Source organism: Pongo pygmaeus, chromosome 12, assembly GCF_028885625.2.
Source record: "Pongo pygmaeus isolate AG05252 chromosome 12, NHGRI_mPonPyg2-v2.0_pri, whole genome shotgun sequence".
NCBI lineage: Eukaryota > Metazoa > Chordata > Mammalia > Primates > Hominidae > Pongo > Pongo pygmaeus.
In genome coordinates this window covers 17,712,691-17,784,779 of record NC_072385.2, presented here as the reverse complement: position 1 = coordinate 17,784,779, position 72,089 = coordinate 17,712,691, and positions in this window count along the sequence as shown.

The following is a 72,089-nucleotide window of genomic DNA, read 5'->3' as shown; positions in this document are numbered from 1 at the left end:
GGAATTTTGAATGGAGTTTGGAGTGGAAAGGAATGGAAGGTGGAATGTAATGTGGAACTGAAAGTTGTATGGAATGGAATTTAATGTGGATTAGAATGTATCATAGAACTTAATGTGGTATGGAATGGAATTTAATGTGGAATGGAATGTGGAATGGAATGGAATGGTATGTGGACAGTTATGTGGAACAGAATGTGGAATGGAATGTGCAATGGAACAGAATGGAATGTGGAATGAAATTTGGATTCAAATGTGGAATGGGTCGTTGAATGGAATGGAATGGAATGTGCAATGAAACGTGGAATGGAATGGAATGAAACGTGGAATGGAACGTGCTATGCAACGTGCAATGAAATGTGGAATGGAACGTGGAATGGAATATGCAATGGAATGTGGAATGGGATGTGGACTGGAACGGGGAATGGAATGGAATGGAATGTGGAATGGAAGTGAAATGGAACGGAATGGAATGGAATGTGGAATGGAATGTGGAAAGGAATGTGTTAAGGAACGTGGAATATAACAGAAGGGAATGTGGTATGGAATGTGAAATGGAAATTTGAATGGAATGGAATGGAATGTGGCATGGAATGTGGAATGGAATGGAATGGAATGTGGAGTAGAATGTGGAATGGAATGGAATGGAAAGTGGAATGGAATGAATGCAATGGTAAGGAATATGGCAGGCAATGGAATGGAAAATGGAATGCAATGTAGAATGGAATGGTATGGAATGTGGAATGGAACGTGGAATGGAACGTGGAATACATCGTGGAATGGAACGTGGAAAGGAATGGAATGAAATGTGGAATGGAATGGAATGGAATATGGAATTGAATGTGGAGAGGAATGTAACGGAATCTGGAATAGAATGTGGAATGGATTGGAATGGAATGCGAATGGAATGCAATGGAATGCTAAGGAAAGTGGAATGGAATGGAATGCAATGTGGAATGGAATGGAATAGAACATGGAATGGAATGTGGAATGGAATGTAGAATGTGGAATTTAATGTGGAATTTAAGGCGGAATGGACAGGAATAGAACGGAAGGCAATGTGGAAGGTAAAGTGGAATGGAATGTCGAATGGAATGTGGAATGGAATGTAGAATGAAATGTGGAATGGAATATAATGGAATGTGGAATGAAATGTGCAATGGAATGAATTGGAATGTGGAATAGAATGGAATGGAATGGAATGGAATGCGGAATGGAAGGTGGAATGGAATGTGGAATGGAATGTGGAATGAAATGTGGAATGAAATGTTGAATGGAATTGAATGGAATGTGGAATGAAATGTGGAATGGAATGGGTTGGAATGTGGAATGGAATGTGGAATGGAGGGGAATGCAAGGATGAATGGAATGTGGAATGGAGTGTGGAATCGAAGCTGGAATGGAATGCAACGGAATTTTGAATGGAACGTGGAATGGAAAGTGGAATGGAATGGAATGGAATGGATCGTGGAATAGAATGTGGAATGGAGCGTGAAATGGAATGGAATGTAACGTAGAATGGAACCTGGAATGGAACATGGAAAATAATGTGGAATTCAACGTGGCATGGAATGTGGAATGGAATGTGCATTGGAAAGGAATGGAATGTAGAATGGAATGTGGAATTGAGTGTGGAATGGAACGTGAAATTGAATGGAATGGAATGTTGAATGCAACGTGGAATGGAATGCGGAATGCAACATGGAATGGAATGTGGAATGGAATGTGGAATATAATGGAATGGAAAGTGGAATGGACTCTGGAAAGGAAAGTGGAATGAAATGGAATGGAATGCGGAATGGAACGTGGAATGGAATGTGCAACAGAATATGGATTGGAATGGAATGGAAAGTGGAATGGAATGGGAATGGCACGGAATGTAGTGTGGAATGGAATGTGGAAAGGAAAGTGGAACGTAATGCAATGGAATGTGGACTGAAACGAGAAATGGAATGGAATGCGGAATGGAATCTGGAATGGAATGTGAAATGGACTGTGTAATGGAATGTGGAAAGGAAAGTGGAATGGAATGGAATGGAAGGTGAACTGAAATGAGAAATGGAATGGAATGGAAGGTGGAATGGAACGTGGAATGGAACGTGGAATGGAATGTGGAATGGAATGGAATGGAATAGAATCTGGAATGGAATGTGGAATGGAATGTGGAAAGGAATGTGGAATGGAATGGAATGGGATATAGAATGAAATGTGGAATTCAATGTGGAATGGAAAGTGGAATGGAATGTCGAGTGGAGTGTTTAATGGCATGTGGAATGGAACGGAATGGAAAGTAGAATGGAAGGTGGAATGGAATGTGGAAGGGAACTTGAAATGTAAGGGAATGGAATTTGGAATGGAACATGGAATGGAATGGAGTGGAACATGGAATAGAACGTGGAATGGAACATGGAATGGAATGGAATGGAACGGGGAATGTAATGTGGAATGGAATGTGGAAATGAATGGAATGTGGAAAGGAATGGAATGGAATGTTTAATGGAATGTGGAATGGAATTGAATGGAATGTGGTGTGAAATGGAAAGGAATGTGGAATGAAGTTGAATGGAATTGAATGGAATGTGGAGTGGAATGTGGAGTGGAATGGAAAGGAATGTGGAATGGATTATGGAATGTAATGGAATGGAATGTGGCATGGAATGTGGAATGGAATAGAATGGATTGTTAAATGGAACGTGGAATGGTATGGAATGGAATGTGGAATGCAATGAGGAATGGAATGTGGAATGGAACGGAATGATATAAGGAATGTACTGTGGAAAGGAATGAGGAAATGTAAGTGGAATGGAATGGAATGGAACATAGAATGGAACGAGGAGTGCAATGGAATGGGATGTAGAATGGAATGCAATGGAATGGGATGTTGAATGAAATGGAATGGAATGTGGAATGAAATTGAACGGAATATGGAATGGAATATGTAATGGAATGGAATGGATTGTGGAAAGTAACCTGAAATGGAATGGAATGGAAGGTGGAATGGAATGTGGAATATAATGTGCAATGTAACATGGAATGGAATGGAATGGAATGTGGAATGCAACGGAGTAGAATGTTGAAAGGAATGTGGAATGGAATGCAATGGAATGAGGAATGGAACGTAATGTAATGTGGAATGGAATGTGGAATGGAATGTGGAATGGAATGGAATGGAATGTGGAATGGAGGGTGGAATGGAATGGAATGTGGAATGGAGTGTGGAAAGGAATGGAATGGAATGCTGAATGGAATGGAACGGAAAATGGAATGGAATGTGGAACGGAATGAAGCATGGAAAGCAATGTAATGTGGAATGGAATGTGGAATGGAATGTGGAATTGAAAGGAATGTAATGTGGAATGGAATTTGGAAACAAAAGCGGAATTTAATGGAATGGAATGTGGAATGTAACGTGGAATGGAATGGAATGGAATGTGGGATGGAATGTGGGAAGGAATGCAATGGAATGTGGAATGGAATGGAATGGAATGTGTAATGAAATGGAATAGAACGTGGAATAGAATATGGAATGGAATGCTGAATGGAATGTTGAAAGGAATGGAATGGAATGTGGAAAGGAAAGTGGAATGTAATGGAATGGAAGGTGGACTGAAACGAGGAATGGAATGGAATGGAAGGTGGAACGTAACGTGGAATGGAACGCGGAATGGAATGTGGAATGGAATGTGGAATGGAATGTGGAAAGAAATGTGGAATGGAATGTGGAATGGAATGGAATGGGATGTAGAATGAAATGTGGACTTCAATGTGGAATGGAAGGGAATGGGATGTAGAATGAAATGTGGAATTGAATGTGGAATGGAATGTGGAGTGGAGTGTGTAATGGCATGTGGAATAGAACGCAATGGAAAGTCAAATGGAATGTGGAATGGAATGTGGAAGGGAACTTGAAATGTAAGGGAATGGAATTTGGAATGGAGCGTGGAATGGAATGGAGTGGAACATGGAATAGAACGTGGAATGGAACGTGGAATGGAATGCAATGGAACGTGGAATGGAATGTGGAATGGAATGTGGAAATGAATGGAATGTGGAACGGACTGGAATGGAATGTTTAAAGGAATGTGGAATGGAATTGAATGGAATGTGGAATGAAATGGAAAGGAATGTGGAATGAAGTTGAAGGGAATGGAATGAAATGTGGAGAGGAATGTGGAGTGGAATGGAATGGAATGTGGAATGGATTATGGAATGGAATGGAAAGGAATGAAATGTGGAGAGGAATCTGGAGTGGAATGGAATGGAATGTGGAATGGATTATGGAATGCAATGGAATGTGGCATGGAATGTGGAATGGAAGCGAATGGATTGTGGAATGGAACGTGGAATGGTATGGAATGGAATGTGGAATGCAATGACTGATGGAATGTGAAATGGAACGGAAAGAAATAAGGAATGGACTGTGGAATGGAATGAGGAAATATAAGTGGAATGGAATGGAATGGAACGTAGAATGGAACAAGGAGTGCAATGGAATGGGATGTGGAATGGAATGCAATGGAATGGGAGGTTGAAAGAAGTGGAATGGAATGTGGAATGGAATGTGGAATGAAATTGTTCGGAATATGGAATGGAAGATGTAATGGAATGGAATGGAATGTGGAAAGTAACCTGAAAAGGAATGGAATGTAAGGTGGAATGGAATGTGGAATATAACGTTGAATGTAACGTGGAATGGAATGGAATGGAATGTCGAATGCAACGGAGAAGAATGTTGAAAGGAATGTGGAGTGGAATGCAATGGATTCAGGAATGAAACGTAATGTAATGTGGAATGCAATGCGGAACGGAATGTGGAACGGAACGTGGAATGGAATGTGGAAAGGAATGGTGAATGGAATGTGAAATGGAACGTGGAATGGAAGGGAATGGAATGTGAAACGCTATGTGGAAAGGAATGTGGAATGGAATGGGGAAATAAATATGGAATGGAACGGAATGGAATGTGAAATTGAATGGAATGCAATGTGGAATGGAAGGTGGAATGGAATGGAATGCAATGTGGTATTTAATGTGTTATGGAACGGAAAGAAATGTCGAACGGAATGTGGAATGAAACGTAGAATGGAAGAGAATGCAATGTGGAATGGAATGGGATGGAATGGAATGGAACGTGGAATGGAATGGAATGGAAAGTTGAATGACATGGAATGGAATGTGGAATGGAATGTCTAATGGAATGGTACGGAATGTGGTATCGAATGGTATGGTATGTGGAATGGAATGGAATGGAATGTGGAATGGAATTAAATGGAACATGGAATGGAACGTGGAATGGAACACGTAATGGAACGTGCAATGTAAAGTGGAACGGAACGTGGAATGGAACATGGAATGGAATGACAATGGAATAGAATGCAATGGAATGTGGAATGAAGGGAATGGAATGTGGAATGGAATGGAATGGAATCGATTTGAATGTGGAATGCAATGGAAATCAATGAGGAATTGAAAGGAATGGAATGGAAAGTGGAATGGAATGTGGAGTGGAATATGGAACGGAATTCAATGGAATGTGGAATGGAAAGAAAGGGAATGTTGATTGGAATGCATTGGAACGTGGAATGAAATGGACCATGAAATGGAATGGAATGGAATGTGGAATGTGAAATGGAATGTGGAATAGAATGTTAAAAGGAATGTGGATTGGAATGTGGAATGGAATGCGAAATGGAATGGGGAATGGAATGTGAAATGGAATGTGGAATGAAATGTGGAATTGAATGAAATGGAGCATGGAATGGAATGGAACGGGACGTGGAATTTAATGAAATAAAACGTGGAATGAAAAGTGGAATGGAATGGAATGGATTGCAGAATGGAATGGAATTCAGAGAGGAATGGAATTTAATGTGGAATGGAATGGAATGGAACGTTGAATGGAATGGAATGGAATGTGGAATGGAAAGCGGAATGGAATGGAATGTGGAAAGGAATGTGGAATGGAACGTGTAATGGAAAATACAATGGAACGTGGAATGGGACGTGGAATGGATTTAGTAATGGAATGGACTGGAATGTGAAATGGAAGGGAAAGGAATGCGGGATGGAATGTGGAATGGAATGTGGAATGGAATGGAATGGAACGTGGAATGGAATGAAATGGAAAGGAATGTGGAATGGAATGGAATGGAATGTTAAATGGAATGGAATGGAATGTGGAATGGAATGGAATTGAATGAGGAATGGAATGGAATGGAAGGCGGAATGGAATGGAAAGGAATAGAATTTTGACTGGAATTTAATGGAATGTAACGGAACGTGGAATGGAATGCAATGGAGTGGAATGTGGAATGGAATGTGGAATTTAACGGAATGGATTGTGGAATGGAATGGAATGAAATGTGGAATGGAATATGGAATGGATTATTGAATGATATGTGGAATGGAATATAATAGAATGTGGAATGGAATCCAAAGGAAAGTGGAATGTAATGGATTTGAAAAGAATGTGGTCTGAAATGGAATGGAATGAAACAGAAAGTGGATTGGAATGGAATGCAATGTGAATGGAATGGAATGGAATGTGAAATGGAATGGAATGGAATGTGGAATGGAATGTGGAACGGAATGTAATGGAATTCAGAATGGAATGTGGAATGGAATGGAATGCGGAATGGAAGGTGGAATGAAATGGAATAGAATGTGGAATGGAATGTGGAATGAAATGGAATGGAATGTGGAATGAAATGTGGAATGGAATGTGGAATGGAATGTGGAATGGAAAGTGGAAAAGAATGTTGAATGGAATGTGAAAAGGAATGTGGAATTGAACGGAATGGAATGTGGAATGGAATGGCATGGAATGTGGAATGGAATGGAATGGAATGATGAATGGAATGTGGAAAGGAATGGAATGGAATGATGAATGGAATGTGGAATGGAATGGAATGTGTAAAGGAATGGAATGGAATGTGGTTTGGAATGTGTAATGGAAAGTGGAATGGAATGGAATATGGTGTGGAATATAGAATGGAAAGTGGAATGGAATGGAATGGAATGTGGAATGGAACGGAAGGGCACGGAATGGTAGGTGGAATGGAATGCAGTGCAGTGTATTGTGGAATGGAATGTGGAATGGAATGGAATGGAATGTGGAATGGAATGGAATGGAATGTGGAATGGAATGGAATGGAATGTGGAATGGAATGTCGAATGGAATGGAAGGGATTGTGGAATGGAATGTAACGGAATGTAAGTGAAATGGAATGGAATGATGAAAGGAATTGAATGGATTGTGGAATGGATTGGGGAATGGAATGGAAAGCAGAATGGAAGGTGGAATGGATTGGAATGGAATGTGGAGTGGAGTGGAGTGGAATGTGGAATGGAATGTGGAATGGAATTGAATGCGGAATGGAAGGTGGAATGGAATGGAATGTAATGTGGAATGGAAAGGAATGGAATGTGGAATGGAATGGAATGGAATGTGGAAAGGTATGTGGAATGCAATGGAGAGGAATGTGGAATGGAATGTTGAATGGAATGGAATAGAAAGTGAAATGGAATGGAAAGGAATGTGGAATGGAATTTTGAATGGCATGGAATGGAAGGTGAAATGGAATGGAATAGAATGTGGAATGGAATGTGGAATGGAATGTGGAATTGAATGGACAGGAATGTGTTAAGGAATAGAATGGAAAGTGAAATAGAATGTGGATCAGAATGTGAAATGGAATGTGGAGTGGAATGTGAAACAGAATGAAATGGAACGTGGAATGCAATGGAATGGAACGTGTAAAAAAATGGAATGGAATGGAACGTGGAATGGAACGTGGAATGGAAAACTGAATGGTACGTGGAATGGAATGTGGAATGGAACTGAATGGAACGTGGAATGGAACGTGGAATGGAAGGTGGAATGTAATGGTACGTGTAATGTAATGGAATGCGTAACGGAATGGAATGCAATGTGGCATATAATGGAATGGAATGTGGAATGGAATGGTATGGAATGTGGAATGGAACTGAATGAAACGTGGAATGGAACGTGGAATGGAACGTGGAATGGAACGTGGAATGGAATGTGGAATGTAATAGTATGTGGAATGGAATAGAATGTAATACGGAATGGATTGGAATGGAATGTAATAAATGAATGGAATGGAATGGGATACGGAATGGAATGGAATGGAATGAAATATGGAATGTAATGGAATGGAATGAAATGTGTAATGGAATGGAATAGAATACAGTGTAATGGAATGTGGAATGGAATGTGGAATGGAATGCAATGTGGAATGGAATAGAATGAGGAATGGAATGAAAAGGAATGGAATGAAATCGACTGGAATGTCGAATGGAATGGAATGGAATGTGGAATGGAATGGAATGGAATGGAATGGAATGTTAAATGGAATGGAAAGCAATGTGGAATGCAATAGAATGTCTAATGGAATGGAATGCGGAATGGAATCGAATGCAACATGGAATGGATTACAATATAATGAGGAATGCAATGGAAAGGAATGTGGAATGGATTGGAAAGGAATGTCCAATGGAATGTGTACTAGAATGGAATTGAATTTGGAAGGGAAAGTGGAATGGAATGGAAAGGAATGTGAAATGGAAAGCAATGGAATGTGGAATCGAATGTGGAATGGAATGTGCAATGCATTCTGGATTGGAATGTGGAATGGAATTTGCAGTGGAATGTGGAATGGAATGTGGAATAGAATGGAATAGAATGTGGAATGGAAAGTGGAATGCAACGTGGAATGGAACATGGAATGGAAGGTGGAATGGAATGTGCCCTGGAATGTGGAATGAAAAGAGGAATGGAAAGGAATGTAAAGTGAAATGAATCGTGGAATAGAACTTGGAAAGGAATCTGGAATGCAAGGTGGAATGGAATGGAATGGAATGTGGAATGGAATGGAATGGAATGCGGAATGGAACGGAATGGAATGTGGAATGGAATGGAATGGAATGTGGAATGGAATGGAATGGAATGTGGAATGGAATGGAATGGGATGTCGAATGGAAAGGCATGGAACGTGGAATGGGACGTGGAATGGAACGTGGAATACAACATGGAACGGAACGTGGAATGGAGCGTCGAATGGAATGGAATGGAAAGTGAAGTGGAATGGAAAGGAATGAAGAATGGAAAGTATTGGAATGTGGAATGGAACGTGGAATGGAAAGTGGAATTTAATGGAAGGGAACGTGGAATGAAATGTGGAATGGAATGGAATGGAAAGTGGAATTTAGTGGAATGCAATGTGAAATGGAATGGAATGGAACGTATAATTTAATGGAATGGAAAGTGGAATGGAACATGGAATGGAATTGAATGGAACTTGGAATGCAACGAGGAATGGAAAGTGGAATGGAACGTGGAATGGAGCATGGAATGGAATGGAATGGAACGTGGAATGGAATGAAACGGAATGTGGAATAGAAAGGAATACAACGTTGAATGGGACGTGGAATGGAACATGGAATGCGACGTGGAATGGAAAGTGGAATGGAATGTGGAAAGGAATGGAATGGAATGTGGAATGGAATGGAATGGAAAGTGAAATGGAATAGAATGGAGTGGAATATAAAATGGAATGGAATGGAATGGAATGGAATGGAATGGAATGGAAAGTGGAATGCAATGGAATGAAAGGTGGAATGGAATGGAACGGACTAAAACGAAATGTGGAATGGAATGGAATGGAATGGAAATTGAAATATAATTTGGAATGGAATGTGGAATGGAATGTGGAACGGAATGTGGAATGGAATGAATTGGAACGTGGAATGGAATGTGGAAAGGAATGCAATGGATTGAGAACGGAATGTGGAATGGAATGGAATGGAATGTGAATAGGAATGTTGAATGGAATGTGGAATGGAACATGGAATGGAAAGTGGAATGGAACGGAATGAAATGAGGGACGGAATGTGGAATGGAATGTGGAAAGGAACGTGGAAAGGAATGTGGAATGGAATGTGGATTGGAATGGAATGGAATGGAATGGCATATGGAATGAAATGGAATGGAATGTTAAATGGAATGGCATGGAATTTGGAATGGAATGTGGACTGGAATGTGAAACGGAATGCAATGGAAAGTGGAATGGAATGGAATGGAAAGTGGAATGGAACGTAGAATGGAATGGAATGGAAAGTGGAATGAAATGTGGTATCGAAAGTAGTGGAGTGGAATGTGGAAGGGAATGTGGAAAGGAATGGAATGGAATGTGGAATGAAATGCAATGGAATATGGAATTGTGTTGAGTGGAATGTGGAATGGAATGTGGAATGGAATGGAAAGGAACGTGGAATGGAATGGAAAGCAATGTGGAATGCAATGGAATGGAATGTGGTATGGAATGGATTGGAATGTGGAATGGAATTTAATGGAATGCGGAATTGAATGTGGAATAGAATGTGGAATGGAATGGAATGGAGTGGAATGTGGAATGGAATGTGGAATTCATGGAATGGAATTTGAAATTGAATGGAATGGAATGTGGAATGGAATGAGCAATGGAATGGAATAGAATGTGGAACGGAATGTGGAAAGGAAAGGAATGGAATGTGGAATGGAATGAAACAGAATGTGGAATGGAATCTACAATGGTATGTGGAATGGATTGTGGAATGGAATGGAATGGAATGTGATGGAATGTGGAAAGGAATGGTGAATGGAATGGAATAAAATGTGGAATAGAATGTGAAATAGAATGGAATGGAATGTGGAATGGAAGGGAATTCAATGCAGAATGGAATGTAATGGAAATTGGAATGGAATGTGGAATGGAATGGAAAGGAATGTGAAATGGAAAGCAATGGAATGTGGAATCGAATGTGGAATGGAATGTGCCATGCATTGTGGATTGGAACGTGGAATGGAATTTGCAGTAGAATGTGGAATGGAATGTGGAATAGAATGGAATAGAACGTGGAATGGAAAGTGGAATGGAACGTGGAATGGATCGTGGAATGGAACATGGAAAGGAAAATAGAAAGGAATGTGGAATGGAAAGTGAAATGGAATGGAATGGAATGTGGAATGGAAAGTGGAATGCAACGTGGAATGGATCAAGGAATGGAAAGTGGAATGGAATGTGCCCTGGAATGTGGAATGAAAATTGGAATGCAAAGGAATGTAAAGTGAAATGGATCGTGGAATAGAACATGGAAAGGAATGTGGAATGGAACGTGGAATGGAATGTGAAATGGAATGTGGAAGGCAATGTGGAATGGAATGGAATGTGGAATGGAACGTGCAATGATTCCTGTAATTGAACGTGGAATGGATCATCGAATGGAACTGGAGTGGAAATTGATATGGATTCTGGAAAGGAATGTGGAATGGAAGGTGAAATTAAATGGATTGGAATGTTGAATGGAACGTGGAATGGAATGGAATGGAATGAGAAATGGAATGTGGAATGGAATATGGAATTGAATGGAATGGAATGTGGAATGGAATGGAATGGAATGTGGAATGTAATGGAATGGAAAGTGGAATGAAATGGAATGTGGAATGGAAAGGCATGGAACGTGGAATGGGACGTGGAATGGCACGTGGAATACAACATGGAACAGAATATGGAATGGAGCGTCGAATGGAATGGAATGGTAAGTGAAGTGGAATGAAAAGGAATGATGAATGGAAAGTAATGGAACGTGGAATGGAACGTGGAATGGAAAGTGAAATTGAATGGAATGAAACGTGGAATGAAATGTGGAATGGAATGGAAGGGAACGTGGAATTGAATGGAATGCAACGTGAAATGGAATGTGAAATGGAATGGAACGGAACGTATAATTTAATGGAATGGAACGTGGAATGGAACATGGAATGGAATTGAATGGAACTTGGAATGCAACAGAATGTGGAATGCAAAGTAATGGAATGGAATTGGGAATGGTATGGAATGGAATTGAATGGGATGTAGAAAGGAATGGAATGGAATGTGGAATGGAATAGAACGTGTAATGGAATGAAGAGGAATGGAATGCGGAATGGAATGGAATGGAATGTGGAAAGGAATGGAATAGAATTGATTGGAATGTGGAACGGAATGCAGTCAAATGTGGAATTGAATAGAATGTGGAATGGAATGCAATGGATTGGATTGTGTAATGGAATAGAATGTGGAAAGGAATGAACTGGAATGGAAAGTTTAACGGAAAAGAATGGAATGGAATGCGGAATGGAATGGAACGGAACTGAACAGAATGTGGAATGGAATGGAGGGGAAAGTTGAATGGAATAGAATGGGGAATGGAAAGAAATGGAATGGAATGTGGAACGGAATTGAATGGAATGTGGAATGGAAAGAAATGGAATATGGAATGGAGTGGAAAGGAAAGGAATCTGGAATGCAATGTGCAATGGAATGGGATGGAATGGAAAGGAAAGTGGAAAGGAATGGAATCTAATCTGGACAGGACTGTGGAACGGAATGTGGACAGCAATGTGTAAAGGAATGGAATGGAAAGTGGAATGGAACTGAAAGGAATGTGGAATGGAAATTGGAATGGAATGGATTGGCATGTGAAATGTCATGTGAAATGGAAAGTGGAATGGAACGCGGAATGGAACACGGAAAGTAACGTGGAATGGATTAGAATGGAACGTGAAATGCAATGGAAACGAATGTGGAATGGAATGGAATGTCCAATGGAATGTGGAATGGAATGGAATTGAAGGCGGAATGGAATGAGGAATGGAATGGAAAGGAATGTGAAATGGAAAGAAACGGAATGTGGAATGGAATGGAATGGAATTGAAGGTGAAATGGAACGGAATGAAATGTGGAATGGAATGTGCAAAGGAATGGAATGGAGTGGAATGTGGATTGGAATGTGGAATGGAATGGAATGGAATGTGGATTGAAACGGAATGGAATGGGGAATGGAATGGTTTGCAATGTGGAATTGAATGTGGAATGAAATGGAATGGAATGAAACTGAAAATGGAATGGAATGGAATGGAATGTGGAATGGAATAGGAATGGAATGGAATGGTATGTGGAAAGGAATGGAATGGAATGTGGAATGGAATGGAATGTGGAATGGAAATGACTGGAACTTGGAATTGAATGGAATGGAATGAAATGGAATCTGCAATTGAATGGAATTGAACGGGGAATGGAATGTGGAATGGAATGGAATGGAATGTGGATTGGAATTGAATGGAATGGAATTTGGAATGGAATGGAATGGAATGGAATGTGGAATGGAATGGAATGGAATGGAATGGAATGTGGAATGCAATGGAATGGAATGGAACTTGGAATTCAATGGAAAGGAAAGGAACGTTGAATGCAGTGGAATGGAAAGGAACGTGGAATTGAATGGAATTGAATGGGGAAAGGAATGTGGAATGGAAAGTGGATTTGAACGTGGAGTGGAATGGAATGGAATGTGGAATGTAATGGAATGGAATGTGGAATAGAATGGAATGGAATGGAATGTGTAATGGAATGTGAAAAGAAATGTGGAATGTAATGGAAGGGAAGGTGGAGTGGATTGGAACGGAATGTGGAATAGAATGGAATGGAAAGGAATGTGTAATGGAATGTGATATGGAATGTGGAATGGAATGTGGAATGGAATGTAATGGAATGAGCAATGGAATTGAATTTGGAATGGAATGGAATGGATTGTGGATTGGAATGGAATGGAATGGAATGTGGAATGGAATAGATTGGAATGTGGAATGGAAAGTGGAATGAAATGTGGAATGGAACAGAATGGAATGTGGAATGGAACGTGGAACGGAACAAGAAATGGAACATGGAATGCGATGTTCATTGGAATATGGAATGGAAATTTGAATGGAATGGAATGGAACGTGGAATTGAAAGTGGAAAGAATGGAATGGAATGTGGAATGGAACATAGTATGGAACGTGTAAAGGAATGTGGAATGGAACGTGGAATGGAATGTGGAATGGAATGTAGAAGGGAATGTGGAGGGGAATGGAAAGGAATGGAATAGAATGTGAAGTGGAACGTGCAATGAATCAAGGAATTGAGTGTGTAATGTAAAGTGGAATGGAAAGTGAAATAGAATGTGGAATGGAATGTGGAATGGAATATGGAATGGAACATGAAATTGAATGGAATGGAATGTTGAATGGAACGTGGAATGGAATGGAATGGAATGTGGAATGGAAAGTGGAATGTAATGGAATGGAACGTGGAATGGAACCTGGAAAGGAAGTTGGAATGGAATGGAATGGAATGTGGAATGAAATGCGGAATGTAATGGAATGGAATGTGCAATGGAACGTGGAATTGAAGCTGAAATGGAACGAGGAATGTAATGGAATGGAAAGTGGAATGGATCTTGGAAATAATGGAATGGAACTTGGATTAGAATGTGAAATGGAATGTGGAATGGAACGTGGAATGGAACGTGGAATGGAATCGACTGGAATGTAGAATGGAATGGGATGGAACATGGAATACAATGTGCAATGGAATGTGAAATGGAAGGTGGAATGGAAAGTGGAGTGAAATGGAATAGAATGTGGAATGGAATGGAATGTGGAATGGAATGGAATGGAATGTGGTATGGAATGGAATGGAATGTTTAATCGAAAGGAATGGAACGTGAAATGGGTCGTGGAATGGAACAAGGAGTGCATCGTGGAATGGAACGTGGAATGGAATGTGCAATGCAATGGAATGGAATGTGAAATCTAATGGAATGGAATATGGAATGGAATTGAATGGAGTGGAATGTGGATTGGAATCGAATAGAATGGAATGAAAGGTGGAATGCGATGGAATGGAATGTGGAAAGGAATGGAATGGAATGGAACGGAATGTGCAACTGAATTTTAATGGAATGAGGAATGGAATGGATTAGAATGTGGAATGCAATGGAATGGAACCTGGAATGGAATGTGGAATGCAATGTGGAATGGATTGCACAATGGAATGGAATGGAATCTGGAATAGAATGGAGTGTAATGGAATGTGGAATAGAATTTGTAAAGGAATGTGGAATGGAATGGAATGTGGAATGAAATGGAATGGAATGTGTAATTGAGTGGAATGGTAAGTGAAATAGAATGTGGAACAGAATGAGAAATGGAATGTGGAATGGAATGTGGATCGGAATGAAAAGGAACGTCAAATGGAATGGTATGGAACGTGGAATGGAATGGAATGGAACGTCGAATGGAACGTGGAGTGGAACATGGAATGGAAAGTGGAATGGAATGTGGAATGCAATGGAATGGAATGTGGTATGAAATGTGAAATGGAATGGAATTGAATGTGGAAAGGAATGTGGAATATAATGCAATGGAATGAGAATGGAATGTGGAATGGTATGGAATGGAATGTTTAATGGAATGTGGTATGGAATGGATTGGAATGTGGAATGGAATGTGGAATGGAATGCGAAATGGTAGGGAATGGAATGTGGAATGGAATGTTGAATGAAATGTGGAATGGAACGTGGATGTGAATGGAATGGAACTTGGAATAGAATGTGGAATGGAATGGAAGGGAATGTGGAATGAAATGTGGAGTGTATTAGAAAGGAATGTGGAACGGAATGGAATGGAATATTGAATGGAATGTGGAATGGAACAGAATGGAATTTGGAATGGAATGTGCAATGCAATGTGGAATTGAAAGTTTAATGGAATGGAATGGAATGTGGATCGGACATGGAATGAAACCGAACGGAATGTGGAATGGAAAGTAGAATGGAATGTGGAATGGAATGGAATGGAATGTGGAATGGAAAGTGGAACGGAGTGTGGAATGGAATGGAATGGAAAGTGGACTGGAATGTGGCAGGAAATTTAATGGAATGTTGAATGGAAAGTGGATTGCAATGTAGAATGGGTTGTGGTATGAAACGTGGAATGGAATGGAATGGAAAGTGGAATGGTATGTGGAATGGAACTTGCAATGGAATGGAATGGAATGTGGAATGGAAAGTGAAATGCAAAGGAATTGATCATGGAATATAACGTCTAATGGAACGTGGAATGGAATGTGGAATTGAACATAGGATAGAATGTGGAATCAAGTGTGGAATGGAACGGAATGGAATATGGAAAGGAAGGTGGAATTGAATGTGGAATGGAATGGAATGGAAGGTAGAATGGATTGTGGAATTGAATGGAATGGAATGTGAAATGGAATGTGGAATGGAATGTGGAATGGAATGTGCAATGGAATGGAATGAAATGTTTATTGGAATGGAATGGAATGTGGGATGGAATGGAATGGAATGTGGAAAGGAATTTAAAGGACATTGGAATGGAACATGGAATGGAATGTGGAATGGAATGTGGAATGGAATGGAATGGAATTTAAAGGAAAGTGTAATGGCATGTGAATTGCAATGCAAGAGATTGTGGAATACAATGTGAAATGAAATGCAAAGGAATGAGAATGGAACGTGGAATGGAATGTGGAATTGAATGGAATGTGGAATAGAATGTGGAATGGAATATGGAATTAAATGGAATAGAATGTGGAAAGGAATGAAATGGAATGTGGAAAGGAATCTGGAATGGAATGCAATGGAATGTGGAATGGAACGGAATGGAATGTGGAATGGAATGTGGAATGGAATATGGAATGGAATGGAATGGTATTTGGAATGGAATGTGGAATGGAGTGCGGAATGGAATGTGAAATGGAACAGAATGGAATTTGCAATTGAATGTGGAATCAAAAGGGGAATGGAATGGAATGGACGGTGGAATGCAATGGTATGGCATGGTATGGAATGTGGAATGGATTGGAATGGAATGTGGAATGGAACGTGGAATGGAATGTGGAATGCAACACGGAATAGAATGAAATGGAAAGTGGAATGGAATGTGGGATGGAATGGAATGGACCGTGGAATGGAATGTGGAATGGAATGTGGAATGGAATGGAATGGAATGTGCCAGGCAATGTGGAATGGAATGTGGAATGCAATGGAAGGAATGTCGAATGGAATGTGAAATGGAATGGAATGGAATGTCAAATGGAATGTGGAAAGGAATCTGGAATGGACAGTGGAACGGAATGTAAAATGGAATGTTGGATGTATCGTGAAATGGAAAGTGAAATAGAATGGAATGCAACGTGTAACGGAATGTGGAATGGAATGGAATGGAATGCAGAATGGAATGTTTAATGGAATGTGGAATGGAATGGAGTGGAATGTGGAATGTAATGTAGAATGGAATGTGGAATGGAACGGAATGGAATGTGGAATGGAGTGTGTAATGAAATATAATGGAATGTGGAATGGAACGGAACACAATGTGGAATGTAATGTGGAATGGAAAGTAATATAAGATGGAATGGAATGTGGAAACGAAAGTGGAAGGGAATGCAAAGGAATGTGGAATGTAACGTGGATTGGAATGGAATGGAAAGTGGAATTGAACATGTATTGTAAACTGGAATGGAATGGAATGGAATGTGGAATGGAATGGAATGGAATGTGGAATGTAATGTGATGGAATATGGAATAGAATGGAGTGGAATGGAATGTAGAATGGAATATGGAATGGAATGTGGAATATAATGGAATGGAATGTGGAATGGAAAGGAATTTAATGTGGAATGGAATGGAATGAAGTGTAATAGAAAGGAATGTGGAACGGAATGGAAAGGAATATGGAATGGAATGCGGAATAGAACAGAATGGAATGTGGAATGGAATATTCAATGGAATGTGGAATGGAAAATTTAATGGAATGGAATGGAATGTGGAATCGAACATGGAATGAAATTGAAGGGAACGTGGAATGGAAAGTGGAATGGAATGTGGAATGGAATGTGGAATGGAGTGGAATTGAATGTGCAATGGAATGTGGAACGGACTGTGGAATGGAATGTGATGGAATGTGGAATGGAATGTGCAAGGAATTTAATGGAATGTGGAATGGAAAGTGGATTGCAATGTAGGATGGGTTGTGTAATGGAACGGAATAGAATGTGGAACGGAATGTTCAATGGAGTGTGGAATAGAACTTGGAATGGAATGCAATGGAATATGGAATGGAACGTGGAATGGAATGGAATGGAAAGTGGAATGGTATGTGTAATGGAACTTGTAATAGAAAGGAATGGAATGTAGAATGGAAAGTGTAATGCAATGGAATTGAAGGTGGAATATAATGTATAATGGAAAGTGGAATGGAATGTGGAAACGAACATAGGATATAATGTGGAATCAAGTGTGGAATGGAACGGAATGGAATATGGAAAGGAATGTGGAATTGAGTGTGGAATGGAACGTGGAATGGAATGGAATGGAATGTGGAATGGAACGTGGAATTGAATGGAATGGAATGGAATGGAATGTGGAATGGAATGGAATGGAATGTGGAATGGAATGGAGTGGAATGTGGAATGGAATTTAAAGGACACTGGAATGGAACGTGGTATGGAATGTGGAATGCATTGTGGAAAGGTATGTGGAATGAAATCTGGAATGGAACGGAATTAAACGTGGAATGGAATGTGGAATGGAATGTGGAATGGAACGTGGAATGCAATGGAATGGAATATGGAAGGGGAAGGATTGGAATGTGGAATGGAATGTGGAAGGGAATTTGGAATGGAACGTGGAATGGAACGTGGAATGGAATGAAATGTAATGTGTAACGGAATGGAATGGAATGTGGAATGGAATGTGGAAGGGAATTTGGAATGGAACGTGGAATGGAACGTGGAATGGAATGAAATGTAATGTGTAACGGAATGGAATGGAATGTGGAATGGAATGTGGAATGGAATGGACTGGAATTTGGAATGGTGTGGAATGGAATGTTGACTGGAACGTGGAAGGCAATGTGCAATGTAACGTGGAATGGAAAGGAATGCAATGTGGAATGGAATGCAGTGGAATGTGGAATGGAATGTAATGTAATATGGAATGGAATGTTAAATGGAATGGAATGGAATGTGGAATAGAATTTGGAAAGGAATGGACTGTGGAATAGAATTTGTAATGGAATGAAATGGAATGCGAAATGGAATGGAATGCAATGCGAAAGGGAACGTGGAATGGAACGTGGAATGGAACTTGGAATGGATTGTGGAATGGAATGGAAAAGAATGAGAATGGAATGGATTGGAATGTCGAATAGAATGTTCTATGGAATGGAATGGAATGTTGAATGGTATAGAATGGAATGGTATGGAATCTGGAATGGAATTGAAAGTAATGTGGGATGGAACGTGGAATGGAATGGAATGGAAAGTGGAATGGAATGCGTAATGGAATGAGGAATAGAAAGTTCAATGAACGTGGAATGGAATGGAATTGAACGTGGAATGGAACGTGGAAAGCAATGTGGAACGGAACGTGGAATGTAAGGTGAAATGGAATGGAATGGAATGGGGAATTGAATGCAACGCAATGTAGAATGGAATAAAATGGAGTGGAATGTGGAATGGAATGGAATGCAGAATGCAACGGAATGAAATGTGGAATGGAATGGAATGGAATGGAATTGAAAGAGGCATGCAATGGAAAGGAATCTAATGGAATTTGGAATAGAACGGAATGGAATGCAATGTGGAATGGAATGTGGAATAGAATGTGGAATGGAAAGTGCAAAGAAAAGTAGAATGGAATGGAATGGAATGTGGAAAGGAAAGTGGAATTGAATCGAATGGAACGTGGAATGGAAAGTAGAATGCAATGGAGTGGAACGTGGAATCGAACGTGGAATGGAACGTCAAATGGAATCGTCAATGGAATGTGGAATTGAACATGGAATGGAATGAAACAGAAAGTGGAATGGGACGTGAAATGTTCTGTAATAGAATGGAATGGAATGTGGAATGGAATGTGGAATGGACTGTGGAATGGAATGTGGAATGGATCGGAACGGAAAGTGGAATGGAATGTGGAATGGAATGTGCAAAGGAAAGTGGAATGGTATGGAATGGGTTGTGGAATGGAACGTGGAATTTAATGGAATACAACATAGAATGGAACGAGCAATGTAATGAAGAATGAAATGTGGAATGGAATGTGGAATGGAACGGAAAGGAATGGTGAATGGAATGTGAAATGGAATGTGCAATGGAACGTGGAATTTAATGGAATGCAACATAGAATGGAACGAGCAATGTAATGAAGAATGAAATGTGGAATGGAATGTGGAATGGAAAGGAAAGGAATGGGGAATGGAATGTGCAATGGAATGTGGAATGGAAAGTGGAATGTAATGAAATGGAAAGTCGAATGGAACTTACAATGGAATGGAATGGATTGTGGAATGGAATCTGGAATGGAATGTGGAATGGAATCTGGAATGGAACGTGGAACGGAACGGAATGGATGGTGGAATGGAATGTGGAATGGAATGGAATGGGATATGGAATGAAATGTGGAATGGAATGTGTAACGGAATGGAATGGAATGTGGAAAGAATGGAATGGAAAGTGGAATGGGATATGGAATGCAATGTCGAATGGAATGTGGAATGGAATGGAATGCAAAGTGGAATGGAATGGATTGGAATGTGGAATGGAATGTCAGGGAATGTAGAATGGAATGTGGAATGGAATGTGGAAAGGAATGTGGAATGGAACGGAATGGAATGCGGAATGTTATGTGGAATGGAATGTGGAATGGAAAGTAGATTTGAATGGAATGGAATGTCGAATGGAACGTGGAATGTAACAGAATGCAATGTGGAATGGAATGTGGAAGGGAATGTGGAATGGAAAGTGGAATGGAATGGAATGGAATGTCGAAAAGATCGTGGTATGAAATGGATTGGAAGGTGGAATGAATCTTGCAGCGGAAGGTGGAATGGAAAGTGGAATGGAATGTGGAATGTAGCATGGAATGGAATGTGGAATGGAATGTGGAATGGAACCTGGGATGGAATGGAATGGAAGGTGAAATGAAGCGTGGAATGGAATGCAATGGAACTTGGAACAGAATGTGGAAGTTAATCAGGAATGAAATGTGGAATGGAGAGTGGAATGGAAGGGAACGGAACATGGAATGGAATGTGGCATGAAATGTGGAATGGAAAGGAAAGGAATGTGGAATAGAACGTGGATTGGAATAGAATGAAATCCGGAATTGAATTGGAATGGAATGGAGTGGAATATGGAATGGAATGGAATGGAACGTGGAATGGAACATGAAATGGAATGTGAAATGGAAAGGAATGGAATGGAATATGGATAGCAATGGAATGGAATGTGTAATGGAATCTGTAATGGAAAGAGGAATGGAATGGAATGGAATGGATGTGAAAGGAATGTGGAATGAAATAGAATGGAATGTGGAATGGAAAGGAAGGGAATGCGGAATGGAATGGTATTTTATGGAATGTGAAATGGAACGTAACGGATTGGAATGGAAGGTGGAACGGAATGTAATGGAATGCAATGAAATGTCGAAAGGAATGAAATGGAATGGAATGTAATGCGGAATTAAATCGATTGGGAAGTGGAATACAATACAATGGAATATGGAATGCAATGGAATGGAATGGAATTGAAGGTGGAACGGAATATGAAATGGAATGAGGATTGGAACGTGGAATGGAATGAAATGGATCTCGGAATGGAGTGTAATGGAACGTGGAATGGAGTGGAATGGAACGTGGAATGGAATGTAATGGAATGTTGAAAGGAACGTGAAATGGAAAGTTGAAAGGAAAGTGGAACGGATAGTATAATGGAATGTAATGGAATGTAATGTAATGTGGAGTGGAATGGAATGGAAAATGGAAAGGAATGGAATGGAATGTGAAATGGAATGGAATGGAATACGGAATGGAACGTGGAATGGAATGAAACGGAAAGTGGAATGGAACGACTAATGGAAAGTGGAATTTAACGTGGAATGGAATGGAATGGAACGTGGTATGGAATGTGGAATGGAATATGGAATGGAATGGAATAGAAGGTGGAATGCAATTGAATGGAATGGAATGGAATGTGAAATGGAATGTGGAATGGAAAGTGGAATGGAAAGAATGGAACGTGGAATGGAATGGAATGGAATGGAATGTAACGTGGAATGTAACGTGGAATGGAATGGAATGGAATGTGGAGTGGAACGTGGAAAGGAATGTGGAATGGAACGTGGAATGGAAAGTGGAATGGAATGCAATGGAATGTGGAATGGAATGTGGAATTGAATGTGGAACGGAATGTGGAATTCAATCTAATGGAATGTGGCATGGAATGTGGAGTGGAACGCAGAAGAGAATGGAGTGGAATGTGGAATGGAATGCGGAATGGAATGGAATGGAATGCGGGATGGAATGTGGAATGAAATGTGGAATGGAATGGAGTGTGCAATGGAGTGTGGAATGGAGAGGAATGGAATGTGGAATGGAATGCTGAATGGAATGTGGAATAGAATATGGCGGAACGTGGAATGGAAAGTTGAATAGAAAGGAATGGAATGTGGAATGGAATTTGGAATGGAATGTAGAATGGAATGTGGAATGGAACGGAATGAAATGTGGAATGGAATGTGGAATTAACATGGAATGGAAGGTGGAAAGGAATGGAATCAAATGTCGAATGGAGTGGGGAATGGAATGGAATGGAATGTGCAATTCAATTTGCAATAGATTGGAAAGGAAAGTGGAGTGGAATGGAACGTGGAATGCAATGTGGAATGCAACGGAACGGAATGTGGAATGAAATGTAGAATGCAATGAAATGCAATTTGGAATGGAATGTGGAGTGGAATGGAATGCAATGAGGAATGGAATGTGCAAAGTAATGTGGAATGGAGCGTGGAATGGAAGATGGAATGGAATGCAATGGAATGTGGAATGGAAAATGGAATGGAATGGAATGGAATCTGGAATGGAATGGAATGTGGAATGGAATGGAGTATTTAAATGGAATGGAATGGAATGTGGAATGGAATGTGTACTGGAATGGAACACTTTGTGGAATGGAATGTGGTATGGAATGAGGAAAGGAATGGAATTGAATGTGGAATGGAATGGAATGTGGAATGGAATGCAATGGAATGTGGAATGGAATGGAATGTGGAATGGAATGGAGTATTTAAATGGAATGGAATGGAATGTGGAATGGAATGTGTACTGGAATGGAACACTTTGTGGAATGGAATGTGGTATGGAATGAGGAATGGAAAGGAATTGAATGTGGAATGGAATGGAATGTGGAATGGAATGGAAAGTTTAAATGGAATGGAATGGAATGTGGAAATGGAATGTGTACTGGAATGGAACACTATGTGGAATGGAATGTGGAATGGAATAGAATGGAATGGAATGTGGAATGGAATGTAATGGAACGTGGAATGGAATGTGGAATGGAAAGGAATGGATTGCGGAATTGAATATGGAATGGAAAGTGGAATGGAAAGTGGAATGTAAAGTGGAATGGAATGTGGAATGGAATGTAACGGTATGTGGAATGGAACGTGGAATGGAATGGAATGGAACCCTTAATGAAATGTGGAATGGAATGGAATGGGCTGTGTAATGGAATGGAATGGAATGGAATGTGCAATGGAAAGGAATGAAGTGCGGAATGGAACATGGAATAGAACGTGGAATGCAACGTGGAATGGAGCGTGGAATGGAAAGTGAAATGGAACAGAATTAAATGTGGAATTGAATGGTATGGAATGTGCAATGGAATGGAATGGATTGGAATGTGGAATGGAATGGAATGGAATGTGGAATGGAATGGAATGGAATGTCGAATGGAATGGAATGGATTGGAATGTGGAATGGAATGGAATGGAATGTGGAATGGAAAGGAATGTAGTGGAATTTGGAATGGAATTGAATGGAATGCAAAATATAATGGAATGGAATGTGGAATGGAATGGAATTGAATGGAAAGTGGAATAGAAAGGAATGGAATGGAGTGTGGAATGGAATGGAATGGAATGCAATGTGGAATGAAATGGAATGGAATGTGGAAGGGAATGGAATGGAATGTGGAATGGAACTTGGAATGGAATGGAATGGAACATGTAATGGAATGGAATGGAAGATGGAATGGAATGGAACATGTAATGGAATGGAATGGAAGATGAAATGGAATGGAAGTTGGAATGCAATGGAACGGAACGTGGAATGGAATGGAATGGAATTTAATGTGGAATGTAATGGAATGGAAAGTGAAATTCAATGGAATGGAATGTGGAATGAAATGGAATGGAATATTGATCTAATTTAATGGAATATGGAATTAATTGGAATGGAATGTGGAATGGAATGTGGAATGGAATGAAATGGAATGTGTAATGGAATGTCTAACGCTTGGAATGGAATGTGGAATGGAATGTGGAGTGCAATGTAATGGAAAGTGGAATGGAATGTGGAATTACATGGAATGGAATGCGTAATGAAACGTGAAATGGAATGGAATTGAATGCAGAATGGAATGTGGAATGGAATGGTATGGAATGTGGAATGGTATGGAATGGAAAGTGGAATGGAATGTGGAATGGAATGGAATGGAATGTGGAATGGAAGGGAATGGAATGTGGAATGGAATGGAATGCAATGAGGAATGGAATGGAATGAGGAATGGAATCGAATGGAATGGAATGTGAAATGGAATGGAATGGAATGGAATGCAATGTGGAGTGGAATAGATTGGAATAGAATGGAATGTGGAATGGAATGTTATGCAGTGTGGAATGGAATGGAAAGGAATGTGGAAACCAATGTGGAATGGAATGGAATGGAATGTGGAAACGAACGTAATGAAATTTGGAAAGTAATGTGTAATGGAATGGAATGGAATGTGGAATGGAATGGAATGGAATGTGGAATGGAATGGAATGGAATGTGGAATGGAATGGAATGTGCAATGGAAGGTAATGGAATGTGGTGAAGAATGGATTGCAACGCGGAATGGAATGTAATGTCGAAGGGAATATAATTTAATGGAATATCAATAGAAATGGAATGTAATGTGGAATGGAATGTGTAATGCAATGGAATGAAATTTGGAATGGAATGGAATGGAATGTGAAATGGAATGGAATGGAATATGGAATAGAATGGAATGGAATGGAATGTGGCATGCAATGGAAAGAATTGGAATGAAATGTGGAACGGAATGGAATGAAATGTGGAATGGAATGGAATGGAAGGAGGAGTGGAATGGTATGGAATTTGGAATGGAATGGAGTGGAATGGGGAATGGAATGTGGAATTGAATGGAATGGAATGCAATGAATTGTGGATTGCAATTTGGAATGGAACGTGGAATTCAATGGAATGGACTGTGAAATGGAGTGGAATGGAATTGAATTTGAAAAGGAATGTAATGAAAAGTGGAATGGAAAGTGGAATGGAATATGGAATGGAATGAAATGTAATTGAATGGATTGTGGAATGGAGTAGAATGGAATGTGGAATGCAATGGAATGGAATGGAATGTGAAATGGAAAGGAATGGAATTTGAAATGGAATGCGAAGGAATGTGGGATGGAATGGAATGGAACGTGGAATTGAATGTGGAATGGAATGGAATGGAACGTGGAATGGTATATGAAATGGAATGGAATGAAATGTGGAATGGAACGTGGAATGGAACGTATAATTGAAGGAGGAATGAAACGCAGATTGGAATTTGGATTGGAATGTGGAACGGAATAGAATGGAACATGGAATGGAATGTGGGATGGAATGGAATAGAATGTGTAATGGAACGTGGAATGGAATGGAATGGAACGTGGAGTGGAACGTGGAATGGAACGTGGAATGGAAATTGGAAAAGAATGTGGAAAGGAATGTGGAATGGAATGTAGAATGGAATGGAATGGAATGTGGAAGGGAATGGAATTGAATCTGGAATGCAAAGGAATGTAAAGTGGAAAGAATGTGGAATGGAATGGAATGGAATGTGGAATGGAATGGAACGGAATGGAATGTGGAATGGAATGGAATAAAATGTGGAATGGAATGTGAAATGGAATGGAATGGAATGTGGAATGGAATGTGGAATCGAATGGAGTGCATTGGAATGCAGACTGGAAATGAATGGCATGGAATGTACTGTGGAATGTACATTCCACATTGCATTCCTTTCCATGTCATTCCATTCCACATTGCATTCCATTCCATTCCATTCTACATTCCATTCAAATTTCCATCCTTTTTCATTCCACATTCTATTCCACTCCATTCCACGTTCCATTCCGCATACTATTCCACATTCCATTCCATTCCATTCCACATTCCATTCCATTCCATTCCACATTCCATTCCATACTATTCCACATTCCATACAATTCCATTCCACATTCCATTCTGCATTCCCTTCCATTCCATTTCCCGTTTCATTACACATTCCATTCCATCTCATTCCACATTCCATTCCACTTTCCATTACATTGCACTCCACATTCCATTCCACCTTCCATTCCAGATTCCATTCCACATTCCATTCCAAGCATTAGATATTCCATTACACATTCCATTTCATTCCGTTCCACATTCCATTACACATTCATTCCAATTAATTCCACATTCCATTAAATTAGATCAATATTCCATTCCATTTCATTCCACATTCCACTACATTCCACTCCATTCCATTCCACATTCCATGCCATTGCATTCCACATTCTATTCCATTGAATTTCACATTCCATTCTTTTACATTCCACATTCAATTCCATTCCATTCCATTGCAAGTTCCATTCCACATTCCATTCCATTCCATTACACATCCCAATCCATTCCATTCCACATTTCATTCAACTTTCCATTACATTCCATTACACATCCCATTCCATTTCATTCCACTTTCAATTCCACATACCATTCCACATTCCATTCCATTCCGTTCCACATTCCATTGCACATTCCATTCCATTTCATTCCACATTCCATTCTGCAATCCATTCCATTCCATTCCACATTCCATTAAAAATTACATTCCATCCCATTCCACATTCAATTCCATCCCATTCCACGTTCCATTCCAGTTTCCATTACATTGCATTCCACTTTCCATTACCATTCCATGCCATTCCATTCCACATTCCATTCCAAGCATTCCGCATTCCATTCTACATACCATTCCATTCCGTTCCACATTCCATTCCACATTCCGTTGCATTCCATTCCACATTCCTTTTCATCGCATTCCACATTCCATTCCTGTCCATTCCATATTCAATTCCAAATTCCATTTCTTTCCAGTCCACATTCTATTCCATATTCCATTCCATTTCATTCCACGTTCCATTCCACATTCCATTCCATTCCATTCCACATTCCTTTCCATTCCATTCCACATTCCATTCAATTCCATTCACATTCCATTCCACATTCCATTCTATTCCACAGTCATTTACATTCCATTGCACATTCCATTCCAAATTCCATTACATTCCTTTCCACATTACATTCCATTGCAGTTCACATTCCATTCCATTCCATTCCACATTCCATTCCATTCCATTCCACATTCCGTACCATTCCGTATTTCACTCCATTCCACATTCAATTCCAATCCACATCCCGATACACATTCCATTCTATTCCATTCCACATTTCATTCCGTTCCACATTCCTTTCCATTCAGTTCCACATTCTATTCCATTCCATTTCTAAATTCATTCCATTCCATTCCATTCTATTCCATTCCATTCCATTCCACGTTTCATTCCACTTTCCATTCCTTTCCATTCCGCATTCCATTGCACGTTCCATTTCACGTTCCAATCCACGTTATATTGCATGTTCCATTCCATGGTCCATTCCATTCCATTCAACATTCCATTCCATTCCATTCCACATTCCATTCCATTCCATTCCATTCCACATTAGATTCCAAATTCCTTTCCATTCCATTCCACATTCCATTCCATTGCATTCCGCATTGCATGTCAGTCCATTCCACATTCCATTCCACTTTCCATTCCATTCCATTCTATTCCATATTCCATTCCATTTCATTCCTCTTTCAATTCCATCACATTCCACGTTCCTTTCCATTCCATTCCATGTTCCGTTCCATTCCATTCCAATTTCCATTCCATTCCGTTTCACGTTCCATTCCATTCCATTCCACATTCCATTCCATTCCATTCCACGTTCCATTCCACATTCCATTCCATTCCATTCAGTTCCTTTCCATATTCAATTACGTTGCATTCTATTCCACTTTACATTCCATTGCCTTGCAACCCACATTCTATTCCGTTCCTTTCCATTCCACGTTTCACTCTACATTCCATTCCACATTCCACATTCCATTCCATTACACATTCCACATTCCATTCCATTCCACATTCCACATTCCATTCCATTCCATTGCATTCCACATTCCATTCCATTCCATTCCATTCCACATTCCATTCCCCTTTCCATTCCTCATTCCTTTCCACGTTTCATTCCACATTCCACTCCATGTTCCACTCAATTCCATTCTATGTTCCATTCCCCATACCTTTTCAGTTTTCAATCTATTACATTCCACATTCCATTGCACATTCCATTCCGCATTCCATTCCCTTCCATTTAACATTCCAGTCCGTTGCATTCCACATTCCATTCCAGATTCCATTCCTTTCCATTCCACATTCCATTACACCTTCAATTCTATTACATTCCACATTACATTCCATTCTATTCCATTACATTCCTCATTCCATTTCAATTTCCATTCCATTCTATTCCATGTTCCATTCCATTCCATTCCATTCCATGTTCCGTTCCATTCCATTCCATTCCACATTCCATTACACATTCCATTCCACGTTCCATTCCACATTCCATTCCACGTTCCACTCCATATTTAATTGCGTTTCATTCTACATTTCTTTCCATTCCATTCCACATTCCATTCCACATTCGATTCCACATTCCATTCTATTTCATTCCATATTCCTTTCCATTCCATTCCAAATTCCATTGCATTTCATTTCACATTCCATTCCATTGCATTCAACATTCCATTCCAATCAATTCCAATCCATTCCTTTCCATTCCACATTCCATTCCATAGCATTTCACAGTCCTTTCCACATTCCCTTCCATTACATTTGACATTCCATTCTTTTCCATTCTGTTCCATTCCACATTCCATTCCATTCCATTTCATTCCACACTCGATTCCATTCCATTCCATTCCTTTCCACATTCCATTCATTTCCATTCCTTTCCTCATTGCATTCCAATCCATTTTATTCCGCATTCCATTCCATTCAATTCCTCATTCTATTTCACATTCCATTCCATTACATTCCACGTTCCATTCTGCATTCAATTCCATTCCATTACACATTGCATTCCATTCCATTCCATTCCAGTCCTCATTCAATTCCGTTCCTCTCCATTACACATTCGATTCCATTGCATTGCACATTCCATTCCACATTCCATTAAATTACATTCCTTGTTCCATTTCACATTCCATTCCATTCCATTCCACGTTCCATTCCACATGCCATTCCACTTTCCATTCCACATTCCACTCCATTAGATTCCACATTCCATTCCATTCCATTCAAATTTCCATTTCACATTACATTCCACTCCATTCAACGATCCATTCCATTCCACTTTACATTCCATTCCATTTCACTTACCATTCCATTCCACTTTCCATTCCATTCCATGTTCCATTCAATTCCATTCCACGTTCCATTCCTCCTTCCATTCCACATTCCCTTCCATTCCATTCCACAATCCATTCCACATTCCATTCCACATTCCATTCCACATTCCATTCCATTCCACATTCCATTCCACATTCCTTTCCATTCCATTCTACATTCCATATCATTCCATTCCACTTTCCATTTCTTTTTCCATTTCACTCCATTCCACGTTCCATTCCATTCCACGTTCCATTCCATACAACTCCACGTTCCATTGCATTCCATTCCACTTTCCAGTCCTCTACAATACACTTTCAATTTCACTTTCCATTCCATGTTGCATTCCACGTTCCATTCCATTCCATTCCACGTTCCATTCGTTATTGCTTTCCACGTTTCATTCTATTGCATTCCACATTCCATTCCACATTGCATTCCATTCCATTCCACTTTCCATTCCGTTCAATTCCTCATTCCATTCCACATTCCATTCCATTCCATTCCACATTCCATTACAGGTTCCATTCCAGTCCTCTTTCCTTTCCATTGCATTCCACGTTCCATTCCAATCCTTTCCATTTTCCATTCTATTCCATTCCACCTTCCATTCCATTCCACATTCCGTTCCATTCCATTCCACTTTCCATTCCACGTTCCACGCCATTTTCCATTCCATGTTCCATTTCACGTTCCATTCCACTTTCCATTCCATGTTCCACTCCACGTTCCATTCCACGTTCCATTCCACGTTCCATTCCATTCCATTCGAAGTTCCATTCCTTATTCAATTCACATTCCATTCCGTCATATGACACATTCTATTCCACATTCCATTCCACGTTCCATTCCACATTCCATTCCATTCCGTTCCACATTCTATTCCATGTTCCGTTCCTCTCCATTCCACAATCCACTCTGCCTTCCATTCTAGTAAAATCCACATTGCATTCCATTCCATTCCTTTCCATTCCTCATTCGATTTCACATTACATTCCATTGCATTTCACGTTCGATTCCATTATATTCCACATTCCATTTCATTCTTATCCATTGCATTCCTCATTCCATTTCACATTCCATTCCATTCCATTCCACGTTCCATTCCATTCCATTCCACGTTCCATTCTTCTTTCCATTCCATTCAATTCCATTCCACATTCCATTCCATATTACATTGCAATCCATGCCACATTCTATTCCATTCCATTCCATTCCCTTCCATTCCACATTCCATTCCATTGCTTTCCACATTCCAATGCTTTCCATTCCCTTCCATTCCACATTCCTTTCCTTTCCATTTCACATTCTATTCCATTCCATTGCTTTCCAAATTCGATTCCATTCCATTCCACATTCAATTCCATACCAAATTCCATTCCTTTCCATTCCACATTACATTCCGTTCCATTCCACTGCATTCCACATTCCATTCCATTCCACTTTCCATTACATTCCATTCCACTTTCCACTCCATTCCATTCCACTTTCCATTCCATTCACCTTCCATTCGTTTCCATTTCATTCACATTCCATTCCTTTAGATTCCAGATTCAATCCCTTTCCATTCCGCATTAAATTCCACTCCATTCCATTCCACTTTCCATTCCATTCACCTTCCATTCGTTTCCATTTCATTCACATTCCATTCCTTTAGATTCCAGATTCAATCCCTTTCCATTCCGCATTAAATTCCACTCCATTCCTTTCAACTTCCATTCCTTTCCATTTCATTCGCATTCCATTCCTTTCCATTCCACATTCAATTCAATTCCATTCCACATTAAATTCCATTCCATTCCACATTCCATTCCATTCCATTCCACATTCCATTCCATTCCATTCCACATTCCATTGCATTCCATTTATTTCCATTCCACATTGCATTCCATGCCATTCCTTTCCATTCCATTTCACTTTCCTTTTACTTGCAATCCATTCCAGACTCCATTCCATTCCATTTCACATTCCTTTCCATTCCATTGCATTCCACAGTGCATTCCTTTCCATTCCATTTGATTCCACGTTCCATTCTGTATTCCAGTCAATTCCAAATTCCATTCCACTTTCCATTCCATTCCATTCCACATTGCATTGCATTCAATTCCACATTCCATTGCATTCCATTCCACAATCCGTTCCATTCCATTACACATTCCATTCCATAGCTTTCCATTCTACTTTCCATTCCAAATTCCATTCCACATTCCATTATATTCCATTCCATTCCACATTCCCTTCCATTCCATTCCATTCCACGTTCCATTCCACTTTCCATTCCAAATTCCATTCTGTTCCATTCCGTTGCATTCCATGTTCCATTCCACATTCCTTTCCACATTCCATTCCATTCCATTCGACATCCCATTCCAATCCATTACACGTTCCATTCCATTCCACATTTTATTTCACATTCCATTCCATTCCATTCGACGTTCCATTCCACATTCAATTGAATTCCATTCCACACTCCATTCCATACCATTCCACATTCCCTTCTATTTCCATTTCTCGTTCCATTCCATTCCATTCCACATTCCATTGCATTCCATTCCACATTCCATTCCATTTAATTCCATTCTATTCCACTTTCCACTACGCATTGTTTGCATTCCGTTACACATTGCATTCCATTCCATTCCAATTTGCATTCCATTCCATTCCACTTTCCATTTCATTCCACTTTCCATTCCATTCCATACTCCATTCCATTTCATTCCATTCCACATGCCATTCCCATTCATTCAACATTGCATACCACATTCCATTTAATTCCATCCCACTTTCCGTTCCACATTCCATGGCACATTCCATTGTCTTACGTTCCATTCCACTCCACGTTCCATTGCACATTTCCTTCCCCATTCAATTCCATTCCGTTCCACGTTCCATTCCATTTCATTCCATTCCATTGCATTCCAAATTCCATTCCATTTCATTCAATTCCAGATTCCTTTCCATTTCATTCCACTTTCCATTCCATTCCTTTCCACATTCCGTTTCACATTTCATTCCTTTCCATTCCACATTCAATTTCACATTCCATAGAATTCCATTCCATTCTATTCCGTTGCATTCCATTTTCCATTCCCTTCCATTCCGTTAAACATTCCATTCCATTCCACTGCACATTCCATTCCATTCCATTCCACATTCCATTCCACATTCCATTCCATTCCATTCCACGATCCATTCCGTATTCCATTGCATTCGATTCCACATTCCATTCCAATTCATACCACATTCCATTCCACATTCCTTTCCATTCCATTCCACGTTCCATTCCACATTCCATTCCACATTCCATTCCTTTCCACTCCATTCAATTCCATTAAACGTTCCATTCCACATTCCGTTCCACATTCCATTCCACATTCCATTCCATTCCTCTCCATTCCATTCCATTCCACTCCTCTCCATTCCATTCCATTCCACTTTCCATTCCACATTCCATTCCACATTTCGTTCCATTACATTCCAAAACAATACATTCCATTGCACATTCTACTCCATTCCACATTCCATTCCATTAATTTCCACATTCCATTCCATTCCTTTCCACATTCCATTCCATTGCATTCCATTCTATTCCATTCTGTTGCACCTTGAATTCCAGTTTCCGTTCCACATTCCATTCCACATTCCTTTCCATCCCATTCCATTCCACATTCCATTCCACATTCCAACGCATTCAATTCCAAATTACTTTCCATTCCATTCCACACTCCATTCCACATTCCATTCCACTACTTTCCAAATTCCATTCCACGTTCCACTTCATACCATACCACAGTCCTTTCCTTTCCATTCCACTTTCCATTCCACATTCCATTCCATTCCACATTCCATTCCATATTCCATTCCATTACATTGCATACCACATTCCATTCCATTCCATTCCAAATTCCACTCCATTCAATTACACATTCCATTCCACATAACTTCCATTCTATTCCACGTTGCATTACACATTCCTTTCCTCATTCCATTCCATTCCATTCCATTTCACATTCAATTCCATTCCATTCTTTTTCAATCCATTTTCTATTGCATTCCATTCCACATTCCATTGCATTGCATTCCACATTGCATTCCATTCCATTCCTCATTCCATTCCATTCCATTCCACCTTCCATTCCACTTTCCATTGCACATTCCATTCCATTCCATTCCACATTCTATTCTACATTCCTTTCCGTTCCATTCCACATTACATTCCACTTTGCATTCCATTCAAAATTCCACTCCACTTCATTCCATTGCATTCCACGTTGCATTCCATTCCATTCCATGCCACATTCCTTTCTGTTCTACATTCTAATTCACATCCCATTCCATTCCATTCCACGTTCCATTCCACATTCAATTCCGTTTCATTCCACATTAAGTTTCATACCATTCCACATTAAATTCTGTTTCCATTTCACTTTCCATTCAACTCCATTCCACATTATATTGCATTCCACTCTACATTCCATTGCATTCCGTTGCGCATTGCATTCCATTCTGTTCCACATTTCATTCCATTGCATTGCATTGCATTACATTTTCCTTTCCATTCGATTCCACATGCCATTCCCATCCTTTCCACATTGCATTTCACATTCCATTCCATTCCATTGCACTTCGCATTCCAGGTTCCATTGCAAATTCCCTTCCATTCCACGTTGCAGTCCACATTCCATTTCCCATTCCATTCCCTTCCATTCCACATTCCATTCCATTCCATTCCATTCCATGGCATTTCTCATTACAGTACGTTCCAATCAATTTCACATATCATTACATTCTATTCCACATTCCATTTCACATTCCATTACATTCCATTCAACGTTCCATTCCACATTGCATTCCATTCTATTCCATTCCACATTCCATTCCATTTCATACCGCTTTCCATTCCATTCCTTTCGATATTCCATTCCTCCTTCCATTCCATTCCATTCCACGTTCCATTCCACTTTCCTTTCCATTCCATTCCACATTCTGTTCCAATCCGTTCCACTTTCCATTCCACATTCAATTCCATTACATTCCTCTTTGCATTCCACAATGCATTCCACATTCCATTCCATTCCATTCCAGCTTCCATTCCACATTCCTTTGCACATTCCATTCCATTCCGCATTCCATTCCATTCCACGTACCGTTTCACATTCCTACCCACATTCCATTCCGTTCCATTCCATTCCATTCCAAGTTGCATTCCACATTCCATTCAACATTCCATTCCATTCCATTCCACATTCGATTCCATTCAATTCCACATTCCACTTCATTCCACATTCCATTCCATATTGCATTCCATTCCATTCCACATTTCATTCTACATTCCATTCCATTCCATTCCGTATTCCATTCCATTCTATTCAACATTCCATTCTATTCCGTTTCATTCCACATTCCATTCCATTTCATAGGGCATTCCATTCCATTCCAGCATTCCATTCCACTTACCATTCCATTCCATTCCACATTCCATGCCATTCCATTCCACAATCCATTTCATTATGTTCCATTCCATTCCGATCCATTTGGCATTCCATCCCATTCCATTCCACTTTCCACTCCATTCCACTTCACATTGCATTCCATTGCATTCCATTCCACAATCCACACCACATTCCATTCAATTCCACGTTCGATTACACATTCCTTTCCACATTCCACTCCATTCCCCATTCCATTCGATTCCTCCTTCTATTCCACATTGCATTCCATTCCATTCCACATTCCATTCTATATTCCATTCCATTCTATTCCTTTCCACATTCCATTCCATTCCACATTCCTTTCAAAGTTCCATTTCCTATTCCATTCCACTTCATTCCATTACACTTTTCCGTTACGTTTCATTCCACGTTCCATTCCACCTTCCATTCCACGTTCCATTCCACATTGCATTCCTTTCCAGTATACCTTCCTTTCCTTCTCACTTCCCAATCCATTGCACTTTCCATTCCATTACATTCCATATAGCATTCCACTTTCAATTCCACAACCTAATGAACATTCCATCCCATTCCACTTTCTATTCCACATTCCGTCCCACAATCCATTCCATTCCACATAACATTCCACCTTCCATTCCACATTCCATTCTAACACTTTCCACGTTGCATTCCACATTGCATTGCATTCCATTTCATTATACATTTCATTCAACATTCCATTCTACTCCACATTCCATTCCACATTCCATTCCACATTGCATTCCTTTCCAGTCTACCTTCGATTCCTTCTCACTTCCCAATCCATTGCACTTTCCATTCCATTACATTGCATATAGCATTCCACTTTCATTTCCACAACCTAATGAACATTCCATCCCATTCCACTTTCTATTCCACATTCCGTCCCACAATCCATTCCATTCCACATAACATTCCACCTTCCATTCCACATTCCATTCTAACACTTTCCACGTTGCATTCCACATTGCATTGCATTCCATTTCATTATACATTCCATTCAACATTCCATTCTACTCCACATTCCATTCCACATTCCATTCCACATTCCATTGCATTCCATTCCATTCCATTCCACATTCCATTCCATTCCATTCCATTCCACATTATATTCCACTTTCCATTCCATTCCATTCATCATTGCATTCCACTTTCCACTCCAAGGTGCATTCCACGTTTCCATTCCCCGTTCCATTCCAATTTCCGTTCAACATTCTATTCCATTCCATTCCATTCGCATTCCATTCCTTTCCATTCCACATTCCATTCCATTGCATTCCACATTCCATTCTACTTTCCTTTCCGTTCTATTTCACATTCCATTACCAATTCCATTCCATTCCATTCCAAATTCCATTCCACATTCCATTCCACAATCAATTCCACATTCTATTCTACATTCCATTCAATTCCATTGCCCATTCCATACCGCTTTCCATTCCATTCCACATTCCATTACAAATGCCATTCCCTTCCATTCCACATTCCATTCCATTCCATTCCATGTGCTATTACACATTCCATTCCATTGCATTCCACATTTTATTCCACAATCCATTTCAAATTTCATTCCATTCCATTCCATATTCCATTCCAATTTCCATTACATTCCATTGAACTTTCCACTCCATTCCATTCCACATTCCATTCCATTTCATTCGGCATTCCATTCCACTCCTTTTCACATTCCATTCGACATTCCATTCCATTCCATTCCATTCCATATTCCATTCCATTGCATTCCATTCCATTCCACATTCCATTCTACTCCATTCCATTCCACATTCCATTGCATTCCATTCTGCATTCCATTCCTTTCCATTCCACATTCAATTCAAATCCATTCCACATTCTATTCCATTCCATTCCATTTCAGTGTCCTTTCCACATCCCATTCCCTTCCACATTTCATTCCACATTCCATTCCACATTCCATTCCATTCCGCATTACAATCCAATTTCCATTCCACGTTCAAATCCACATTCCATATCATTCCATTCAAAGTTCGATTGCACATTCTATTCCATTCCATTCCACGTTCCATTGCAAATTCCGATTCATTCCATTCCGCCTTCATTTCCATATTCCATTCCACCATCCATTCCACATTCCATTCCATTCCACATTCCATTACACATTCCATTCCCCATTCCATTCCATTCCGCGTTCCATTCCACATTACATTCCACGTTCCATTCCACATTCCGTTCTATTCCATTCTATTTCCATTCGACATTCTTTTCCACATTCCATTCCATTCCATTGCACATTAAATTCCACTCCATTCCACATTCCATTCCATTCCAATCCACATTCCATTCCACTCCATTCCACATTCCATTCCACATTCCATTTCAAATGTCCACATTCCATATTCCTTTCCACATTCCTTTCCATTCCATTCAATATTCCATTCCAAATTCCATTCCATTCCATTCCATTCAATTCCACATTCCATTCCAATCTATACCATATCACATTTCATTCCATTCCTTTCCACGTTCCATTCCACATTCTATTCCATTCCATTCCATTCCATGTTCCATTCCACATTCCATTCCATTCCACATTCCATTCCACATTCCATTCCACTTTCCATTCCATTCCATTCCACATTACATACCACTCCCTTCCACATTCCATTCCACATTCCATTTCAAATTTCATTCCATTCCATCCAATTTTCCTTTCCAAGTTCCATTACATTCCATTCAACATTCCAATCCATTCCACATTCCATTACACATTCCATTCTATTCAATTCCGTTCCACGTTCCATTCCAACTTCCATGCTATTCCATTCCACATTCCATTCCATTCCATTCCACATTCTATTCCACTTTCCATTCCACATTCCATTCCACATTCCATTCTATTCCATTGCACATTCCATTCCATTCCATTCCACATTCCATTCCATTCCATTTCAAATTCCATTCCATTCTATTCCATTCCATCTCATTCCATTCCACATTCCATTCCACTGTCAAATACATTGCATTCCATTCCATTCCATTCCACATTTCATTCCACATTCCATTCCATTCCATTTCGCATTCCATTGCACGTTCAATTTCACGTTCCATTGCACGTTAAATTCGACGTTCCATTCCACGTTCCATTAAATTCCTTTCAACATTCCATTCCATTCCATTCCACATTTCATTCCATTCCATTCCATGTTCCATTCCAAATTCCATTCTATTCTATTCCACATTCCATTCTACATTCCATTCCACATTCCATTCCATTCCATTCCATTCCAAATTAGATTCCACATTCCTTTCCTCTCCATTCCACGTTCCATTCCATTCCATTCCGCATTGCATTCCAATCCATTCCACATTCCATTCCACATTCCATGCCATTCCATTCCATTCCACATTCCACTCCATTGAATTCCTCTTTCAATTCCATCACATTCCACATTCCATTCAATTCCTTTCCATGTTCCTTCCATTCCATTCAAATTTCCACTCCATTCCCTTTCACTTTCCAATCCATTCCAAGTTCCAATTCATTCCATTCCACGTTCAATTTCACATCTCATTTCATTCCATTCCACGTTACATTCCATTCCTTTCCATTGCATTCCATATTCCGTTACATTTCATTATATTCCACATTCCGTTCCATTACCTTCCAATCCACATTCAATTCCGTTCTTTTCCATACTATATTCCATTACACATTCCATTCCATTCCTTTCCACATTCCATTCCATTCGATTCCATTTCATTATATTCCACATTCCGTTCCATTACCTTCCAATCCACATTCAATTCCGTTCTTTTCCAAACTATATTCCATTACACATTCCATTCCATTCCTTTCCACATTCCTTTCCATTCCATTCCATTGCATTACACATTCCATTCCATTCCATTCCATTTCTTTCCACATTTTATTCGTTTCTGTTTCACTTTCCAACCCATTCTGTTCCACCTTTCTTTCCACTTTTCATTACTTTCCATTCCACATTTCATTCCATTCCATTCAACATTTCATTGAATTCCATTCCACTCTAAATTTCATTCCATTCCATTCCACATTCCATTCCATTCCATTAAACATTCAATTCTATTTCCATTTAACATTACATTACCTTCCATTACATTCCACATTCCACTCCATTCCTTTCCATTATATTCCACGTTCCATCCCACTTTCCCCTCCATTCCATTTCGCATTCCATTACATTCCATTCCACTTTCCATTCCACATTCCATTCCATTAAATTACAGATTCCATTCAATTCCATTTGGCATTCAATTCCATTCCACATTCCATTCCATTTCATTCCATATTCCATTCCATTCCATTAAACATTCCATTCAACTTTTCATTCTATTTCCTCTTCACATTCCATTCCATTCCATACCATTCCAAATTCCGTTCCATTCCATTCCATTCCTTCCCACATTCCATTCCATTCCATTCCACATTGCTTCCCACATTCCAATCCCTTGAATTCCACATTCCATTCGATTCCATTCTGCATTCCATTCCTTTCCATTCCACCTTCCATTCCATTCAAATCCATTACACATTCTGTTTTATTCCATTCCATTCCATTCCACATTTCATTAAATTCAATTGCTTTCCTCATTCCATTCCATTCCCTTCCACATTCCAGTAAACTTTACATTCCATTCTTTTCCACATTGAATTGCAGAGTCCATTGCAATCCCTTCCACAATGTGTTCCACATTCCATTCCATTCCACATTCCATTGCATTCCATTTCACATTCCATTCCACATTCCTTTCTATTCCATTCCGCTTTCCATTACACATTCCAATCCACATTCCATTCGTTTCCACTCTGCATTCAATTCCACGTTCCACTCCACGTTACATTCCTTGTTCCATTCCAAGTTCCGTTCCACGTTCTATTCCAATCCATTCCACATTCCATTCCATTCCAATCCACATTCCATTCATTTCTATTCCACATTCTATTCCACATTCCACTCCGGTTCATTTCACGTTCCATTCCACATTCCATTCCATTCCATTCCATATTCCTTTCCATTCCATTCCATATTCCTTTCCATTCCATTCCACTTTCCATTCACTTCCATTCCACATTCCATTCCACATTCCATTCCATTCCATTGCACAATCCTTTCCATTCCATTCCACATTCCATTCCACATTCCATTCCACATACCATTCCAATCCATTCCACATTCCATTCCATTGCAGTACACATTCCATTCCATTCCATTCAACATTTCATTCCACATTCCATTCCTTTCCATTCCACATTTGATTCCATTCCATATTCCATTCCATTCCATTGCATTCCATATTTCATTCCATTGCACGTTGCATTCCAAATTCCATTGCATTCCACATTCCATTCCATTCCATTCCACAGTACATTCCATTCCATTCAATTCCAGTTCACATTCCATTCCATTCCACATTCCATTCCACATTCCATTCTATTCCATTCCACGTTCCATTCCATTCCATTCCACTTTCCATTCCACATTATATTTCATTCCATTCCACATTCCATTCCATTCCGTTCCATTCCGCATTCCATTCCATTCCATTCCACATTCCTTTCCACATTCCGTTCTGTTCCACATTCCATTCCTCATTCCATTCCATTCCCTTCCACATTCCATTCCATTCCATTCTACATTCCATTCCGCATTGCTTTCCACATTCCTTTCCACGTTCTATTCCACGTTCCATTCCAAGTTCCATTCCACGTTCCATTCGACATTCCAATCCATTCCATTCCACGTTCCATTACACATTCCATTCCATTCCATTCCACTTTCTATTCCACGGTCTATTCCATTTCATTCCACATTCCAGTCCACATTACGTTCTATTCCATTCCACATACCATTACACATTTCATTCCATTCCATCCCACATTACATTAGACGTTCCATTCCACGTTCCATTCCAAATTTAATTCCATTCCATTTCATATACCATTCCACGTTACGTTCCATTCCATTCCACATTCAATTCCACGTTCCATTCCATTCCATCCCACATTCCTTTCCATTCCATTCCATTGCAAATTCCATTCGTTTCCATTTCACATTGAATTCCATTCCTTTGTATTCCACATTCCATTCTGTTCCATTCCACAATCCATTCAATTCCATTCATTGCATACCATATTCTATTTAACTTTCCTTTCCACATTACATTACATTCCTTTTAACATTCCATTCCATTCCACTCAATTCCACAGTCTATTCCATTGCATTCCAAATTCCATTCCACATTCCATTCCAAATTCCAATTCACATTCCATTGCATTTCATTCCACAATCCATTCCATTCCATTCCATTGAATTCCACATTCCATTCCTTTCCTTTTCACATTCCATTAGTTTCCATTCCATTCCAGAGTCCATCCCATTGCATTCCACATTCCGTTCCACATTGCATTCCATTCCATTCCAGATTCCATTCCTTTCCATTGCATTCTACATTCCATTCCATTCCATTCCACATTCCATTCCCCGTTCCTTTCCACATTCCATTCCACATTCCATTCCATTCCATTCCACGTTCCATTCCACGTTCCATTCCTTTCCATTCCGCATTGCTTTCCACATTCCATTCCATTCCATTCCACATTTCATTCAACATTCCATTCCATTCCATTTCACATTCCATTCCACATTACATTCCATTCCATTTCATATACCATTCCACATTCCTTTCCATCCCATTCTACATTCAATTCCACGTTTCATTACATTTCATTCTACATTCCATTCCATTCCATTTCAAATTCCTTTCGATTCCATTGCGTTCCACTCTACATTCCATTGCAATCCATTCCACTTTCCATTCCATTCCATTGCACGTTCCATTCCACATTCCATTCCACTTCATTCCTTTCCACGTTCCATTCCACATTCCATTCCATTCCATTCCAGAGTGCATTCCAAATTCGTTTCCATTCCATTCCACATTCCATTCCATTCCACATTCCATTCCACGTTCCACTCCACGTTCCAGTCCATGTTCCATTCCACGTTCCGTTCCACGTTCTATTCCAATCCATTCCACATTCCATTCTTTTCCATTCTACATTCCATTCCACATTCCATTCCATGTCATTTCACTTTCCATTTCACATTCCATTCCATTCCATTCCACATTCCATTCCATTCCACAAATCATTTCATTCCATTCCACATTCCTTTCCATTCCATCCCACATTCCATTCCATTGCCCTTCACATTCCATTCCATTCCATTCAACATTGCATTCCACGTTCCATTCCATTCCATTCCACTTTCCATTCCATACCATATTCCATTCGATGCCATTCCTTTCCACCTTCCACTCCACTCCACGTTCCATTCCAAATTCCATTCCATTCCATTCCACTTTCCATTCCATTCCATTCCAGTGTCCATTGCATTCTACTCAATTCCTGTCCGCATTCCATTCCATTCCATTCCATTCCACATTCCATTCCACTTTCCATTCGACATTCCATTCTGTTCCATTCCACATTCCACACCACATTCCATTCCACGTTCCTTTCCACATTTCGTTCCATTCCATTCCATTTTCCATTCCACATTATATTATATTCCATTCCACATTACATTCCTTTCCTTTGCATTCCACATTCCATTCCATTTAATTCCACCTTTCTTTCCGCATTCCATTCCATTGCATTCCAGATTCCATTCCATTCCATTCCACATTCCATTGCTTTCCATTCCACATTACATTCCACATTCCTTTCCACATTTCTTTCCACGTTCCATTCAATTTTCCTTTCCAAGTTCCATTCCACGGTCCATTCCATTCCATTCCACATTCCATTCCATTCTGTTCCACTTTCCATTGCAATTCTTTCCACTGAAAGCCACGTTCCATTGCATGACATTCCATTCCATATTCCATTCCATTCCATTTCACATTCCATTCCATTCCATTCCACATTCCATTCCATTCCATTGTGTTCCACATTCCATTCCATTACACTCCACATTCCATTCCATTCCATTCCACATTCCATTCCTCATTCCATTACATATTCCGTTCCATTCCATTCCACGTGGCATTCCATTCCATTCCATTCCACTTTCCATTCCACTTACCGTTCCATTCTTTTCAACACTCCATTCCATTTTCCATTCCATTCCACACATCATTCCATTCCATTCTCTTTCATTCCACATTGCATTCCATTGAATTCCACATTCCATTCAATTCCATTCCATTCCGTTCCACATTCCAATCCATTTCATTCCAAATTCCGTTCCATTCCATTCCACGTTCGTTTACATTCCATTCAATTCCATTCCGTTCCGTTCCCCATTACATTCCATTCCATTCCACATTCCATTCCATTCCATTACATTCCACCTTGCATTCCATTCCATTCCATTCCACATTCCATTAAACTTTCCATTCCATTCCAATCCACGTTCCCTTACATTCCATTCCATTCCACATTCTATTCCAAGTTCTTGTCCACTTTCCATTCTCCGTTCCATTCCACACTCCATTCCATTCCATTCCACATTTAATTCCATTCCATTCCGCATTCCATTCCATTCTATTCCACATTCCATTAAACTTTCCTTTCCATTCCATTCCACATTGCTTTCCATTCCATTCCATGTTCCATTCCACTTACAATTCCACATTCCATTCCATTCCATTCCACATTGCATTCTGCATTCAATTCCATTCCCTTCCACATTCCATTACACCTTCTTTTTCATCCAATTTCGCATTCCATTCCAAGTTCCATTACACTGCATTCCACATTCCATTTCCATTCCATTCCTTTCCACATTCCATTTCAAGCATTCCACATTCAATTACTTTCGGTTCCACATTCCATTACAGATTCCCTTCCATTCCATTCCACATTCGATTTCATTACATTCCAAGTTCCATTCCACTTTCCATTCCTTTCCATGCCATCAACATTCCATTCCATTTCATTCCACATTCCATACCACATTCCACTCCATTCCATTGCAAATTCCATTCCATTCCCTTTCACATTCCATTCAATAGCATTTCACTTTGAATTCCGTTACATTCCACTCTCGATTCTATTCCATTCCCCTTTCCATTCCGTTCCATTCCAAGTTCCATTCCATTCCATTTAACGTTCCACTGCATTCCATTCCATCTACCATTCCATTCCAATCCACGTTCCATTTCACTTTCCATTGTATTCCATTCTGCTTTCCATTCCATTCCATTACACTTTCCAGTCCACATTCCAGTCCATTCCATTATTCTTTCCATTTCATTCCAGATTCCATTCCAGTCCATTTCTCATTCTATTCCATTCCATTCCACGTTCCATTCCACATTCCGTTCCATTCCATTCGACATTCCATTCCTACCGTTCCACTTTCCATTCCTCATTCCATTCCATTCCATTCCACGTTACATTCCATATTAGATTCCATTCCACTACACATTCCATTCGTTTCCATTCCACATTCCATTCCACAATCCATTCCACTCCATTGCATTCGACATTGCATCCCATTCCATTGCCTCCCATTCCACATTTCATTTCCTTACATTCCACATTCCCTTCCAATCCATTCCGCATTCTATTCCAAGTTCCATTCCACGTTCCATTCCCCTTTCCATTCCACGTTCCAATGTATGTTGCATTCCGCGTTCCATTCCAAATTTCAATCCATTCCATTTCAAATTCCATTCCATTCCATTCCATTCCACATTCCATTACATTGCATTCCATTGCCCATTCCATTCCATTCCACATTCCATTCCACATTGCGGTCCACATTCCTTTCAATTCCATTCCACATTGCAGTCCTTTCCAGATTCAATTCCACAATCCATTCCTCATTGCATTTCTATCCATTCCGCATTTCATTCCATTCCATATTCCATTCCACATTCCATTCCACATTCCATTCCATTCCATTCCATTCCACATTCCATTCCATTCAATTCCCTTCCGTTCCAAATTCCATTCCTTTCCATTCCACATTCCATTCCATTTCGTTGCACATTCCATTCCACTCCATTCTACATTCCATTCCATTCCACTCCACATTTCATTCCATTCCATTGCACATTCCATTCCTTTTCATTCCACATTCCATTCCATTCCATTCCACATTCCATTCCACATTCCATTCCATTCCATTCCACATTCCATTCCATTCCATTCCATTCCACACTGCATTCCATTCCATTCTATTCCACATTCCATTCAACATTCCATTCCATTCCATTCCACATTCCATTCCATTCCATTGCACATTCCATTCCTTTTCATTCCACATTCCATTCCATTCCATTCCACATTCCATTCCATTCCATTCCACATTCCATTGCATTCCATTCTACATTCCATTCCATTCCATTCCATTCCACACTGCATTCCATTCCATTCCATTCCACATTCCATTCCATTCCCTTCTTCGTTCAATTCCACATGCCATTCCACATTTCATTCCATTCCGTTCCACGTTCCATTCCACATTCCATTCCCTTCCATTCCGCATTCTATTCTGCATTCCCTTGCATCCCATTCCACATTCCATTACACATTCCTTTCCATCCCATTCAACATTACATTCCACATTCCATTACATTTCTTTCCAAATTCCTTTCCTCATTCCATTGCACATTCCATTGCATTGCTTTCCATTCCACATTCCTTTCCATTACATGATCCATTCCACATTCCATTGTATCTTCTATTCCATTCCATTCCACTTTGCATTCCATTCCATTCCACATTCCATTCCATTCCATTCTGATGCCTTCCACATTACCTTCCATTCCATTCCACTTTCCATTCCCTTCCTTTCCACATTCTGTTCCACATTCCATTCCAAGATGCATTCCACTCCATTCCACCTTCCATTGCTTCCACGTTCCATTCCATTCCATTCCATGTCCCATTCCATTCCATGTTCCTTTCCATTCCATTCCATGCTCCTTTCCATTCCATTCCACGTTCCATTCCACTTTCCACTCCACTTTCCATTCCACATTCAATTCCACGTTCCATTCCATTCCATTCCACTTTCCAATCCTCATTCCATTCCATATTCCATTTCATTCCGTCACACATTTCTTTCCACATTCCAATCCAGATTCAATTACATTTCATTCCACATTCCATTGCATTACATTCCACATTCCATTCCAATCTATTCCATTCTATTTCTCATTCCATTACACATTCCTTTCCCTTGCATTCCACGTTCCATTCCATTCCATTCCATGTTCCATTGCACATACCGTTCCATTCCTTTCAACATTCCAATCCATATTACATTCCTTTCCATTCCACATATCATTCCTTTTCATTCCCTTCAATTCCATATTCATTTCCATTCCATTTCTCATTCCATTCCATTCAATTCACCTCCATTTGAAATTCCATTCCATTCCATTCCACATTCAATTCCATTCCATTGCATTCCATTCCACATTCCATTCCATTCCTTTCCACGTTCCATTCCCTTCCATTGCACGTTCCATTACTTTCCTTTCCACATTCCATTCTATTCCATTCCACATTCAATTCCAGTCCATTGCATTCCATTCAACATTGCATTTCATTGATTCCATTTCACATTCCATTCAACATTCCATTCCATTCCATTCCACATTCCATTCCATTCCATTCCTTGTTGATTTCCACATACCATTCCACATTCCTTTACATTCCAATGAATGTTCCATTCCACATTCTATTCCGTTTCATTCCACATTCCATTCCGCATCCCATTCTCTTACATACCGCATTCCATTACACATTCCTTTCCATCACATTCAACGTTCCATTCCACATTCCTTTACATTCCGTTCCACATTCCATTCCACTGTCCATTCTATTCCATTCCACATTCCATTCCATTCCACGTTCCATTACAGGTTCCATTCCACGTTCCATTCCATGTTCCATTCCATTCCATTCCAGATTCCTTTCCCTTCCATTCCTCATTCGATTTCACACTTCATTTCATTCCATTCCACATTCCAATCCAGATTCCATTCCAGATAACATTCCTTTCCATTCCATTGCATTCCATATTCCATTCCATTCCACTTTCCATTCCAGAATCCATTCCGCATTCGATTACATTCCATTCCACATTCCATACGACATTCCATTCCACATTCCATTCCCCTCCATTCCACATTCCACTTTCCATTCCACATTCCAGTCCACTTTCCATTCCAATCCATTCCACATTCCATTCCACATTCCATTCTATTCCATTCCACTTTCCATTCCACATTCCATTCTTCATTCCCTTCCATTCCAGTCCACATTCCATTCCATTCCACATTCCATTTCGCATTCCATTCCTTTCCATTCTATTCCATTCCACTTTCCATTCCATTTCATTCCATGTTCCATTCCACATTACATTCCACATTCCAATGCATTCCATTTCATTCCATTCCATTCCATTACACATTCCATTCCATTCCATTCCGTAAAATTCCAAATAACCTTCCATTCCTTCCTACTTTCTATTCCCTTCCATTCCACATTCTGTTCCATGTTCCATTCCACTTTGCATTAAACCTTCCATTCCATGTTCCATTCCATAATCCTTTCCATTCCATTCCACATTCCATTTCACTTTCAATTCCATTGCATTCCACATTCCATTTCATTCCATTCCACATTCCATTTCATTCCATCCAATTCCACTTTCCATTCCAGTCCTTTCCACATTCCATTCCATTCCATTCCATTCCACATTCCATTCCACATTCAATTCCACATTTCATTGCATTCCCTTCCGCATTCCGTTTCATTCTAATTCCCATTCCATTCCTTTCCATTTCACATACCATTCCATTCCATGGCATTCCCTTCCACTCCACGTTTCATTTTATTCCATTCAACATTTCATTCCACGTTCCATTCCACGTTTTATTCCACTTTCCATTCCACATTCCATTCCATGTTCCTTTCCACCTTCCTTTCAACGTTCCATTCCACTTTCCATTCCTCATTCCATTCCATATTCCATTCCATTCATTCCACATTCCATTCCCTTCCATTAAACATTCCAATCCCTTCCTTTCCACATTCCAATCCCTTCCCTTCCACATTCCATTCCTAACTCCATTCCATTCCATCCTACATTCTATTCCCTTTTATTCCACATTCCTTTCTATTCCACATTCAATTCTGTTGCATTCCTTTCCAGATTGCATTCCATTCCTTTCCACATTGCATGCCATTCCATTCCACATTACATTCCATTCAACATTGAATTCTATTACTTTCCATTCCCCATTCCATTATATTCCATTCCATTCCACTCCACTTTCCAATCCAATCCTTTCCACATTCCATTCCATTCCATTGCATTCCAATCCACATTCCTTTCCAGATTCCATTCCACATTCCATTCCATTCCATTCCACATTCCTTTCCATTCTAATCCACTTTCCTTTCAATTCCATTTCACATTCCATTATATTCCATTCCATTCCATTCCATTCCATTCCGCATTCCAATCCATTCCATTTCACATTCCATTCCACGTTCCATTCCACTTTCCATTCCACATTCCATTCCACGTTCATTTCCACGTTCCATTCAACTTTCCATTCCACTTTCCATTCCCCATTCCATTCCACATTCAATTCCACATTCCATTCCATTCCATTCCACATTCCATTACTTTCCATTCCACATTCCATTCCACATTACATTGCACGTTCCATTACTCGTTCCATTGCGTGATCCCCTCCACGTTCCATTCCACGTTCTATCCCACTTTCCATTAAATATTCCATTCCATTCCATTCCACGTTCCATTCCACATTCCATTCCATTCTATCTCACCTTCCATTCCACACTCCATTGCACTCAACGTTCCATTCCACTTTCCATTCCATGTTCCATTCCACGTTCCAATCCATTACATTACACGTTCCTTTCCAAATTACTTTCTATTCCATTACACATTCCATAACACTTTCTTTTCCTTTCCATTCCACATTCCATTGTCTTCCATTCCACATTCCGTTCCACATTCCACTCCACGTTCCATTCCACATTCAATTCCAAGTTCCACTTCACTTTCTATTGCACGTTCAATTCCTTGTTAAGTTCAATGTTCCATTCCATTCCATTCCACTTTCCATTCCGCATTAAATTTCATTCCATTCCACGTTCCATTCCATATTCCATTCCATTTCATTCCACATTCCATTCAACTCCATTCCAAATTCCATTCCACATGCCATTCCATTCCATTCCACATTCCATTCCATTCCATTCCATTCCACATTCCATCTCATTCCACTCCATTCCTCATTCCATTCCTTTCCATTGCATTCCATTCCACATTCCATTCCATTCCATTCGTTTCCATTCCACATTCCTTTCTATCCCATTCCACCTTCCATTCCACATTCCATTCCTTTCCTTTCCTCTTTCAATTCCATTTCATTCCACATTCCATTCCATTCCATTCCACATTCCATTCCACATTCCATTCTATGCCATTCCAGTTTCCAATCCCCATTCCATTTCATTCAAATCCACATTCCATTCCATTTAATTCCATTCCAGTCCACATTCCATTCCATTCCATTCAAATTCAATTCAAATTCCATTCCATTCCATTCCACATCCCATTCCATTCCATTCCACATTCCTTTCCATTCCATTCCACTTTCCATTCCATTCTATTCCATAACACTCCAAATACCACTCCATTCCATTCTATTACTAATTCCTTCCCATTCAATTCCACATTCCATTCCATTCCATTCCACGTTACATTCCAGTTTCCGTTCCACTATCCATTCCTTTACATTCCACTTTCAACTCTACGTTCCATTCCACATTCCATTTCACGTTACTTTCCATTCCATTCCACTTTCCATTCCACGTTTCATTCCATGTTCCATTCAATTTCATTCCACCTTCCTTTCCACGTTCCATTCCACATTCCATTCCATGCCATTACACATTTTTTTCCATCACATTTGACATTCCATTTCACATTCCATTCCACATTCCATTCAAAATTCCATTCTACTCCCTTCCACATTTCTTTCCCGATAGCATTCCATTCCTTTCCACCTTCCATTTCTTTCTATTCCATATCCCATTTCATTCAATTCCATTCCACATTCTTTTCCATTCCATTCCACATTGCATTCCATTCATTGCATTACACATTCCATTCCAAATTGCATTCCACATTCCATTTGATTCCATTCCACATTCCATTCCATTCCATTCCATTCCACTCCATTCCACATTCCATTCCATTCCATTCCATTTCAAATTCCATTCCACATTGCTTTCCATTCCATTACATGTTTCATTCCACATTGGCTTCCATTCGATTCCACATTACATTACATTCCATTCCACGTTCCAATGCACATTCCATTCCTCTCCATTCCACATTCCATTCCACTCCATTCCACATTCCATTCCACTCCATTGCAAGTTCCATTCCACATTCCATTTCATTCCATTCCACATTCCATTTCATTCCATTCCACATTCCATTTCATTGCATTCCATTCCATTCCATTCCACATTCCTTTCCATTCCATTCCACATTGCATTCTGTTCTTTGCATTACACATTACATTCCAAAATCCATTCCACATTACATAAGATTCCATTCCTCATTCTAATCAATTTCATTTCACACTCCATTCCATTCCATTCAACATTCCATACCACACTCCTTTCCATTCCATTCCATATTCCATTCCACTTTCCATTCTATTCCACATTCCATTCCACATTGCATTCCATTCCATTCCACATTCCTTTCCATTCCATATTCCATTCCATTCCAATCCACATCGCATTCCATTCCATTCCATTCCAAGTTCCATTCCACATTCAATGCCATTCCACTTTCCATTCCACTCTCCATTCCATTGCATTCCACATTCCATTCCTCATTCTATTCCATTCCATATTCCATTCCATTTCATTCCACATTACATTACATTCCATTCCCTTCCACATTACATTCCACATTCTATTCCATTCCATTCCACATTCCATTGCACATTCCATTCCACGTTCCATTCCACATTCCATTCCATTCCAAATTATATTCCACATTCTATTCCATTGCATTCCACATTGCATTGCACTTTCCAATCCACGTTCCATTCCACATTCCTTTGCAATTCATTCCATATACCATTCCACATTCCATTCAATTCCATTCCACATTCCATTACATTTCATGTTCCATTCCAAATTCGATTCCACGTTATATCCCACGTTCAGTTCCATTCCATATTCCATTCTACCGTCCATTACATTCCACTCCACATTCCGTTTCTCATTCCATTCCATTCCATTCCACATTCCATTCCACATTCCATCCCATTCCATTAAACATTCCATTCAACATTCCATTCCATTCCTTTCCACATTCCATTCAATTCCATTACGAGTTCCATTCCACATTTCATTCCACTTCCATCCCATTCCTTTCCATTCCACAATCAATTCCACATTCCATTCCACGTTCCATTCCACATTCCATTCCATTCCATTCCACATTCCATTCCACGTTCCACTCCATTCCATTCCGCATTCCATCCCACTTTCCATTCCATTCCATTCCACATTCCATTCCATCTTCCATTCCACATTCCATTCTCTTTCCATTGCCTTTCATTCCACATTCCATTACACATTCCATCGCATTCCAATTTACATTCCGTTCCACATTCCATTCCATTCCATTCCACATTCCTTTCCGCAGTCCATTCCACATTCCATTGCACATTCCATTCCATGTTCCATTCTCATTCCATTGCATTCCAATTCACATGCCTTTCCACATTCCATTCCATTCCACATTCCATTACACATTCCATTCCACATTCCATTACGCAGTCCACTCCATTCCATTCCTCTTTCCATTTCATTCCAATCCACTTCCATTCCACATTTCATTGTATTCCATTCCACTTTTCATTCCACATCCCATTCCCCATTGCATTCCATTCCATTCCACATTCTATTCGATTCCATTCAATTCCATTTTCTGTTCCATTCCAATTTCCATTAAATTCCATTCTACATTCCATTCCATTCCATTCCACATTCCATTCCTTTCCAATCCACATTTCTTTCCATATTTCAATCCACTCCGTTCCATTACACACTCCATTCAACATTCCATTCCACATTCCATTCCATTACATTCCATTCAATTCCACGTTCGATTCCACACTGAATTCCAGATTCCATTCCATATTCCATTCCTTTCCATTCCACATTCCATTCCACATTCTATACCACGTCCAATTCCATATTCCATTCCACCTTCCATTCCATGATACATTGCACTTTCAATTCTATTGCATTTCACTTTCCATTACACATTCCATTCCATTTCTTTCCAAGTTCCATTCCACATTGAATTCCACTTTCCATTCCATTCCAATCCACGTTCCTTTCCACATTCCATTGCATTTCATTCCCAATTCCATTCCACACTCCATTCCACATTCCATTCCACATTCCATTCCACATTCCATTCCACATTCCATTCCACATTCTATTCCGTTCATTCCACATTCTATTCCGTTCCATTCCACATTCCATTCCACAATCCATTCCACATTGCAATCCACTTTGCTTTCACATTCCATTGAATTCTTTTCCACATTCCATTCCACATTCCATTCCATGCCATTCCACCCTGCATTCAACATTCCATTCCACATTCCATTATATTCCATTCCACATTCCATTTCACATTACATTCCACTTTCCATTCCACGTTCCATTCGATTTCATTCCATGTTCCATTCCACATTCGATTCCATTCCATTCCACATTCCATTCCACATTCCTTTGCATACCATTTCACAATACATTCCACATTAATTTCCATTCCATTCCGTTCCACATTCCATTCAACATTCCATTTTGCAGTCCATTCCAAATTCCATTCCACATTCCAGTCCACATTCCATTCTCATTCCATTGCATTTCTTTCCACTTTCCATTACATATTCCATTGCAATCCAATTCACATGCCTTCCCACATTCCAATGCATTCCATTCCATTGCATTCCACATTCTCTTCCACATTCCATTCCACATTCCATTCCACTGTCCATTCCATTCCATTCCACATTCCATTCCATTTCTATCAACATTCCATTTCACATTTCATTCCGTTCTATTTCGCATTCTATTCCACATTCCATTCCACATTCCATTCCATTCCATTTGAGATTCCATTCCCTTCCATTCCATTCCATCACACGTTCCATACCACTTTCCATTAAATTCTATTCCACATTCGAGTCCATTCCATTGCACATTCTATTTCATTCCAATCCACTTTTCATTCCAGAATTCATTCCATTCCATTCCACATTCCATTCCACATTCCATTCCACATTCCATTCCATTGCATTTCACATTCAATTCCGCTTACCATTCCACATTCCTTACCATTCCGATCCATTCCATTATGGATTCCATTCCATTCCATTCAACATTCTATTCCACACTCCATTCCATTCCATTCCACATTCCATTCCATATTCCATTGCATTCCGTTCCTCATTCTATTCTTTCTATTCCGTATTCCATTCCTTTCCAATCCACATTACATTCCACATTCCATTCCACGTGCAATTCCACATTCCACTCCAAGGTTCCATTCCACGTTCCATTCCGTTACATTCCACGTTCCATTCCACGTTCCATTCCACACTCCATTCCACATTCCATTCAACCTTCCATTCCATTCCATTCCACGTTGAATTCCACTTTCCTTTGAACATTCGATTCTATTTTCCATTCCACATTCCATTGCATTCCATTCCACGTTCCATTCCAAGTTCCATTCCACTCCATTCCACGTTCCTTTCCACATTCCATTCCACTTTCTATTCCAAACCATTCCACGTTCCATTCCATTCCATTCCACATTCCTTTCCATTCAATTCCGCATTCAATTCGACATTCCATTCCACATTCCATTCCATTCTTTTCTATTCCACATTTCATTCCACTCCATTAAATTCCATTCCACATTCCATTCCATTAGATTTCGCATTCCATTCCATTGCATTCCATTTAATTCCAAATTCCACTAAATTCCATTCCATTCGACATTCCATTACATTCCATTCCACATTCCATTCAATTCCTTTCCACATTAATTGCAAATTTCACTCCACGTTGCATTCCACTTTCCATTCCACGTTGCTTTCCATGTTCCATTCCCTCCCATTCCAAATTGCATTCCATTCCATTGCACTTTCCCTTTCACTATCTGTTCCAGATTGCATTCTGCGTTTCGTTCCGCATTCCATTCCACGTTACATTTCTTTCCTCTCCAATTTCCCTTCCTTTGCCTTCCACATTCCATTCCTTTCTATTCCATTTCATTTCACATTGCTTTCCACATTCCATTTGCTTCCATTACTGATTCCATTCTATACAATTCCACATTTCATTCCACGTTCCATTCCACGTTGCATTCCCCATTCCATTGCATTCCATTCCACATTCCATTCCACATTCCATTCCATTCCAGACCATATTCAATTCCACATTCCATACCATTCCATTTAAACATTCCATTCCATTCCATTCCACATTGCATTCCTCATTCCATTCCATTTCACACTGCATTCCATGTGGCGTTCCACATGCCATTCCATTCCATCCCACAATCCATTCCACATTCCAATCCATTCCATTCCACTTTCCATTGCACATTCCATTCCATTACATTCCACGTTGCATTCCACATTCCATTCCACATTCCATACCATTCCTTTCCACATTACATTCCACAATCCATTCCTTTCAATTCCCCATTCGATTCCGCGTTCCATTCCACGTTCCATTCCACATACCATTCCATGTTCCGTTCCATTCCATTCCACACTGCATTCCACATTGCATTCCACATTCCACACCGTTCAATTTCACATTCCATTCCACAATCCATTCCATTCAATTCCACATTAAATTCCACTTTCCGTTCCACATTCCATTCCACTTTCCATTCCACATTCTATTTCACTTTCCATTCCACATTCTATTTCACTTTCCATTCCATTCCATTCCATTAAATTTCATTCCATATTCCAACTCATTCCATTCCACATGGCATTCCATTCCATTCCACATTCCATTCCATTCCATTCCACTTTCCATTCCATTCAATTCCACATTCCATTCCACATTCCATTCCACATGCTATTCCACATTCCATTCCATTCCATTCCACATTGCATTCCACATTCCATTCCACATTCCATACCATTCAATTGCACATTCCATTCCACAATCCATTCCATTCAATTCCACATTAAATGCCACTTTCCATTCCACATTCTATTATTTCATTTTCCATTCCACATTCTATTTCACTTTCCATTCCATTCCATTCCATTACATTTCATTCCATATTCCAACCCATTCCATTACACATTACATTCCATTCCATTCCACATTCCATTCCATTCCATTCAATTCCACATTCCATTCCACATTCCATTCCACATTCCATTGCATTCCACATTGCATTCCATTCCATTCCACATTCCATTCCATTCCATTCCACATTCCATTCCATTCAATTCCACATTCAATTCCACATTCCATTCCACATTCCATTCCATTCCTTTCTATTACACTTTCCATTCCCTTCCATTCCACATTCCATTCCACATTGCATTCCACATTCCTTTACACGTTCCATTCCATTCCATCCGACATTCCATTCCATTCCATTCCACATTCTATTCCATTCAATTCCACATTCCGTTAGATTCCCTTCCATTCCATTCCACATTCCTTTCCTTCCACATTCAAATCCATTCCATTCCATGCCACATTCCATAGCATTCCATTTCACATTGAATTCCAATCCATTTCACATTCCATTCCACATTGCATTCCACGTTCTATTCCATGTTCCATTCCACATTCCATTCCTTTCCATTGCACATTCCATTCCATTCCATTCCAATTCACATTCCATTCCATTCCATTCCATTCCACTTCCCATTCCATTCTATTCCACATTCCGTTAAACTTTCCATTTCATTCCATTTCATGTTCCATTCCAAATTCCATCCCATTCCATTCCACATTCCATTCCACATTCCATTGTTTTCCATTCCACGTCCTATTCCACGATCCATTCCACATTCCATTCCACTTTCAATTTCATATTCCATTCCACATTCCATTCCGTTCAATTCCACATTCCATTACACATTCCATTACACATTCCATTACATTTATTCCACATTCCATTGAACATTCCATTGAACATTCCTTTCCACATTCCATTCCATTCCACATTCCATTCTAGAGAGTTTTCCATTCCAGTACACATTCAATTCCACTTTCCTTTCCATTCCATTTAAGCATTCCATTCCATCCCACATTCCATTCCACATTCCATTCCTTTCTACAATCACATTGCATTCCACATTTCGTTTAACATTCCATTCCATTCCATTCCATCTTCCAGTCTATGCTACATTCCACATTCCTTTGCACAATCCATTCCTTATTGCATTCCATTCCATTCCACATTAAATTCCAAATTGCATTCCATTGCATTCCACATTTCATTCTACATTCCATTCCATTGCATTCCACATTCCATTCCACCTTGCATTCCATTCCAAATCCCATTCCGTTCCATTGCAAATTCAATTGCAAATTCCATTCCATTCCATTTGCCACTCCATTCCAAATTCGATTCCATTCCCTTCCACTTTCCATTCCATGTTAGTTTCCACATTCCATTCCACATTTCATTCCACATTCCATTCCTTTCCATTCCACACTCTATTCCACATTCCATTCCATTCCACATTCCATTCCACATTCCATCCTGCATTCCATTGTATTCCCTTCCGTATTCCATTCCACATTCCACTCTATTCCGTTCTACGTTCCATTCCACATTCCATTAGATTGCATTCGAAATTCCTTATCACATTCAATTCCTCATTCCATTCCACATTCCTTTACATTCCATTCCACATTCCATTCCACGTTCCATTCCACATTCCATTCCACGTTCCACTCCACTTTCCATTCCATTCCATTCCATGTTACATTCCACGTTCCATTCCATTCCATTACACGTTCCATTCCGTTCCATTCCAGTTTCCATTCCGCATTCCATTTCACATTCCATTCCATTTCATTCTATTCCATCCCACCTTCTATTCTATTCCATTCCACATTCCATACCATATTCCATTCCATTCCATTCCACATTGCATTCCACGTTCCATTAGGTGTTCCCATCCAATTTCCGTTTCATTCAATTCCAAGTTCCATTCCATATTCCATTCCATACCTTTCCACTTTCCATTCCATTCCTTTCCACATTCCATTACATTCCGTTATACTATCCCTTCCACTTTCCTTTCCACTTTCCATTCCACGTTCCATTCCTCCTTCCATTCCATTGCATTCCACATTTCATAACATTTCATTCTATTCCATTCCACATTCCATTCCATTCCACACCACATTCTATTCCACATTCCAATCCATTCCATTCTCATTCTTTTCCATTCCATTCAACATTCCATTAAAAGTTCCATTGCACGTTCCATTGCACGTTCCGTTTCGCATTTCATTCCATTCCGTTCCATTCCATTTGAGATTCCATTCCATTCCATTACACATTCTATTCAGCATTCCAATCTATTCCATTGTACATTCCATTCCACATTCCACTCCATTCAATTCCACATTCCATTCATTTCCATTCCACGTTACATTGCACGTTCCCTTCCACCTTGCATTCAATATTCCATTCCACTACATTCCAAATTCCACATTCCATTCCACATTCCAAATTCCACATTCCATTCCATTCCATTACACATTCCATCCCATTCCATTCCACGTTCCATTCCACGTTCAATTCCAAATTCCCTTCTACATTTCATTCCACGTTCCATTCCACATTGCTGTCCATCCTGTTACACGTTCCATTCCATTGCTTTCCACGTTCCATTCCACATCCTATTTCACATTCCATTCCACAATTCATTCCGCTCCATTCCTTTCAATTCCACCTTCCATTCCACATTCCATTCAACATTAAATTCCGTTACAGCCCACATTGCATTCCACAATCCTTTCCACATTCCGTTCTACATTCCTTTCCATGCCATTCAGTTCCATTCCACATTCTCTTCCACATTCCATTCCACATTCCATTCCACATTCCGTGACACATTCCATTCCATTCCATTCCAAGTTCCATTCCACAGTCCATTCCAGATTCCATTCCACGTTCCTTTGCATTCCATTCCACGTAACTTTCCACATTCCTTTCCATTCCTTTGCACGTTCCATTCCACATTCCACTGCACATTCCATTCCACTTTCCATTCCACATTCCATTCCACGTTCCATTCCATTCCATTACACGATCCATTCCACATTCCATTCCATTCCATTCCACTTTCCATTCCACATTCCATTCCACGTTCCATTCCACGTTCCTTTCCACATTCCATTCCATTCCAATCCATGTTCCATTCCACACTGCTCTCCTTCAATGCTCCATTTCACATTCTATTCCACATTCCATTCCTCATTGCACTCTGTTGCATTCCACCTGCCACTCCACATTCCATTCTTCATTCCATTCCACATTCCTTTCCATTCGATTCCACATTCCATTCCATTCCATTCAACATTCCATTGCATTCCATTCCACATTCCATTCCACATTTCATTCTGTTCCATTCCACATTCCATTCCACATTCCAATCCATTCCATTCCACATTCCATTCCATTCCATTCCACTTTCCGTTCCACATTCCATTCCACATTCCTTTCCATTCAATTCCACGCTCCATTCCACCTTCCATTCCAGGTTCCATTCCACGTTCCATTCCATGATCCATTCCATTCCATTCCACTTTCCATTCCACGTTCCACTCCATATTTCATGCCACAGTCCACTCAAAATTCCATTCCGCATTCCATTCCATTCCATTCCACGTTGCATTACATTGCACTCCACATTCCAATCCACTTTCCATTCCATTCCATTTAACCATTCCTATCTATTCCATTCCACATTCCATTCCACCTTCCATTCCATTCCATATTCCATTCCACATTCCTTTCCATGCCAGTCCACGTTCCATTCCACATTCAGTTGTACATTCCTTTCCACATTCCATTACATTCCATTACGTTCCACGTTCCATTCCACATTCCATTACATTGCTTTCCACATTCCTTTCCACATTCCTTTCCACATTTCATTGCACATTCCATTCCTTTCCATTGCACGTTCCATTCCACACTCCATTCCTCATTTCATTCCACATTCCTTTCGACCATTCATTCCATTCCATTCCATTTTCCATTGCACATTCCATTGTACATTCCATTACAAGTTCCATTCCACATTCCATTCCACGTTCCTTTACACTTTCCATTCCATTCAGGTTCCATTGCACATTCGATTTCATTCCTTTCCACGTTGTATTCCACATTCCATTCCATGTTCCATTCCACATTCCATTCCATTTTCCATTCTATGTTCCATTCCATTCCATTCCACTTCCCATTCCACATTCCATTCCATATTCCATTCCACATTTCCTTCGGCTGCAATCCACATTCCATTCCACATTCCGTTCCATTCCATTCCACATTCCTTTCCACATTCCATTCCATTGCCTTCCTCATTACATTCCACATTCTATTACACATTGCATTCCACATTGCCTTCTACATTCCATTCTGTTCTATTCCACATTCCATTCCACATTCCATTTCATATCATTCCACATTTCATGCCACTTTCCATTCCACGTTCCATTCCATTCCATTCCACATTCCATACCACATTCCATTCCTTTGCATTCCACGTTCCATTCCATTAATTTCCACGTTCCGTTCCACATTGCATTCAACATTCCCTTCCATTCCATTCCACTTTCCATTGTAATTTCCATTAGACGTTCCATTCCATTCCATTCCACGTTCCATTATACATTCCGTTAGATGTTCCATTCTACGTTCCATTCCACGTCACATTCCACAATCCATTCCACATTCCGTTCTACGTTCCATTCCACATTCAATTTAACATTCCATTCCACATTCTATTCCATTCCATCCCACCTTCCATTGCATTCCACAATCCATTCCACATTCCTTTCCATTCCTTTCTACACACAATTCCATTCCATTCCGCATTCCATTCCACATTCCTTTCAATTCCATTCCACTTTTCATTCCATTACTTTCCACATTCCATTTCATTCCATTCCACATTCCATTCCATTCCATTCCACATTCCTTTCCATTCCATTCCACATTCCATTCCATTCCATTCCATTCCACATTCCATTCCACATTCCATTCTCCATTCCATTCCATTCCATTCTTTTCCATATTCTGTTAGACTACATTCAACTTTCCATTCCATTCTATTCCACATTCCATTCCATTCCATTCCAGTTTGCAATCCACGTTCAATTCCACTTTCCATTCCATTCCATGTTACATTTCATTTCATTCCACCTACCATTTTATTCCTTTTCACATTCCATTCCACATTCCATTTCACATTTCATTCCTTTCCATTCCATTCCATTCCACATTCCATTCCATTCCAAACCATATTCCATTTTATTGCATTCCACATTACATTCCATACCAATCCACATTCCATTCCATTCCATTCCACATTCCATTCCATTCCATTGCACATTCCATTCCTTTCCATTCCACAATCCATTCCACTTTTCATTCACCCTTCCATTCCATTCGACCCTATTACACATTAAATTCCATTACATTCCACAATCCATTCCATTACATTCCATATTCCTTTCCACATTCCATCCCACGTTCTTTCCATTCTATGCCACGATCCATTCCACGTTCCATTAGGCATTCCATTCCATGTTCTGTGCCATTCATTCCACGTTCCATTCCATATTCCATTCCAGTCCGATTCACATTCCAATATATTCCATTCCACCTTCCATTACATTACATTCCACATTCCACTCCATAACATTATAAGTTCCATTCCATTCCATTCCACTTTCCATTGCACATTCCATTTCACATTGCATTCCACCTTCCATTCCATTCCATTAGAGTTTGCATTCCATTCCTTTCCACTTCCCAATCATTTCAATTTCACACTCAATTCCATTCCATTCCACACTCCATTACATTCCATTACATTCCATTCCACATTCCATTCTATTCCATTCCATTCCATTCCACATTCCATTCCATTCCATTCCATTCCACATTCCATTCCATTGCATTCCACTCCATTCCACGTTTCATAAAATTCCCTTCCATTCCGCATTTGATTCCTTTCCACGCCATGTTCCTTTCCATTTCATTCCACATTCCATTCCATTCCATTCCATTCCACATTCCATTACATTCCATTAAATTCGTTTCCATTCCACATTCCATTCCACATTCCATTCCCTTCCATTCCACATTCTTTTCCATTCCATTCCACATTCCATTCCACGTTCCATTCCACGTTCCAGTCCTCATTCCATTCCATTCCGTTACACATTCCATACCATTCCATTCCATTCCATTCCAGATTAAATTACGTTCCATTCCACGTTCCATTCAACGTTTCATTCCATTCCATTCCACTTCCATTCCACTCCATTCCACGATCCGTTCCATTCCATTCCACATTCCATTCCAGATTCCATTCCACATTCTTTGCACTTTACATTCCATTCCATTCCACATTCCATTCCACATTCCATTACACGCTCCATTCCACATTCCGTTCCACGTTACATTCCAAGTTCCATTCCAGGTTCCATTCCATTCCATTACACTTTCCATTCCATTCCATTCCACTTTCCATTCCACATTCCATTCCACATTTCATTCCCTTCCATTCCACATCTCATTCGACATTACATGCCATTCCATTCCCCTTTCCATTCCACATTTCATTCCACATTCCATTCCGTTCCATTCCAAATTGCATTCTGCTTTCCATTGCTCATTCCATTCTACATTTCATTCCATTCCACATTCCATTACACATTCCATTCCATTCTACATTCCATTCCACTTTCCATTCCATTCCATTCCACATTCCATTTCACATTGCATTCCATTCCAGTCCGCATCCCATTCCACTTTACTTTCCATTCTTTCCGTATTCCATTTCAATACATTACACATTCCATTCAACATTTCATTCCACATCCCATTGCATTCCATTCCACATACCATTCCGTTTCATTCCATGTTCCATTCCAGTATCCATTCCTTATTCCATTCCAGATTCCATTCCACTTTCCGTTCCATTCCATTCCACGTTCCATTCCATGTTCCATTCGATTACATTCCACTTCCGTTCTTCATTCCTTTCCATATTCCATTCCACATTCCATTCCGTTCCATTCCACATTTCTTTCCACATTGTACCCAACGTTCAATTCCACATTCCATTCCACGTTCCATTCCATGTTACATTACACATTCAGTTCCTTTGAATTTCACGTTCCATTCCACAGTCCATTCCGTTCCATTCCAAGTTCCATTCCACATTCCATTCCACTTTCCATTCAATTCCATTCCACTTTCCATTCCACGATCCATTTCATTCCATTCCACATTCCATTCCACGTTCCATTTCATTCCATTCCACGTTCCATTCCAAATTCCATTGCATTACGTTCCAAGTTAAATTGCACAATGCAATCCACTTTCCAATCCATATTCTATTGCGTTCCATTCCACATTCCATTCCACAATCCATTCCACATTCCAATCCACTTTCCATTCCACATTCCATTAAACTACCTACCACGTTCCATTCCACATTCCATTCCATTCCTCACTCCATTCCACATTCCATTCCACATTCCGTTCCATTCCATTTCACATTCCATTCCACATTCCATTCCTCTTTCCATTCTGTGTTCCATTCGATTTCATTCCATGTTCCATTCCTCATTCCTTTCCATTCCTTTCCACTTTGCATTCCACATTCCATTGCACTTTCCATTCCTCTTTACATTCCGTTCCATCCCACATTGCATTCCACATTCAATTCCATTCCATACCACATTCCATTACATTACACTCCACATTTCATTCCACATTCCCTTCCTTTTCGTTCCACCTTCTATTCCAAGTTCCATTCCATTGAATTCCACGTTCCATTACACGTTTCATTCCACGTTCCATTACACGTTTCATTCCACATTTCTTTACACATTCCATTCCACATTCCATTCCGTTCCATTCTGCATTCCATTCCACATTCCATTCCACATTCCAATCCATTCGATTCCACATTCCATTGCACATTCCATTATATTCCATTCCACATTCCATTCTCATTCCATTGCATTCCATTCCACATTCCATTCCATTCAATTCCACATTTCATAAAACATTCCATTCCATTGCATTCCACATTCCATTCCACATTCCGTTCCACTTTCCATTCCATGTTCCTTTCCACGTTCCATTCCACGTTCCACTCCATTCCATTCCACGTTCCACTCCATTCTATTCCACGTTGCATTTCATTACGTTCCACATTCCATTTCACAAACCGTTCCACATTCTATTTCACTTTCCATTCCATTCCATTACACATTCCATTCCATTAAATTCCAAATTTCATTCGATTCAATTGCACATTCCTTTCCACGTTCCATTCCACGTTCCATTCCATTCCATTCTATTCCACTTTCCATTACATTCCATTGCACAATCCATTCCACATTCCATTTCATATTCCATTCCACTTTACATTCCATTGCATTACACATTCCAATCCATTCTATTATTCATTTCATTCCATTCAATTCCACATCCCATTCCACTCCATTCCATCTCATTTCATTCCACATTCCACTCCATTCCATTCCATTCCACATTCCATTCCATTCCATTCCACATTCCATTCCGTTGCAATCCACATTCCATTATACGTTCCATTCCACGTTGCATTCCATGTTCCATTCCACGTCCCATTTCACTTTCCAATACTTTCCATTCCACATTCCATTCCATTCCATTCCACATTCCATTCCATTCCATTCCATTCCAAGTTCCTTTCCACGTTCTGTTCCACATTCCTATCCATTCAATTCCACATTGCATTCAGTTCAATTTCATGTTTCATTCCATATTCCATTCTACATTCCATTCCACTTTCTACTTCACTTTCCATTCCACAATCCATTCTACATTCAATTCCACGATAGATTGCACGTACCATTCCACATTCCATTCCATTCCATTCCACTCCACATTCCATTCCACTTTCCATTCCACAGTCCTTTCCAAGTTCCATTCTACGTACCATTCCACATTCCATTCCATTCCATTCAACTTTACATTCTACATTGCATTGGACATCACATTCCACGTTGCATTCCATGTTCCATTCCACGTTACATTCCATGTTCCATTCCACGTTCCATTCCACATTCCATTCCATTCTATTCCACTTTCCATTCCACATTACATTCCACATTACTTTCCACATTACATTCCACATTACATTCCACATTACATTCCATTCCGTTCCAGATATCATTCCACGTTCCATTCCACATTGCATTCCGTTCCATTCCACTTTCCATTCCACATTCCATTCCATATTCCATTCCACATTCCATTCCACTTTCCATGCCACATTCCATTCCATATTCCATTCCACATTTGTTTCCAATCCTTTCCACTTTCCATTCCACAATCCATTCTCTTTCCATTGCATTTCATTCCAAGTTGATTTCCACATTCCATTGCATTCCAATTCACAATCCATTCCACATTCCATTCCATTCCATTCCACTTTCCATTCAACATTCCATTCCACATTCCATTCCAGAGTCCATTCCATATTCCATTCCACATTCCATTCCACATTCCATTCTCATTCCATTGCATTACTTTCCTCTTTCCATTCCACATTTCATTCTACATTCCATTCCATTCCATTCCACATTCCATTCCATTCCAATCAACATTCCATTCCACATTTCATTCTACATTCCATTCCATTCCATTCCACATTCCATTCCATTCCAATCAACATTCCATTCCACAATTCATTCCATTCCACATTCCATTCCCTATTCAATTCCATTCCATTACAAAATCCATTCCATTCCATTCCATTCCACATTCTATTCCACATTCCATTCCATATTTCATTCCACATTCCATTAAATTCTATTCCACATTCCATTCTCATTCCATTGCATTACTTTCCTCTTTCCATTCCACATTTCATTCTACATTCCATTCCATTCCATTCCACATTCCATTCCATTCCAATCAACATTCCATTCCACAATTCATTCCATTCCATTCCACATTCCTTTCCACATTCCATTCCCCATTCAATTCCATTCCATTACAAAATCCATTCCATTCCATTCCATTCCATATTCCATTCCACATTCCATTCCATATTCCATTCCTCATTCCATTAAATTCTATTCCACATTCCATTCCACATTCCAGTCAATTCCATTCCACATTCCATTCCGTTTGAATGCACATTTGATTCCACAATTCATTCCATTCCATTACACTTTCTATCCCACATTCCTTTCCACGTTCCATTCCATTCCACTCCACAGTCCATTCCACATTCCATTCAATAATCCATTCCACATTCCATTCAATTCCATTCCACATTCCATTGCATTCCATTCCACATTCCATTGCATTCTATTCCACATTCCATTCCACATTCCATTCAATTCCATTCCACGTTCCATTCAACGTTCCATTCCACATTCCATTCAACGTTCCTGTCCATTCCAATCTACGTTCCTTTCCACGTTCCATTCCACCGTCCATTCCACATTCCATTCCAAATTCCATTCCATTCGATGCCACATTACATTCCACTTTACTTTCTACATTTAATTCTACATTTCATTCCACATTGCAGTGCATTCCATTCCACATTCCATTCGACATTAATTTGCACATTCCATTCCACATTCCATTCCACATTCCATTTCGTTTGGCATTCCATTCCATTCCATTTCATATTCCATTCCGTTATATTCCACATTCCTTTAAACATTCCATACAGCATTACATTCCTCATTCCATTCAATTCCATTCCACTTTCCATTCCATTTCATTTCACATTCCATTCTGTTCAATTCCACACTCATTTCCACATTTCATTCCACATTCCTTTCCATTCCATTCCACATTCCATTCCACGTTCCATTCCACGTTCCATTCAAGGTTCTATTAAACGTTCCATTCCATTCCATTCCACCTTCCATTCCACGTTCCACTAAATTCAATTCCACGTTCCATTCCACGTTCAGTTCCACGTACCATTCCAATCCTTTCCATGTTCCATTAAATTCCATTCTACGTTCCATTCCACATTACATTCCATTCAATTCCACATTCCATTTCACATTCCATTCCACATTCCATTTCACATTCCATTCCACATTCCACTTCACATTCCATTCCGTTCCATTACACATTCCATTTCCCATTGCATTCCAGATTCCATTCAACATTCCATTTCACATTCCATTCCACCTTCCATTTCATTTCCATCCGAATTTCATTCCAGTCCACGTTCCCTTCCACTTTCCATTTCACATTACACCCCACTTCCCATTCCATTCCATTCCACGTTCCATTCCACATTCCACTGCATTCCATTCCACTTTCCATTCCACATTCCAATCTACGTTCCATTCTACCTTCCATTCCACGTTCCATTCCATTCCATTCCACATTCCATTCCAAGTTGCATTGCACGTTCCTTTCCACGTTCCTTTCCACGTTCCATTCCATTCTATTCCATTCCACTTTCCATTCCACGTTCCATTCCACGTTCCATTGCACGTGCCATTCCACGTTCCTTTCCACATTAAATTCCATTCCATTCTATATTCCCTACCGTTAATTTCCATTCCTCTGCACATTCCATTCCATTACATTCCACATGCCATTCCAAATTCCACTCAACATTCCATTCCACATTCCATTCCATTCCTTTCCACATTGCATTCCACATTCCATTGCATTAAATTCCTCATTCCATTACATTCCACTCCACATTACATTCCGTTACATTGTACATTCCATTGCACATTCCATTCCACATTCCATTCCACATTCCATTCCATTCCATTTCACGTTCCATTCCAAGTTCTATTCAATTCCATTCCACATTCAATTCAACGTTCCATTCCACATTCCATTCCACGTTCCATTAAATTCCATTCCGCATTCCATTCCACGTTCCATTAAATTCCATTCCACATTCCATTCAACTTTCCAGTCCATTCCAATCCAAGTTCCATTCCTCGTTCCATTCCACCTTGCATTCCACATTGCATTCCACATTCCATTCCATTCGATTCCACATTCCATTCCATTCCGTTCCACATTCAATTCCACATTTCATTCCACATTGCAGTCCATTCCATTCCACATTCCATTCCACATTACTTTCCACATTCCATTCCACATTTCATTCCATTTTCAGTTCATTCCATTTTACATTCCATTCCTATTTACTTTCCACTTTCCTTTCCACATTCCATTCCACATTCCATTCCATTCCGCATTCCATTCCATTTCACATTACATTATGTTATATTCCACATTCCATTCCACATTCCATTCAATATTCCATTCCACATTCTGTTCCATAATCCTTACCACATTCCATTGCATTCCATTCCTCCTTCCATTCCATTCCACATTCCATTCCACTTCATTTCACATTCCATTCTGTTCCATTCCACATTCATTTGCACATTCCATTCCACATTACATTCCACCTTCCGTTCAATTCCGCATTCCATTCCATTTCACATTCCATTATGTTATATTCCACTTTCCATTCCACATTCCATTCAATATTGCATTCCACATTCTGTTCCATAATCCTTACCACATTCCATTGCATTCCATTCCTCCTTCCATTCCATTCCATTCCACATTCCATTCCACTTCATTTCACATTCCATTCTGTTCCATTCCACATTCATTTGCACATTCCATTCCACATTACATTCCACATTCCGTTCAATTCCATTCCACATTCCATTCCACATTCCTTTCCATTCCATTCCACGTTCCATTCCACATTCCATTCAATGTTCTATTCCATGTTCCATAGCATTCCATTCCACGTCCATTCCAAGTTCCATTAAATTCAATTCCATGTTCCATTCCACATTCTATTCCATTCAATTCCACATTGCATTTCACATTCCATTCCACATTCCATTTCACATTCCATTGCATTCCATTACACATTCCGTTTTCCATTCCATTCCAGATTCCATTGAACATTCCATTTCACATTCCATTCCATTCCCTTCCAAATTTCATTCCATTCTACGTTCCCTTCCACATTCTATTGCACATTCCGCTCCATGTCCCATTCCATTCTATTCCACGTTCCATTACACATTCCATTCCATTCCATTCCACTTTCCATTCCACATTCCAATCTAAATTCCATTCCACATTCCATTCCATTCCATTCCACGTTCCATTCCACGTTCCATTCCTCTTTCCATTGCACGTTCCTTTCCACGTTCCTTTCCACATTCCATTACATTCCATTCCATATTCCCTACCATTAATTTCCATTCCTCTCCACACTGCATTCCATTCCATTCCACATTCAATTCCATATTCTACTCAGCGTTCCATTCCACATTCCATTCCATTCCCTTCCCTTCCATATTTCATTCCATTCCACGTTCCCTTCCACATTCCATTGCACTTTCTAGTCCACGTCCCATTCCATTCCATTCCACATACCATTACACATTCCATTCCATTCCATTCTACTTTCCATTCCACATTCCAATCTACATTACATTCTACATTCCATTCCACATTCCATTCCATTGCATTCCACATTTCATTCCACTTTCCGTTCCATTCCATTCCAGGTTCCATTCCCTGTTACTTTCCACATTCCATTCCATTGTATTCCGCATTCCATTCCACATTCCATTCCATTCCACTCCACGTTCCATTCCAAGTTCCATTCCACGTTGCATTCCACGTTGCATTCAATTCCATTCCACATTCCATTCCACTTTCCTTTCCATTCAATTCCACGTTCCATTCCACATTGCATTGTACATTCCATTCGAAGTTCTCTTCCAATTTCCATTCCACGTTTCATTCCATGTTCCATTCCATTCAAGTTCCATTCCACATTCCATTTCATTCTATTCCACGTTGCATCCCACATTCCATTCCAGTACATTACACATTCTATTCCACATTTCATTTCACTTTGCATTCCATTCAATTCCACGTTCCATACCACGTTGCATTCCAAGTTTATTTTCACGTTTCATTCCACGTTCCATTCCATGTTCCATTCCACGATCCATTCCAAATTCCATTCCATTATATTTCACGTTCCATTCGACATTCTGTTCTACGTTCCACTCGAATTTCCATTCCACGTTCCACTCCACGTTCCATTCCATTCCATTCTACTCCACTTTCCATTCCATTCCATTCCACATTCCATTGCATTCCATTCCACATTGCTTTCCACATTCCATTCCACATTCCTTTCCACATTCCATTCCACCTCCCATTCCACATCCCATTCCTTTCCATTTCACATTCCATTCTCTCCAACTCCACATTCCTTTCCACATTGTATTACACGTTCCATTCCTTTCCATTCCACTTTCTATTCCACATTCCATTCCATTCGACATCGCATTACACTGCATTCAACATTCCATTCCATTCCATTCCACATTCCATTGCATTCCATTAAACATTCCATTCCACGTTGCTTTCCACATCAATTCCATGTTCCATTACACGTTCCATTCCATATTCCATTCCATTAATTTCCACTTTTGTTTAAACATTCCCTACCACATTACATTCAACACTACTTCCGTTGCATTCCACATTCCATTCCACATTCCATTCCATTCCTTTCCACATGCCATTCCACATTCAATTCAACATTCCATTCCACATTCCATTCCATTCCATTCCACATTCCATTCCACGATCCCTTGTATGTTTCATTCCATATTCCATTCAATTCCTTTCCATGATCCATTCCATTCCATTCCATGTATGTTTCATTCCACATTCCATTCCATTCCATTCCACGATCCATTCCCTTCAATTCCACGTTCCATTTCATTCTATTCCATTCCACATTCCATTCCACATTCCATTTCCTTACATTCCACTTTTCATTCCACATTCCAACCATTCCATTCCACATTCCATTACACGGTCCATTCCATTACATTTGACGTTCCATTAGACGTTCCATTCCACATTCCATTTCACATTCCATTCTACATTCCATTCTACATTCTATTACATTCCATCCCACATTCCATTCCACGTTCCATTCCTTTAGATTCCACATACCATTCCACATTCGATTCCACGTTCCATTGCACGTTTCTTTCCACGTTCCTTTCCATACTCCTTTCCATTCCAGTCCATATTCCATGCCAATCCTTTCCATTCCATTCCACAATCCATTCCATTCCGTTCCACATTCCATTCCACATTGCATTCCATTCCATTACACTTTCCATTCCATTCCATTCCATTCCACATTCCATTCCATTCCTCATTCCATTCCATTCCATTCCACATTCCATTCCACATTCCATTCCATTCCATTCTACTTTCTACATTCCACATTCCAAATTACAATCTTTCAACATTGCATTCAAACATTCCATTCCACTTTCCATTCCATTCTATTCCACATTCCATTTCACATTCCATTCCATTCCATTCCACATTCCATTACACATTCCATTCCCCAATTCACTCCATTCCATTCCACTTTCCATTCCACATTCCATTACATTCCATTACACATTTTATTCTACTTTCCATTCCATTCCATTCCACATTCCATTCCATTCCATTACACATTCCATTCCATTCCATCCGACAATTCATTCCATGTTCCGTTCCAATTTGCTTTCCACTTTCAATTCCACTTTCCATTGTACGTTTCTTTCAACGTTCCTTTCCATGTTCCTTTCCATTCCATTCTATATTCCCTACCATTCCTTTCCATTACACTCCACAATCCATTCCATTCCATTCCACATTCCATGCCACATTGCATTCCATTCCATGCCACATTCCATTCAACATTCCACTGAACAGCCCATTCCACATTCTATTCCATTCCTTCCCACATTCGATTAAACAGCCCTTTGCTTTGCATTCCACTTTCCATTGCATTCCACCTCAGATTCCATTCCACATTCCATTCCATTGCCTTCCAAATTCCATTCCATTCCATTCCATTCCATTCCATTGCTTTCCATTCCATATTCCATTCCATTCCATTCCACATTCCATTCATTTCCATTCCATTCCACATTGTATTCCATTCCACATTCCATTCCTTTCCATTGCATTCCCCGTTCCATTCCATTCCTTTCCATTCCGTTCATTTCATTCCATATGCCATTCCATTCCATTCCACATAACTTTCCATTCCATTCCACTTTCCATTCAATTCCATTCCTTTCGATTCCACATAACATTCAATTCCATTCCATTCCATTCCATTCCACATTCCATTCCACATTCCATTCCATGCCATTCTGCATTCCATTACATTCCATTACACTTTCCATTCCATACCGTTCCGCATTCCATTCCATTCCATTCCACATTCAATTAAATTCCTTCCACATTCCATTCCATTAAATTCCACATTCCACATTTCATTTCAGGTTTCAATCCACGTTCTATTGTGAGTTCCATTCCATTCCATTCCATTCCACGTTCGATTCCACATTCCATTCCACATTCCATTCATTCCATTGCACTTTTCATTCCATTACATTCCACATTAAATTCCTTTCCATTCCATTGCATTCCAAATTCCATTCCATTCCATTCCCTTCGATTCCACATTCCGTTCCATTCCATTCCTCATTTCTTTCCATTCCATTGCACATTCCATTCCATTCAATTCCATTACACATTTCATTCCATTCCATTACACATTCCATTCTGT